Source organism: Schistocerca piceifrons, chromosome 1 (genome assembly GCF_021461385.2).
Source record: "Schistocerca piceifrons isolate TAMUIC-IGC-003096 chromosome 1, iqSchPice1.1, whole genome shotgun sequence".
In the NCBI taxonomy this organism is placed as follows: Eukaryota; Metazoa; Arthropoda; class Insecta; order Orthoptera; family Acrididae; genus Schistocerca; species Schistocerca piceifrons.
Window position 1 is genome coordinate 187,693,807 of NC_060138.1, and position 58,031 is coordinate 187,751,837.

The 58,031-nt window shown below is 40.6% G+C and overlaps 1 long non-coding RNA gene across 1 annotated transcript; it reads right to left on the bottom strand.

Moving 5' to 3' along the window:
- Window positions 1–16,876: 16,876 nt before the first annotated feature.
- Window positions 16,877–51,006, bottom strand: LOC124791144. The gene is made up of 3 exons (XR_007016566.1): window positions 50,952–51,006; window positions 50,673–50,773; window positions 16,877–20,129 (listed from the first exon to the last, which is right to left on the bottom strand). It is a non-coding gene; the product is annotated as an uncharacterized LOC124791144 (long non-coding RNA).
- Between the last annotated feature and the right edge of the window lie 7,025 nt (window positions 51,007–58,031).

The window sequence follows — 58,031 nt, forward strand, 5'->3', positions numbered from 1 at the left end:
AGGTTGCAGTAGGTACTGGGAGATGAAGAAGCTTGCACAGGATAGAGTAGCATGGAGAGCTGCATCAAACCAATCTCTGGACTGAAGACCACAACAACAACAACTATTAAAAAAACAGTCTTGATTGCACATTTCTTTTAAATAGAGTGACCGGTTCAATACCTAAGGATCATCTTCAGACTCTGAAATAACACATGTACAGATAGAGGGATCCTTACAGTAACATATATACACTGAAATAAGATTACAAACTACATATACTCAGAATGGCAGGTGGATTCCATGGAACAGGCTGCTCTGATCCACGATGCTGAACTGACTGCTAAATGGATAGCCAGGTCAGTGTTGAGGTTCAGTGCAGCCTGCTCCATGGAATCCACCTTCTGTTCTGGGTATATGTAGTTTGTAATCTTATTTCAGTGCATATACGTTACTGTAAGGATCCCTCTATCTGTACATGTGTTATTTCAGAGTTTGAAGATGATCCTTAAGGACTGAAACCGGTCACTCTGATTAAAAGAAATTTGTGATCAAGACCATTTTTTTTTAATTATCAGTGGTACATGTAGTTTTGGTGATCTGGTGGGAGAGATTATAGTGGCCTGTAAATTATATGTTGAAAGAAGGGTTATGATATTTTGTTTTTCATTTGAGTTTTTCTGGAAAGTTATGTTGAAGTCACCACATAATTTTTTTTTTCTTGTTAGCTTTAAGTTTTTTGAGTGCACTGTCTATTTTCTGTAGGAAAATATGTGAGTTCCCATCTGGGCTTCTGTACAAGCAAATTATCATTGTTTTTAGTGATGTTATTTCTGTAGCTGAAATTTCAAAGTCATTGTCTTTTCCCAGTATCTCAAAGGATTTTAAGCAGTGATGTTCAGTGTTACATCTAACAAAAATGCGTGTCCCACCATAGGTGGAGGATGTCCTACAGAATGATGCGGATAATGTTAATCCTGGTAATTTTTTGATTGCTAACGTATCAGTACTCAACCAATGTTCCCTTAAATATATAGCAGAAGCTTCCTTGAGATCATCTGACAAGAGTATTTTGAAATCATGGACTTTATTCAGAAAAGACTGAACATTCTGATGGAAGAGCATGAATTTTGTACTTCTGTCAAGTTCAGGTGTATGTAATTGACCACTTACCTTCTTTTTCGCCTGTTTGTTTTCGCCACTGGTGCCTGGTTGGTCTTCTTTTTCTGGTGAGACCTAAAAATCCTTAGTCGTTGGTGAACAACTTTTTCAGTTGTTCTGTTTCCTGACTGTGGATGTCTTATTTCCTGTAGCTGTGGCTATATTTTTTGACATATTTGTTTCATTGCCTAAAGGTGTCTCTTTTCTGTGTTTCTCTGTAGCTGCACAATTTTCATCACAAACAATTCTTAAATTTGATGTTTTAGGTTTGCTCAAACAAAACATAGTTTGGCACAAATAAAAAATCTTGTAAATGGACAGCATGTTGCCATATTTTTCACTGAGAAATTGCACCATAATTGTAGGAAACAACTTCGGGTATGCTCCAGGAAACTGTGTTAGGACCCTTGCTGTTTATGTTGTGAGTTAATGACCTGACAAACAATATTAGCAGTAACATCAACCTTTGTACAGATGATTCAGGTATCTGTAATAAAATGGATGCACAAATATCCAGTCACATCTTTCTACTCCTTCAAAGTGATGCAAGCACTGGCAACTTGTTTCAAATGTACAGAAAAGTAAAATACTCTTGCAAATATGTGCACGTAACAATCTTTAGAGGTCTGAAATGGAATGTTTGAATAGGCTTACTCATAGATAAGGCAGGTAGGAGACTTTGGTTCACTGGCAGGATGCCGGGGAAATTCAATATGTCGACAAAAGAGATTGTGTACAAAATACTTGTGTGACCCATCCTAGAATATTCATTTACACAGAACTTATCTATTTGTTTATTCACTCATTCACCTTTACACTTAAGGACAGTTCAGATGGTCACAGGTATGTTTAGCTCTCAGAAGGGCATCACAGAAGTGATGAAAAACCTGAACTGGCATTGCTTCATTATGGAAACAAAAGCCTACTTACAAAGTTTCAAGAACCATTGTTAACCAAAGAACTCTGGAATGTAGTACAGCCTCTCACTCACCTGTCACACAGCGACCATTTAATACAAGATTAGACTAATTACAGCACACGCAGAAGCACTTTCCACCTTAGAACAGTTAGCAACCTCTTCTCGCAGCTAACAGTAAACTGTTCCATCAAATGTGGCTTCACCTGATTTAGTAGGTCAGAAAAGCATTTCTTCTTCATTCTTAAATAATTTTTAAAATAGTTTGATTCTAGTTCCTTCAGTAATAAAGCTTTGGCCTTTTCTTTCTTTGGAAAGGCCATTCCCCTACCATCATGTTTCTCTCTCCTTTTTCTGGCCTTGACACATCTAAAAGTTTTGGACCTCTGTTATATCAAATGGCACTTCAATGAACCTAACACAAGAACATATTGCCAGAAACTGCAGCAAGACAGTAATTTGATGGCTAAGTGCTGTTGACTGAGCAGTGTGGAGGCTGCCATCAAGTTGTCATTAGCTCAGTCACCCATTAAATCAGTACACACATAAGACTGTCATGTGCCTAATGCTCACAGGGAGACATCAAACCTACCAGTTACGTATGTCCTCCTGGAATAGCACAGAACTTTGGTAGGTTCTATTTGTTGGCTGATGTCTTCTGGATACTACAGTCACCTATAAATTTACCGTATAGAGCTCTTCCTCCTTTGGGTCCCAGCTAATACTCCTCACTGTGCTCAGATACTCTTCCCCAAAGATTTCATGAATTAAATGGAAAAAGAGCTCATTTCTCTCTGCAAACAATGTAAAGCATTCATAGCCATACTTCCATCATTTCACTCACATACTGTCAAATCAACCATTAATATGATGTACTTTACAGTGAGCACCAGGTTCCTCCTTCTCTCTAGCCTGTGTACAATAGAGTAAGTCAATTACTGTACATTTTACCTAATGTTCATTGGTAATAGGGCTCTCTGGTTATTCCTTAGTGGGGCACCATAACACCTCCAGTAGCTGCACGGAATAATATGTCCACCACAGTAAGCGATGGCATCTGTTCACCACTTAGGCCCCCAAGAGGTGCCACTCTTGCATATATTCTTGGCTCTGCATTTTGCATCGGTTCCATTGAAGACTTTTACCAGGGAAGTGTGAAATGTGACTGTAGGTTGCTGAGGCACATTCATCAGTGATTTACAACCACCTCATCTGCACAGCAGGTTTGTGTTGAATCTTGTGGGGTTTTATATGTTAATCTGATCCAATGTGTATTATTCTGTTGGATACCAATTTATTGTATTGTCCCTACCATGCTTTGGAAGTATTAGAAGGATTTCTGTTGAACTCTGTTTTAAACAGACTTTCTTGTGGTGAAACCTGTTTGTATTCTGGCTAGTTCAAAAGTCTTTTCTACATCTACATCTACATCCATACTCCGCAAGGTACTTGACGGTGTGTGACGGAGGGTACCTTGAGTACCTCTATCGGTTCTCCCTTCTATTCCAGTGTCGTATAGTTCGTGGAAAGAAGGATTGTCGGTATGCCTCTGTGTGGGCTCTAATCTCTCTGATTTTATCCTCATGGTCTCTTCGCGAGATATACATAGGAGGGAGCAATATACTGCTTGACTCTTCCGTGAAGGTATGTTCTCGAAACTTTAACAAAAGCCCGTACTGAGCTACTGAGTGTCTCTCCTGCAGAGTCTTCCACTGTAGTTTATCTATCATCTCCATAACGCTTTTGCGATTACTAAATGATCCTGTAACGAAGCGCGCTGCTCTCCGTTGGATCTTCTCTATCTCTTCTATCAACCCTATCTGGTACGGATCCCACACTGGTGAGCAGTATTCAAGCAGTGGGCGAACAAGCGTACTGTAACCTACTTCCTTTGTTTTCAGACAGCATTTCCTTAGGATTCTTCCAATGAATCTCAGTCTGGCATCTGCTTTACCGACGATCAATTTTATATGATCATTCCATTTTAAATCCCTCCTAATGCATACTCCCAGATAATTTATGGAATTAATTGCTTCCAGTTACTGACCTGCTATTTTGTAGCTCAATGGTAAGGGATCTATCTTTCTATGTATTCGCAGCACATTACACTTGTCTACATTGAGATTCAATTGCCATTCCCTGCACCATGGGTCAATACGCTGCAGATCCTCCTGCATTTCAGTACTATTTTCCATTGTTATAACCTCTCAATACACCACAGCATCATCTGCAAAAAGCCTCAGTGAACTTCTGATGTCATCCACAAGGTCATTTATGTATATTGTGAATAGCAAGGGTCCTATGACACTCCCCTGTGGCACACCTGAAATCACTCTTACTTCGGAAGACTTCTCTCCATTGAGAATGACATGCTGCGTTCTGTTATATAGGAACTCTTCAATCCAATCACACAATTGGTCTGATAGTCCATATGCTCTTACTTTGTTCCTTAAACAACTGTTGGGAACTGTATCGAACGCCTTGCGGAAGTCAAGAAACACGGCATCTACCTGTGAGGCCCTCTGAGTCTCATGGACGAATAGCGCGAGCTCGGTTTCACACGACCGTCTTTTTCGAAACCCTTGCTGATTCCTACAGAGTAGATTTCTAGTCTCCAGAAAAGTCATTATACTCAAACGTAATACGTGTTCCAAAATTCTACAACTGATCGACGTTAGAGATATAGGTCTATAGTTCTGCACATCTGTTCGACGTCCCTTCTTGAAAATGGGGATGACCTGTGCCCTTTTCCAATCCTTTGGAACACTACACTCTTCTAGAGACCTACGGTACACCGCTGCAAGAAAGGGTGCAAGTTCCTTCACGTACTCTGTGTAAAATCAAACTGGTATCCCATCAGGTCCAGCGGCCTTTCCTCTTTTGAGCGATTTTAATTGTTTCTCTATCCCTCTGTCATCTATTTCAATATCTACCATTTTGTCATCTGTGCGAAAATCTAGAGAAGGAACTACAGTGCAGACTTCCCCTGTGAAACAGCTTTGGAAAAAGACATTAGTATTTCGCCCTTTAGTCTGTCATCCTCTGTTTCAGTACCATTTTGGTCACAGAGTGTCTGGACATTTTGTTTTGATCCACCTACTGCTTTGACATAAGACCAAAATTTCTTTGGATTTTCTGCCAAGTCAGTACATAGAACTTTACTTTCCAATTCATTGAACGCCTCTCGCATAGCCCTCCTCACACTACATTTCGCTTTGCATAATTTTTGTTTGTCTGCAAGGCTTTGGCTATGTTTATGTTTGCTGTGAAGTTCCCTTTGCTTCTGCAGCAGTTTTCTAACTTGGTTGATGTACCAAGGTGGCTCTTTTCCATCTCTTATGATCTTGCTTGGCACATACTCATCTAATGCATATTGTACGATGGTTTTAACTTTGTCCACTGATCCTCAACACCATCTGTACTTGAGACAAAACTTTTGTGTTGAGCTGTCCGGTACTCTGTAATCTGCTTTTTGTCACTTTTGCTAAACAGAAAAATCTTCCTACCTTTTTTAATATTCCTATTTACGGCTGAAATCATTGATGCAGTAACTGCTTTACAATCGCTGATTCCCTGTTCTGCGTTAACTGTTTCAAATAGTTCGGGTCTGTTTGTCACCAGAAGGTCTAATATGTTATCGCCACGAGTCAGTTCTATGTTTAACTGCTCAAGGTAGTTTTCAGATAAAGCTTTTAAAAAAATTTCACTGGATTCTTTGTCCCTGCCACCTGTTATGAACATTTGAGTCTCCCAGTCTATATCTGGCAAATTAAAATCTCCAACCAGAACTATAACATGGTGGGGAAATCTACTCGCAATATTTTCCAAATTATCCTTCAGGTGCTCAGCCACAACAGCTGCTGAGCCAGGGAGCCTATAGAGACATCCAATTACCATGTCTGAGCCTGCTTTAACCGTGACCTTCACCCAAATTATTTCACATTTCGGATCTCCATCAATTTCCTTCATACTATTGCACTTCTTATCGCTATAAACACGCCTTCCCCTTCACTGTCCAGCCTGTCTCTTCGGTATACATTCCAATCTGAGTTTAGGATTTCATTACTGTTTACGTCTGGTTTCAGCCAACTTTCTGTCCTTATTACTATGTGGGCATTGTGACCGTTTATTAATGAGAGCAGTTCTGGGACCTTTCTATAGATGCTCCTGCAGTTTACTATTAGCACATTAATATTGTTATTCCCTGTTGCATTTTGCCTACTCCTACTTGCCGCGTCTCAGGAGGCGTCTTGTCGGGCCTAGGGAGGGAATTCTCTAAACTAAAAAATCCACATGTGCACTCCACACGTACTCCGCTACCCTGGTAGCCGCTTCCGGCGTGTAGTGCACGCCTGACCTATTCAGGGGGACCCTACATTTCTCCACCTGATAGCGGAGGTCGAGAAATTTGCACCCCAGATCTCCACAGAATTGTCTGAGCCTCTGGTTTAAACCTTCTACTCGGCTCCAAACCAGAGGACCACGATCGGTTCTGGGAATGATACTAAAAATAGTTAGCTCAGATTCCACACCACGAGCAAGGCTTTCCACCTTCACTAATTCCACCAACCGCCTATACGAACTGAGGATGACCTCTGAACCCAGACGGCAAGAGTCATTGGTGCCGACATGAGCAACAATTTGCAATCGGCTGCATCCAGTGCTCTCTATCACCACTGGCAGGGCCTCCTCCACATCTCGGATGAGACCCCCCGGCAAGCAGACAGAGTGAACACTGCCCTTCTTCCCCGACCTTTCCGCTATTTCCCTAAGGGGCTCCACCACCCGCCTAACGTTGGAGCTCCCAATAACTAATAAACCCCTCCGCCGTGTGCCTGTTCGGACCTTGCTGAAGGAGCGGCCACATGTCCACTCACAGGCAGAGCGAGCGATGCCACACAGCCAGCCTCCACATTGACTCTCCGCCTCGTGCACCGCAAACGCCGCTGAACCCGCCACTTCCCTTGGGTAGAAGGTGGCCCAACCGCGCCCGGTACCTGCGAAGATGTCTCGACAGCAGGGACAGTGGGTGAAGCATGTAACACCTGGGGTGTACCACGCAAAGCATCAGACTCCCCACTGCTGCTACACTCTGAGGCAGCAGCCTGAAGACGGCTAACCGCAGCCATCAACACGTTCAGCTGTTCGCGAACAGTGGTCAGCTCCTCCTGCATCCGTACGCAGAAATCACACATCCTATCCATCCTAAGAAATCAATTTACTGTAGAGAGTTAATCAACTTTTAACTAGACTGCTAATTCACTAAAGGCGGCTGATTGTTGACTAACTGTGGTTGCTAGACACTTCTTGTAGAAAACAATGAAAATAGCACTACCTGTCTCTGGACTGTATTGAAAACAAACACTAACACTACTGGCACCATGGTTGACTAAAGGTACTCTGTCTGACTGTATTCAACACAAACATGAAATCTATGGAACACTATTACTAGAACTCGATAATTAAAGCTTCCTAAAAGCAAAACTGTAAGGTACAAGGACAAGTAAGCACCAAGGTTACATAAACTCATTATATTTGTGGCTCTGAATTACCAGATCCAGTGAGTGTATTGCCAAGTACAGCTTAATTATTAATAAATGCAATATAGAAGATGGGTTGGGAAGTCATTCCACACCCACCTTATTCACTTGATCTTGGTTCCTCAGGTTTTTACCTTTTTCTGCTCTCTAGCAAACAACCCTCAAAGAACTTCGCTTCCAGATGAAAATGCACTTTTAACATGGCTTGGTGAGTTCTTCACCTCAAAATCACGTGATTCTCTAGCAGAGAACAACAACTGGTATTATTGTTTAACACCTAAAAGGTCTATTTTCCTGTTTTGATCCATCAAAGATGCTGGTGGCTGATAATGTCCCTACTTTCACATCTAGAAAGTTTCACAAGTTTTGTTTTGGCAATGTGATAACCCACGTGAACCAAAATTTACAATCAGCCCCGATCATGTTCCATGGCAAACTGCAAACTACTTGGGACGGATCCCTGGGTGGCTCAACTTTGCCCTGAATTTGGCAGTCCATGAGACCCATAAGACCACGCTAGCCAAGTTTGTGTTCATGTATCTGCTTAATTCACCATTAACAAAATTTCATAACTGATGACATGTCTTAGGAACCATGACATTTTTGTTATAATAAATCAACAAATACTGTCCACATTACAACTTTTTATTTATTTACTGACAACTGGTTTCAATGCACTGCAGATCATCTTCATGTCTGACACTGCTAAGTGCAGTTTGTTAACATTGATTGAAACTGGTTGTCAGTAAGTAAAAAGTTGTGATCCAGACAGCGTTTGTTTATTTATTTGCAAATTTGTAGAACACCAGAGAAAATTGATGCCAAAATCATTAAAAACAATTGGTTTAGCACACTCAGAAATATTTGGCTTATTCACCAGAGAGTCAGGCTCTGCACTATAATCAGGGTGGCGCCGTGCCTCAGTGAAAGTCAGGGATTTAGTTTGTTCCAAAAATTTTCTTGCCCAATGTGAGGCTTCCTAAAAAGTTTCTGTAACCTATTGCTATGTTTTGTGGGATCCTATGAAGTTGCATAGGTCCTAAGCCAGATTAAAGACAGAAGAAGCTCAAAATTAGAAGGAGGCGTCAGATTACAGCTGGGAGGGTTAGTATTGAGCCAGCTTCTACTGATTCCTGGTGAGAGTGATACAAGACTGTATTGATGCACCACAGCACCAGTCTTTGTCACAGCCCAAAATGAGGTGTGTGAGGAAGAAAAGTGAGGATTTAATGTTTCACAGCAGTGGGAGGGAGAGAGAGGTCTTGTTCACCAGGTCTTGCACTGGAGCTCTTGTTTGTTGCACTGCCTGGTGTGGACAAAAGCCGAGGTGCTGCATTTTCCAACGGAGGAGTTGTTACAGCCATTTATCGATGTACAGTGCACTGTGAGGAACAGTGTTATTGAGCAGTGTTGTCTGGTAGCATTGAAGATTTCTGCCAGGCAAGGTTTAAATGTGGCTACAGCTTGCTGAGGCACATCTCATCCAAGCAACAGAATTGTGCTGAATATGGTGAGGCTTTATCCATTATCTGAACCAATGTGTATCATTCTGTTTCTGAATTTCTTTCTGAATTTAATATGCAGTACAATTAATGCTGCCCCTAGCTGCACTTTGATACTATTAGAAGGATTCCTGTTGGACATCATTTTAAATGGCTTTTCTTATGGTGAAAACAATTTGAATTCTAGTAATTCCAAAAGTCTGTTAATTTAAAGAATGAGGACAGGTAGGCATTGAGGTTACATACACTGATGATATTGGTGGCTCAAATCCAGTTTACTGACAAGTACAACTTGACTATCCATTACTCTTGGCACTCCATTCATGTTTCAAAGTCAATTTCTTATGTATTCAAGTGTATGACGTGTGTAACTTTTTCTCTATGTAGTCAAGTGGCCCACTGACAGTAGTGGTATTCATAACATGTAAGGCAAGCACTACACTACCTGCAGAGAGCGAAGCTTATTTGGCATGTTGATAGGGTGCTCTTGGGACAGAGGAACTGAGTATGAGTTGTTACTGCTTTTCAATCCCATCCACCCATCATTCTTGATAGTAACCAAGTTTTTAAAGCTGTAACTGAAGTGTGTTACCTTATTTCTTTATTCATTTTAAAACTGCTTTGGTAATTGTAGTTACTTAGTTCAAGTTGTAACTTTAGTGGTCAAGATCCCAAAAATAATTTTTTATTTAATTTCAACTGATGCTTGATTCATAGAGCCTTTTTTAAACTGTATTTAATTAATTGTAATATATTTTTTAAAAGAGAGTGCCAAATTTTCTCTGTAAAGACCTCTGGGAAATAAAAAGCTATTATCGTATTACAAACTCTACTGGAGCACAATACCTACTGAGGGAATATGGTATAGTTGTAGGTAAACAACTAGAATTCTCTCATATACAGATTTATTCACACTTAGCGTTTACACCGATAGAAGTCCGGAGGCTAACTGCCGTTAGCGTCCAACATGCTCTCCAAAGCCCTCTCCTCAAAGATAGCACACTTATGCACAGAACAAATATCGATTTTTATGGCGCTCTACGCCACATAGCCCCCCCCCCCCCCCCCCCCTGCGCAGTATGGAGTATGTCCCTGTGAATGGGGGGGGGGGGGGGGGGGTGAGAAGTTAGGAAGGTAACGCACAGTTCTTCTGCATCAGGCGGAAGCGGTCGACTGGTAGGAGACCGGGGGGTGAAGCCCGGTACGTCGACGGTGAAGTCAGCAAGCGACGCCGGTGGCTGAAGACGACGTCCCGTCCTGGAGTGAAGATGTAGCACTTCGTCAGCCAGCAGGCGGAGAATCACCTTGCCAGAAGGCCTAACAAAGGCACACAAATTGCCACACGCAGCACTTCTGCTCAATTTAAAGCGGCGCACCACACGAGATTCTGCACTTCCTCCCTCAATATTGTCACACGCGAGTACCACACACACTGTATCACCATCTACGACAACAGATAATTTATGTATGTCATCAGGGTGTACATGTGTTGTGAATTCTTGGATGGCACCTGTACGAGCAATGGTAGGGAGGCAGGGAGGTGTGGGAAAGCCATGGCAGGGGGAAGCATCTGCTAAGAGGGGGGTGGCAGGTGCACTAGACTGTGCAGGAGACAACCTCGGGCGATCAGCTGACAGACGAGGGAGCGTGACCGAAGGCAACGAAGAGCCAGCGTGGATTGAACAGCGTGACAAAGAGCTGTCACACAAAGATGGTAACACAATGGTAGAATGCGAGTGGTTGGCAGTTCGACTGCGAGGGCTGTGAGGAGTGAAGCCCCGAAAAGATTGGCCACTCGAATTACATGAACGCGGAGAAGGAGCAGTGCTTGGCAGAGAAACATGTTGTGGAAAATCAATACCCAAATGCATGGTGTGGGAAGATGGATGGCCGCTCGAAGCAGGAGTGGGAGAAATAGGGGCAAAATCAGGGAGGTTCACCTGAGGCTCAATGAAAGCTAGTTTCACTCGGTTGAGCGAGACCTTGGTTACAGAGTCTTTTATGAGGAGATCCATGTTATTCTCAGAGCATTTGACGACCTTGTAAGGACCTGTGTAGGGCGACTGAAGCGGGGCTTTGACTGAGTCGTCTCTGAGAAACACGTACTCACAAGAGTCTAGCGTGCACGGTACGTACACGCGCGGAGGTGTATGAGCAGCCGGAGGAGGCGGCTGAATTTTGTTGCAGTGCAAGCGCACCCGCTCGAGAAGTGAAGGGAGTTCAGAGGGCCGTGGAAGTGGGGTCGGAGTGACTAATTCTCCAGGCAAAACCAGAGGTTGGCCATATACAAACTCAGCTACGGACCCCTTGAGGTCTTTCTTGAAAGTCGCACGAAGGCCAAGAAGCACGAAGGGCAGTGCCTCTGTCCATAGTGAGTCATGGCAATGCAGGGCAGACTTCAGGGTGCGATGCCATTGCTCGACAAGCCCATTGCTTTGGGGGTGGTATGCAGAAGTATGAATTTTGACAATACCACACATTTTACATAAGTAAGAGAAAACTGAAGACTCGAATTGTCGCCCCTGGTCAGTGGTGAGGTAAACAGGTGAGCCAAATCTAGAGATCCACGAATCTAAGAATGCTCGACTTACTGTCTCAGAGGTAATGTTCGGAATAGGCACAGCCTCAGCCCATCGAGTCATCCTGTCAATAGCTGTAAACAAGTAACAGAAACCCTCGGAGGGGGGCAAAGGGCCTATGAGGTCGACATGAACATGGTGAAACCGGCCTGGAGGTTGGGCAAAACAGCCAAGGGGTGGAGAAGTGTGCCTGGAAACTTTGTTCTGTTGACACACCATGCATGCCCTTGCCCAAGACTGACAGTCACGGCGCATATTTCTCCAGACAAACCGTTCAGCTACCAGACAGGTGGAGGCTTTGACACCGGGGTGTGCTAATGTGTGTAGTTTGTCAAAGACCTGGCGTTGAAGGGGCTTAGGAATGAATGGCCAAAACGTACCAGTCAATTCATCACACCACACTAACTCAGATATGCTAGGGAAAGTAGAGCGTACCGGTTGGAGAGAGGAGCTGTGGTCTGAAATTAACTGCATGGTATCGGGGTCTGCCGATTGCAACCGAGGTAGGTCCGTGAAGTCAATTAAGGTTGTGACAGCACCAACACGTGAGAGAAAATCAGCGACCACATTGTCCGCTCCTCGGATGTAGCGAATGTCATTTGTAAATTGCAAGATGTAATCGATGTGACGAAAGCGTCGTGGGGGCGGATCAGCCGCAGGATTTTTTATGGCAGGAACCAACGGCTTGTGATCAGTGAGCACGTAGAAATCTCGTCCCTCAACATCAGTTCTGAAGTGTCTTATGGCCTCATAAACTGCAAGTAGTTCTCTGTCGAATGCTGAGTATTTCTTCTGCGCGTTGTTTAGCTTTTTTGAGAAAAACTGCAGGGGGGTCGTAACATCGTTGTATGTCTGACTCAGTACTGCGCCGATAGCATTGTCACCAGCGTCAGTAGTGATAAACATTGTGGCATCCGCCCATGGGTGAGCAATAGTGACAGCGGAGGCCAACAGCTGTTTGAGTTCATTAAATGCCTTGTCCATGTTTGGTGTCCATGGTACCCGGCGGGTGCCAGAAGTTTGTGGGCCAGCAAGAGCATCTGTGAGAGGAGCCTGCACCGCAGAAGCGGCTGGCAAATGTTTCCGGTAATAATTAACTGTTCCGATGAACCTGCATAATTCCCTGTAGGTCTGAGGGCGTAGGATCTCGGGAACAGGCTTGATCTTGTCCTGTGGTAGTGTCAGACTGTCCGATGACACAACATAACTTAGCAATGTGACGGATGACTGGTGCAATTGAGTCTTTTTATTGTTCAGTTCAATACCAGCGGCTGCTAAAATATCTGTCACGACTTGAACAAGCTCCTCACTCTGTTCTAAAGTAGAAGCAAAACCAATATGTCGTCCATATATACGAAACAAAAGTCTAGATGGGATAAAGTTTGATTGATGAAACGCTGCCACGTTTGGGGGGCATTTTTCAACCCAAACGGCATAAATTTGTATCGGAACAGCCCGAAGTGAGTGGTTATGGCAGTCTTTTCAATGTCCTCCGGAGCCATAGGAATCTGATGAAATGCGTGCTTACAGTCCAAAACTGAGAAGTATTTTGCACCTGCGAGCACATGATTGAAGTCTGCGATGTGTGGGACCGGATATTTATCAATGATGGTGTGGACATTTAAATGCCTATAGTCTCCGACCATACGCCAAGTACCGTCTTTCTTTTGGTCAAACAGGATAGGACTAGCCCAGCAACTGGAAGAAGGTTCAATTATTCCCTTTTGTAACAGATCGTCCAATTGTTCTTTTGCAATTTTCATAAATTCCGGCTTGAGGCGGCGTGGACGTTGCGATATGGGCGGCCCATCGGTTAGACGTAACCGATGAACTGTGCCGTTAGTGACTACTGCAATACGTGGCATGGCACGATAGTCAGATGTCCGTGAAGCGGAGCAGGCAATGGCGGACGGGCCAAGCTGTGGCGCTGAGGGCACGGAAGTACAGGTGTGCCACCTGCTCGTAGGCTGCGTAAAGGCCGCACACGTGTTAACATGGGCGAGGTTGGTACACTGGTTCTTGGTAGCGGGCCGTGCCGCTACGAGCGCTGTAGGCACGAGTGGGCGTGGCCGGACAGCAGATGGCCGTAGTTCATTGCCACGAGCTTGGCAAGTTAATTGTCCCTTCGGAACGCAAGGAGCATGAGCACTAGGGCATACCCTATCATTACAAAAGGGGGTGCTGACACAGTTTACAGAGTTCACAACATTGTCATTAACATGCGCGGGCACAGGAACACCAGATTGGCACGGACTGACCTTGTCTGTAGCCGACGAGTCGTCTGCTTGTAGTGCCGCGAGGCGTTGTTTTGTGGAGGCCAACTCGTGGTTTATGTCGCGGAGATGCAGCAGCATTTCCATACGTTCCATCCTCAACTTAGAAGACTTGGCGCACTCCACTAGCCACTTGTTTGCCCAGGATTGCAGCTCCAAGGATAGGTTTACACACCTCTTAGCACAGCACACATGTTTGGTGTTGGCTGAACTGTCACTCGGCGAAGCAAAAGGAATATGTTTGTTAAGGGAGGGGTAAAACACAGTATTTTGCACAAAATCTAGTGACAACTGATAGTGCCTGAGGAAATCAATTCCGAGAATAGGTTCTTCAATTGTTGACACTAGAAACGTCCACTCCAGCTTGCACTCAGGCGAAAGTTTCACTGTATACACGGTGGAACCCGAGCACTGTAGGGTAGACAAGTTCACTGCACGAAGTACTGTTTTGTGTGGTTGCACTTCATTGGTTGCTAGGTGAACAGGCAGCAAAGAGACGTCTGCGCCAGTGTCTACCAGAAAACATACACCTGATCGTAAATCGCGAACATAGATTCGACCACACTTACTGTTATTGTCTGAAACGGAGCACAACGTGGGATGGTGCCCGTTGTTTACATCGCAGGAGGTGGCACCGTAACCTACCTGTGGTTGGAGTTTGGGTAAGAACACGGTGACTGGCATTTGCGAGCTTGCTCCCCGAATCTCGCGCGGAAGAAACAGTAAGGTTGGGCGGGCCTGTGCTCCTGTGGGTAGTTGCTAGGTGACGGAGTATGTGCCCCAGAGTCTTCCACAGAGGCCGATGCACTGTCGTTGCGAGGAGTTGAAGGTGCAGGCAGGGCGGCTAGTTTAAAAAACTTGTCATCAGCAGCACCAGACAAGGGCGTGGCGTCAGAAAGCGTCTTAGTGCGGTCACGTCCAGAATGCAGTGCACGGAGCTCACGTTGCCTGGCGGAGTATGCTCTGTCGGTGGCGCGTAAACGTTCATTTACTGGCCTATCTTCATACGCAGAGATTGCAGTCTGGACAGGCAAAGGCAGCTTTTCAGTCCAGATTTCTGCGAGCATGTCATCAGGCATAACTTGCTCATCGACGAGAAGACGGATGCACCGCCACAGCTGGGACGGAGACCTGTCGCCGAGACGCTCTTCGTAGATGAGCTGTCGCACATTTTCTCTCCTGGTTTTAGAGACGAGCTCCAGTATCGTTTGTTTCGCCACAGCATACTTCCCTGCTAGGGGGGGTGCTTTGACCAGATCATAAATTAAATCGACACGGTCGTAAAGATGGTTCATGAGGCAGGCGAAGCGTGCGTCGTCGTCCAAGGCACAGACATTGAATGTTTGCTCAACCAGGTTAAACCAGAACTCCGGGTGAGCGGGTTTGAAGTCTGGTAATTTCGGCAGATTCGGCACTGCAGTCACTGTGGAGGTGCGCCTATTACTTCGGACGGAAGTAGAGCATGCAGAAGATTGCGAGTCCGGATTATAGGCGTCCCGTAATGCGGGAATCGCGAAATTCACATGTGAGTGAACTTTATCATGGATAATGCTTACGAACTTGCTCAACATTCCTCTTCTCCAGTTACAAATTGCCCTTCTGATGTTTTCAATGTTTCACCATACTTGTCACTGTTTGTTGCCCCAGCAGGCAGAAAGTCAACTAACAGTACAATCTGGTCCTAAAAACCAGTTGCCATGACTTTACTGGAAGATTGTGTTTGAATTCTCATGGCTTGGACAAAGAGGGATGCCATCACTCATGTGACTGTTGTTTTGTCTCAGGTGTAAAGCAGAATGTTCAGGTCTCCCCTGACAGCTGAGTCCTTTTCATCTGCATAGCGAGGAAAAAATTCATGGGAAGAGTCAAGTCAATCTTCTATCAGCATACATAGTATCTATCTTGCACACACCTTCTGATATAGCAATTTTTCCATCAAAATCCTGTAGAGATCCTTTGATCTTTAGACATGATTTTCTCAACTTTCATGACCGTTTCATAGCAAATTTATGGTCTACCACTCATTTCTTCACTGTGAATTTCAAAACAGGCACCTGTAAATGCTCTATTATACTTGTGGACAGTTTTGACATCCATGCACAACAGTCCATACACTTCATTCAATTAGTGATGAATTTCAATCAGTTGACCTCTTTAGCATTTAAAAATCGAATAACTTTGCACACTTCACACTTGGCAGTAGCATTCAGCAGGAGCTCTGTTTTGAATGGCTACCAAACAAAGACTGAGCATCCAAGTGAAGCATATGTACCCTTATTTGGGGGTGGGGGGAAGCACCAGTCACAAAACAGCCACACAAACAGTTTCTCTGCATCCCTAATGCTTTGGAGACCCTTCTATTGTTATTGCCCTGGTAAACTGAGACATATTTTCCACATTATGAGCTTCTTTAATTACATAAACTATGTCTCATTCATAAAATATGTGAACCAAAAAATGTTTCAAACGCCACAAAGGATATTCAAGAAGATGCCTAAAATGTGTCATGTTACACCACTCTGAACCAAGTCTTGTAATTTATTTGGAAGCATATAAAAAATATATTCACCTAACTCTTTAGTTTAGGGAGATTTTTAATATCACATACTTAGAACATAAGTTGTGAGCAGGAGAATGCCATCAGAGAGTTGGCATGGATCACAAAGTTTCCTAACCATAATGTTTTTCGAATATGGCTATTTGACCAACTGTTGGATTGGTGTAAAAAGGATGTATTTATGGAACATCACGAGGAAAAATGACTAACTAGTAAAAGCATTGGACTGATCAGTTGCATTTATTTTATGTGGCAATTTAAAAGAAAACATTATACAATAAAAGTTCATTTTTGACTGCTGATTATGCAAATTAAAATTAGGCTTTTATGCCTTAAATGAAGTTTTTGTTTATTTCTTTATTCATTCAAGTTCAAAAAGCTTTTATTTGTTTCTTTATTTGTTCAAGGCCAGAAAAACACAATAAAACTGTAATCCTAAGACTACAAGCTAATATTAATGATTGAGAGAATGTCCCACTTTGTGATTCCACTGTTCAGTAGCCAGTACAGCATGATCATCTGCTGTGAACAGATCTTCCATGTCACAAGTTTAACTTGGATTACTGCAAACCAACAGTATTCAGAGACCAGTCTTACCCAACATTCATAAAGCTCATCACCACTGACATCCGATATCTTCAAAAGAGTCAACATGTTGGCCCTGTACCCAATCTGTTGAGTCCCCTATTAGGAATGGTAGCCTGACTATAGGTCCTCTTTTACTGTCTATAAAGCTCCAAGGAACTATGTTCTGCACAGATTAGTTTGGCAGGCTTCTGGTGAAGTTGGAATCAGTGCTGTTGTAAGGAGGAAGCTTTTTCTGGATTTCAGCTGTGATGGAGAAGTGCGAGTTCTGAATAATGGACTCCTTGGGTCTGTTTCTTGCTTCTTATTCTTTTCAGTCTCTGCAGGAGAGAGACAAAAAGCAAGAGCCAATATGTAAAGGATGCTTGGCTGCACCCCCGACATGGTGTTCACAGGTTTGCAGATGAGATTGTTTCTAGTGGGTACTTCTCATATTGTACCTGCACAGAGTTGTTTGTAAGTAAAGGCACAATCCAATTTTAACCCTGGGTATTAGGGGTAGTAATCTTACACTCCCTCACATTACCTGTAGATAGTCACTCACTTCTTGAGTGATTCCTTTAATAAGTTTCAAGAGGAGTAAGATTTACAAATAACTTTTTTTAATTATCTTCTTTTCTCATAGTCAGCTCCAGTTCTTCACGTCTAGGGGTTGATTCTTGAGGCTGAAATTTTTTATTTTGTAGGTTCCAAATGACATGATAATGTTGAAGTAAGCCTGCTCCGTAATTTCTGCTTCTGTAATTTTTATTATGTCACATTTTTTATAACACACTGTGTATATAAGCTCCACTTTTAAATTAAAAATTACACTGTTATTGTCAAAATTAAAAACATGTCCGATCACTTCAAAGGCATGCCGACAACCACTTCATTCTGCGGTACTAACAATATTCCAAAGAGTTTACAAATTTTCTTGACAAATGAATATCAACCAGTTTATGTCATTATTTTATTAATAAATCCAAAAATAAATTTAATAATTAGTGCCAGATTGTGCAGTTAATAATAGCAATTTTGAGTATGCTTAATAGTTTGTAATTTCAAATGTTTCTAAAAGAAGAGTAATTTTAACTGTAGATACAGAGTTAGCACATATTGATTGTAACAAAGCAAATAACGCAATTTATTCTTGCACATTTGAGCCTGAAATATAACAGATCAAATACAAATTCGTATTAAATTCTTTTAGTTAAACAGCTGAGGTAATATTAACCTGTTTAAAAAGTAGAAAGTATTTTTGGTATCGGTAATTCTGTTGAAGATAAGTAATGCTAGAGGAAGGTGTTCCTTTACAGGACTAACACAGTGATGTTCAGCTTTTCTTTTTCTTTTTTTGTCTACTTATTGTGTAGGTGGAACCTGCACACTTAAGTAGTACTTGGATTAGCTTCCAAGTGTTATCATCATAGTAGACAGTAAGTTTTTCAAAAGCAGATGTTATCTTGGCTTCTGCTTCTTCAAATGTCACTCCCTGGGCCGTGGCAGCTGTGTCAAAGGCATAGATGAAAGACTGGGTTCCAGTGTTGCGTGGCTGATCATTGGTATATATGTCATAAAATATCAGAGCCAGCACATTTCCATGGGGAAGGCCATTCTTCCACATTTTCCACCAACACATTTTGTCATTTAGACTGATTAAAAAAATTATGTGTTCTGTAGCAAAAACTGAGCAAATCGTATCATTTGGCTGTCTTAAGTTGCTGTGTACAGCTTCTTTGTCAGTTTCTTATGATACATAGTTACATACACAATACTGATAAAGGCAACTTCTGCATCTGCTCTCTTTTATATCCTTTCTTGATCTGCTGGGTTAAATTAAGTACCTGAGTAGTACATGACTTTCCTGGTGTAAAACCTGACTGTTCTTTAGGTCTCAAGTTCTACAATTATTCAGTTCTTTGCTTGATTTAAGGAAAGAAATTGTGAAACAAGAAGACCTATATGTGACACTCAAGAAGTAAATCAATGTACTTTAAGCAGTAAGGCTACAAGCCTATACATAAGGGGAAGTAAGTAAATAAGTAAGTAATTCAGCAGTAAGTTGTAGTTATGCAGAGACCTACTGCAACAAGAATTTTTTTGTGATTCTTGAGTTTCTCCTGGCGTATTTGATAATCAAAATATCCACGGGTGTGCTGCCGGTCTATAGTGTCCAACGGGCACTATAGGCCGGCAGCACACCTGTGGATATTTTGATTAAGAATGTTTTTATTTAAATTTTATACTACCATTAAGTAATAGCAAATGTAACAATTAAATAACTTCTTTTAAATATACTGAAATGTTGATCACCTTGTACATTCAGACATCTCAGTTTCTTGTTATTAACTGTGGCTCTTGCTTAACCATACTGGATGGCTATTATATATCTTCAACAGTTGAAATAATACTAGCAGCAGAGGTATTGTAAATTTTGGCAGCAATCTCAGAAATTAAAACTTCTATATGTCCCCACAAAAATTATAGAAAAGCCATAATATCTGACATTCAGACTGACAATAGAAGACCACCACTGAACAGCCACATTTGCTTCTTAACTCTTCATTAATGTGTTTCAAACTATTAATTTAAATTTAAGCTGGTTTGAGAGTAAATGCATGTAAAATAAAAGTCATTTGAAAAAAAAAGTAAGTTCAGTATCCTCTTACGACCTTTAATATGTCATCTATTTGGGAACCTCCTAAGTATATAAAACTACTTTTTATGTTATTTAATTGGCATATAGGTATAAAGTAGTGTTAACCTCTAAAAGAATGTACATATACCAATAAATTACTCTTGGACAGTACCGTAATAGGAAGGTAATTATTAATTTTTTCTTCAAGTTGAAGTTCAATTCCTGTCTGATCATATATAGATACCATGTCATCTTTAACATCACCACATATTCTACATGAGTGCCAAAAGTTAAGTTCTTCTGTTATATCTCCAAACTGATCAGATCCATCACTTTCTGTTTTGTACAGTCCAAATTCTGCTTCGTTATCAATGTTACTGCCCTCAAGATTCATCTCTCACACTTCAATAACTCAACCTAATTGAAACAGTATAAAAATCTATTAATGATTGAGTGCTGTACAAGAATAAAGTGACAGTTTCAAAAATAATCCATAAACTAATAGTATCATTTGAGATAATGAACAGGATGAGAAAATTCATTATCCTCTGTCACAAGCATAAAAAGGAATACAAAAATGAATTTAATAAAACAAATAATTAATGCAATGCCACAAAAATGAAGAGTGTTTAGAATACAAAACAACTTTCAATTTAGAAATAATTTTTTCTTAGTTGGTAAACACTAGTCCGAATAGTTAGATACCATACCCTCCCTACGAATTTAGGAATCAGTTGGGTACTCACACATATTTAAAACCATCAGATACTGTAGCTTCATTCAGATCAAAATGGAAGTCAATAACCAAACCACAGACATTTAACTGAGGTGAGCATGTTATCAAACACAAAGCCCACAACCCCCACCATACATTTAATATTTGGAAAGATTTCCCTAATTTGAAAGACAGTTGGCCAAGAACAGTTGATATTTATGCACACCTCTCTGCATAAAATGTCAAGAAAAAACTTTCTGACCATTTCCCCAACCTAATAATGACTAATTACTGCCATGCTAATGTTCGAGATTTTGAACGGGTGTAATATATAGTCAATTGAGAAGGCACATTTCACTAGGTAACTAATCGTGGGAGTAATGTTACTAATGACAACAGCAAAGATGGTGATTATTTATTCACTACCATGATGGACCTGGTATTCCAGTTCAAATGAATATGACAAGACTTCAATGACCTTCCAATTAAAATGAATTTTGAAAAAGCAATGCTATGTAACTGTGGAAAATATTCATTCATGCATTCATGAATATTATACCTCCACTTATTATTTTTATCTTCTGATGGCAGAAAAATAACTACTATGTTCTGCAGCAGAATCCAATATCCCTTTTAATAAAATGGAAAATAATGTAAGATTGAACCCACTCATCCATTTGGTAACACCCATGTTTAAAATAATCTGAAAATATGTGCTGATCTGGTGGTGGGGAGTCATGACCTATCCTCCAAAAACGTTTTTAGTAGAAGTGTTTATATTTTTACATATTTGGTGTGTTCCAAAACTGAAAGGAATTTTTTTTTGAAACAACTTCATTTATTTGACTATATCAGTGTTATCCCCTTCAAAACACTGCCCATTAGATATACATTTACACCAGAGCTTTTTCCAATCCCTGTAAACTGAGGCGTATCCAGGTGGAGGGAGGGGGGGTGATCAGTATAGACCTCAGTGCAGTGCCCTCCACTCAAGAAATACACTTGATTCTTCTTACTCTCAAGAGAGAGAGAGAGAGAGAGAGAGAGAGAGACAGAGAGAGGGGGGGGGGGGGAGGGAGGGAGAGTGCGAAAGACTGTCTGCAATTTACCTTTCAAACTTAGCAGTCATGAAAATTTTCTCTTTATAATAGCTGGGCATTATAATAGATTAAGAAAATACATTTGTTTACTCTAGAGAAATTGGAGATGGCATGGTGATATAAAATTGCTATGAGCTCTGGCCTGCCCAGGCCAAAATAATGGATTCAGCTCTGCTTGTAACACTGCTGAGATTTGGTCATTGGAAAGTTTTTAGCTCTCCCTGCAATGCATCTCTGTTCTCATCTATGCCTATAAAATGACGACCCTACAAGGTTTTCTTTATTTTTGTAAACAGAAAAAAGTCAAATGGGCCCTTCTCTAGGAATATCAATGTTGGGTTTCATTATGGTATATTTTTAGCCAAAAATTCACTACGAGCAACGAAGTGTGAGCATGTGCATTATTATGAAGCAAAAACCATGGTTTATTACACCACAAATCTGGGTGTTGTACTGTGTTGAAAATAAGAACTGATACCAAGGAGCTAGGATTTCTTTGTCAGGTACTCCCTATTGGCCATTTGACCTTGTGGGAAGAACTATGTTGATAACATCGCCAAGGCAATGTGCATAACGTCCACTTAAACCGGGCTCACACATACAACAAAAGTGTTGCCGCAGGTAGTAGCATACTGCTGTTGCAATGCAGCTGGATGTGTGACCTCCCAGTTCTTAGTGGCACAACTTAAAAGAGACAACTTTTGTCATGCCACAAAAAGTTCAACTTGGTCGTACTTTGTTGCGCCACTTTTCTTCCAACAGTGCTCCCTGGTGGCAGTATTTCAAAACCCGAGCATTCTATCACAGTGATTGTGGAGTAATTACTGCTGTGTTTCATTCAATTTCAATGTGTTTTCATTTTCTTATTGAAAAAAGTGTAAACAGTGGTTGGCAAGCACACTTTCGCAGCTTCTGGAACTACAAGAACAGCAACCTATGTTTGATTTTCTGTGACAGTGTGTGCATGTGGGCAGAGGTGGGGGGGGGGGGGTGTTCATTATTTGCAAAGCAGTGTCAAATTCCACAGTCATAAAAGATTTTTGCATGAATAAGTAAACAAACTTAATATACATAACCAAAAAAGCCAAATCATATAAACTCTGTGATTTGTGAGACCAAGCATTGTATAAATTATGGATTATATGCAGAAAGTAGCCCCCATGTGTAAAGTGGCAGCCTTTAAACTAAAAATTATTTATTCAAAATGCTTGTATCAAGGAATACACTAAGTTTTTAAAATCTTGGAGGAGTGGTGTGTCTGCAGATGATATTTACATGCCAGCTGTTGATTAGTTTGCCATTGCAGTCATTTTCATTGTTAAGTGATAGTTTTTTTATACTGTGTTTGTGGCCCCTGATTTATCCCTGGGTGAAATTTATTTTCACACCCTACATTTGGACTATATCTTCCTTGTATTTAACTCCTGTCACAGCTGTAATGCCATAACCTGCACTATAACCCTCACACCTCACAGACAGGAGAGTGGTGTGCTGACATTATGCCACTAGGTATCCACATCCAGTGATGCCTGTGAGTTGAGGATGACACAGTGGCCAATCGGTACTGTTGGGCCCTCATGGCTAGTTCAGGTGGAGTTCAGTTTTTTAGTTCTCTCAGATAGTATTTCAAAATAAATAACTGCATCATCTGTAAAAAGCCTGATTTTACTATTAATATTGTCTGTCAGGTCATTAATATAGAACATGAGCAGTAAGGATCCAAACACACTTCCATGTGGCACACCCGAAAATGCTTCTACATCTGACAATGACTTTCCATCCAAAATAACATGTTGCCTCCTCCCTACCAAAAAGACCTCAACCTGTCACAAATTTCATTTGATACCTCATATGATCATACTTTTGACAATAAGTGTATGTGTGGTACTGAGTCAAATGCCTTTTGGAAATCATGAAATACTGGAACTACCTGACTGCTTTGATCCAAAGCTTTCAGTGTGTCATGTGAGAAAAGTGCGGGTTGGGTTCCATGTGATTGATGTTTTTGAAATGCTGGTTGGCATTGAGGAGGTCATTCTGTTCAAGATACCTCATTATGATGGATCTCAGAGTATGTTTTATGATTCTACGACAAATCGATGTCTACGATATTGAATGGTAGTTTTGTGGCTCACTTCTACTGCCCTTCTTGTAGACAGATGTGACCTGTGCCTTTTTCCAAGAACTGTGCATGGATTTTGTTCAAGTGGTCTACAATAGATTATAGTTAGAAGAGAGGTTAACTCAGTCACAAATTCAGTATAAAATCTGACAGGAATTACATAGTGTCTTGGAGCTTTGTTCAGTTTTAATGAGTTCAGCTGGTTCTTGACACCACTGACACTAATACTTATTTCATTCATCTTTTCAGTGGTACAGGGATTAAACTGGAGCAATTCACCTTGGTTTTCCTTTGTAATGGAACATTTGAAAATGGAGTTAGGTATTTCAGCTTTTGTTTTGCTACCCTCAATTTCAGTTCCTGTCTCGTTCAGGGACTGTACCCTAACCTTGGTGCCACTAACAGCCTTTAAATAAGTGGTGGCTATCCCTTAAGGAATTCAGGACAGCGCCCTCCCAATAATATCATTCATGGGGAAGATTGCAGTATGTATGAATCATGAATCAAAAATGGGCTCATTTGATTTTCCTATACCACCAGCCTGCATAAACTGATGATCAACATTTTTTTAGAATGGGTTGACTACCAACCCATGCAAATGAATGATCAATGTTTTAAGAATCGGTCAATTGTTGTACTTTAGGCAAACCACCCTGGTGGTTTGAAGGCAGGCGATGGACACATGTGGAGGAGTGAGGGTAGTGGGAGTTGGATGGGGACAGAGTGCTGTGTTACCACAGCTTGGGACAGCACCCACATGAAGTGTTCAGTAGTGCTGTGCATACTGTAGTAGTATTGTCATTTTTTTGGGAATTACATTGTTTGAAATTATGGCCTAGTGAATAACTAATGTCCTAGTTCCCTGTTTAGAATGAATGGTGTAGATAGCATAAACAATATTTTAACCCTTGGTAGTCAAAATCTTACTTTTGAGAAAAAGTTGGAATTGAAAACATTCTACAGACTCAAAATGAATGCAAAATCAAAAATAGTTTCACCAGAAAATTTCGTCCTACCTTACATAAAAATGCAGACTGTCTGTGTAGATGTGAATAAGAAATACTTTCTTCTGTTACATTTTTATGGTAATGAATGTTGTGGAACAGTCCTAGACCATAGATAGGGGTAACAGACAAGAAACACTTAGCTGACGAAGTTAAAAAACATAAATTGGGAGAACAACACATAAACAGTAGCATTAAGTTTACTATGGATGAAGACAAAGGATGAAGACAAGAGTGAAAGCATAGTGTGAAAGAGCAAATTTTGTACACTGTTATGCCCACCAACTCATCCTCACTGTAGGGCATTGTACAACACAACCCAAGGGATTCTATACTTCCTGCTCAAAGTCAGGGAAAAGAACTGCCATTTCAGATAATGTGGGGAAACGTGTTCCAAGAAATGATGACACAAGACATAATTTAAAACGTGATGCATGGACACTGTATTTCAATATAAGAAAGAAATAGCTGAGTGTCTTGGGATGATTAAGGTTGATGATAGTAATACTTGTTCAACAACCAGGAAAGCAGTTGCACTTCATAAACTACTCAACAATAACCAAGAGTTTCTCTTTTAATTAAAACTAAACTACTCCTGCACAGGCCATGAAGGCCCAGAGGTACCGACTGGCCGCCATGCCATCCTCAGCCCACAGACGTAACTGGATGTGGATATGGAGGGGCATGTGGTCAGCACACCGCTCTCCTGGCCATATGTCAGTTTCCAGGACAGGAGCCGCTACTTCTCAATCAAGCAGCTCCTCAGTTTGACTCACAAGGCCTGAGTGCACCTCACTTGCCAACAGTGCTCAGCAGACTGAATGGTCACCCTTTCAAGTGCTATCCCAGCCAAACAGTACTTAACTTAAGTGATCTGATGGGAACCGGTGTTACCACTGAAGCAAGGCTGTAGGTAGAGTTTCTCTTTTGGCTTGAGTTTTTTCAATAAAGTCCTTTCACATTGCAATATTTTTGTTTCATCAGATGCAATGTACAGATGCTGATAGCGTGAAAGCTCTTAAGAACATCTCTGATTTCAAGTCAGCAATACAACTGACGGGAAATTCTCTTGATCTCAATAATCACTGGGATAAAGGGAATGGAAATGGTGAGATCACTGGCACAAAACATTTTGTTTTTATAAAATCCTGTAAAACTGTTGCAAAATAAATCTGTGATCTTGTTATGGCTAACAATGACAAGCATTTAGCATTTAGTAATTACTTTCCAGCAGCTGTATTTTTCCAGTCCAGTTTGTTTCCAAAACACAAACTGCTATTATCTGACAAAGGATTTCAGACTACAGCTACATTATTTGACTTAATTGAGAAAGAACTACATCAGGAATTGACAGTCATATACAGCAGAAATGTTTTGCAAGCTGGAAATGGAGCTTTAACATTTCTGAATTCTATCTACAAGAATAATTTTAGGAACTCTTTTATGGGAATCAGTGAAACTTCTGGACAATACCAATGACAACAATGGAAACTGAGAGGTATTTCTCCACACTGAAAAGAATAAAGACCTTCACTAGAGATACAATGAAAGAAGAAATGAATGCATTGGCCTTTTATGTACTCTACAAGAAAAAAAATTGTTGACTATGTCAAGAATGAAATTTTCACTCTTTAGCGGAGTGTGCACCAATAAGAAATTTCCTGGCACGTTAAAACTGTGTGCAATACCAAGTTAGAATCTTGGTCTGGCATCCGGTTTTAAACTGTCAGGATGTTGCTTCTGAATGTGCATAATTTTAATCAGCTTGTAACTGACCACTTAGATGAAGGGAAGGGGAAGAAAATGGATTTCAAGAACCTAAGAATTTTGTTAAAACTGTGTGCAATACCAAGTTAGAATCTTGGTCTGGCATCCGGTTTTAAACTGTCAGGATGTTGCTTCTGAATGTGCATAATTTTAATCAGCTTGTAACTGACCACTTAGATGAAGGGAAGGGGAGGAAAATGGATTTCAAGAACCTAAGAATTTTGTTTTCATTTCATTTCATAAAGTAGTATCTTGCTGTCAGAAAATATTAAAAACTATATATTTGTGTATAACTGTTTATATTTTGGTATCATAGTAAAAAAATGGGTTGGATGAAGTTTTAAATTATGGAACTTTCCCATTCAAAGAATGTTCTGAGGAGACAAAAAGTTGAATGTGACACCAATTTGTCACCACAGTGTTGAAGACGCAGTATTGAAAAGGTCTTTGATGGAGGGGCATAATAACATTTTTAATTTTTATATCTATGTATTCATAATGAAAGCTTAGTGTTCAATTTTTTCTTTATTAGCTACAATGACTGTTCAGATAGCCAAACCCTCTCCTTTATCTAATAATGTATTCCAGAATAATCTTAAAAAATTATTTTATTCTTTAAATAATATTTCCCTTACCATTTCCAAATCCTTTTCTCAATAATTTTACAAATGACGATTTTGAGGTTAATTTTGTGTTCAAGCTACTGATTTTGTTCACTAATTTCGTATTATCTGACTGTACCATGGCAATTTTAGTACTTATTTTCTTATTGTCTGAACATATACCAGCAATTTCTGAACTCATTTTTAATATTTCCTGGAATTTTTCATTACCCTCTGTCTCATCCCTACCATTACGTACTGATCTACTGACATTACTGATTCTTACTAGCTCACTTCATTTGCTCAAAATTAAGTCTCAAACATTTTCATTGTCAGTTCCATTACTTCTTTCTCCATCAATATCAAAAATTTCATGTTCCAACATTAATTGAGGGCCAGTCTCATCAAGTGTGAGCCACATACTATCCCCAAAATGCACACGTGATTCACTAACAGTAGTAGAGTTTAACTGAATGATCACATTATTTGGCAAATTACCACCTTGTTATGATTCACTATTGTCATAAGTTATTGTCAAATTTGTTGATACTTCAACATTTTGTTTTCACTATTACTAATAATTATTTGTTGTTTGTTGTTGAGTTCCATTTGTAACAAACACATTTAATATTTGAATAACATACAGAATTTCTTTGGGTCCTGTGAAAGATCACTTGAGAATATTCTGCTACAGTAGTCACTGAAGGCATCACACACTGCTCTCTTGACAGGCAAATGTGTTTCATTCAACATCTCTCTGTCTATAGCCCTATGCTTTGTTTTACACTTATCACGTGATAATCTCTGTCTCTTTATAAGTTTCATTACAGTGACTGTATACCATAGGGTCTCTTCACATTATAAACTGTTCTACTGGATACACACCTATCCAGTGCATGCTCAACTATTCTTTTAAACTTGAGCCAGATTTCCTGTTTATGCCATGCTCCTGCCCTGTGCTAAAAGTTTCAAGCTTCTCATTGAGATATGACATTACTGATTTTTTATGATAAAAAATCAGTAGTGTCATATCTCAATGAGAAATATGAAACTTTTATACATCTCACCAAACGAAAGCATTGGTATGTTGATAGAGACAAAAAACACACAAACTCACACACAAATTTCAAGCTTTCGCAAAACACAGTTGCTTCATTGGGAAAGAGGGAAGGCATCATTAAACTATAATATATATATATAAAATAGGGAAACATTCCACGCGGGAAAAATATATTTAAAAACAAAGATGTCTGCTTGTATGTCTGCTTGTGTCTGTATATGTGTGGATGGATATGTGTGTGTGTGCGAGTGTATACCCGTCCTTTTTTCCCCCTAAGGTAAGTCTTTCCGCTCCTGGGATTGGAATGACTCCTTACCCTCTCCCTTAAAACCCACTTCCTTTCGTCTTTCCCTCTCCTTCCCTCTTTCCTGATGAGGCAACAGTTTGTTGCGAAAGCTTGAATTTTGTGTGTATGTATGTATGTGTCTATGTGTCTGTTTGTGTTTCTATGGACCTGCCAACATATATATATATATATATATATATATATATATATATATATATATATATATATATATATATATATATATATATATATATATATATATATATATATATATATATATATATATATATATATATATATATATATATATATATATATATATATATATACATACAAAGATGATGTGACTTACCAAACGAAAGCGCTGGCAGGTCGATAGACACACAAACAAACACAAACATACACACAAAATTCAAGCTTTCACACCCAACGGTTGCTTCATCAGGAAAGAGGGAAGGAGAGGGAAAGACGAAAGGATGTGGGTTTTAAGGGAGAGGGTAAGGAGTCATTCCAATCCTGGCAGCTGAAAGACTTACCTTAGGGGGAAAAAAGGACAGGTATACATTTGCACACACACCCATATCCAACCGCACATACACAGACACAAGTAGGCATGCCATTTCGGCTAGTTCTAATAACTTTCGCCTTTTTTTCCATTTCCGTTTTTCCCACATCACTGATCTTTTTTAGCCGCTTCCCACAGGTTTTAACATCATTATTTCTTCGTCAGACAATTGTTAGCCTCATCTTAACAATCTGCCACCACAAAACCACTCCTTTTAATACATTTGCACGCAGTTTTTTTGAAATTTTCCCGAATTGCTCCACCCTTTAACGTGTTTTGGCGGCAACACAACCACCTAACCTTTGTGCACATCATTGTCTACCAACCCAAGTTTACCACAGGATCCAACAAGCCCAGCTATAACCAATACTTTTTCGCCTTTTTTCACAACAGATCTCCAGTGGCTTTCCAGTTCACCTTTATCTCTCCCCATATATTCATATTTTTATTTTCATTTTCATTTCAGCCTCATGTTACACTTTCCACCTTCTAATACCATGTCACCCTCACACCATCCCAACGACCCCATTAAGTTTTATTTACATTCCCCCGCAAACATGCCTTCGCCCTAGCCAGATTATACTCCCACATTTTATTTTCTCAAGCTTGTCTGACATTTGGCATTACCCCCACACACTTAAAGTTCCCATCTCTGGCTGTAACCCTTCTTTCCATCAGTCCCTATACCAGTTCCAAACTGAACAATCCATTGCCCTCACCCACCTAATCCTTCACCTACACATCAACTCAGCCAATGAACACACCCGTCAACTCCTATCCTTAATAAAAGTCCTTAGTCTTTCCTCTCCCACATCCACACCGGCTGTTCAGAGCATCCTCCTACAGGCCAACCGCAAATTAGAACAGCTTGCCACCCTCCACCTCAAAAAACTATCCAATCTCCTGGTTTCCCACCTCCGGAAAGGCAACTCACAACCTTTCCAGCAAACCCCAACCTCCTCTCATTGCACACAGACCCAGTCTCTCCCAACTACTCAATCTCCCACTTCCAGCTCCACTCCCCCCAAAACCTCAAAATTCCAATCAACACAATCTGGAACCACAACACCCTAATTCGGTAGTTTACCTTTCCTCCAAACCTCTCTCCCAATCCAAAACCTCTGTCCTATCCAAAGGCCTCACCTCCAGCCCCACTCTCAGATTCAAACAAACAGCCCTTGTCAAAGATTTACTGTCCTACACCCGTACTCTCTGCTGGAAATATAACTTTGCCACGAAGAAAAATGATCCTAATCCTACTCCTAATGATCCAACTCCCCAAGACACTATCCAAATTGAACCCTGCCTGGAACAGTTCCATCCTCCATCACAGTGGGACCCACCTCCTCTTCCTCAAAATCACCCTCTCCAAACTTTCCAGGAATTTCTGACTTCCAGCCTTGCCTCTCAATCCTTCTTAAAAAACCTTAATCCTACTCCCAACATCACCACTGCTGAAGCCCAGGCTATCCGTGATCTGAAGGCTGACTGATCCATCGTCATTCTTCCGGTGGACAAGGGTTCCACGACCGTGGTACTTGATCGTCAGGAGTATGTGGCTGAGGGACTGCATCAGCTTTCAGACAACACTACTTACAAAGTTTGCCAAGGTAATCCCATTCCTGATGTCCAGGCGGAGCTTCAAGTAATCCTCAGAACCTTAGGCCCCCTACAAAACCTTTCACCTGACTCCATCAACCTCCTGACCCTACCAACACCCTGCACCCCTACCTTCTCCATTCTTCCTAAAATTCACAAACCCAATCATCCCGGCCATCCCATTGTAGCTGGTTACCAAGCCCCCACAGAACATATCTCTGCCTACGTAGATCAACACCCTCAACCCATTACATGCAGTCTCCCATCCTTCATCAAAGACACCAAACACTTTCTCGAACGCCTGGAATCCTTACCCAGTCTGTTACCCCCGGAAACCATCCTTGTGACCATTTATGCCACTTCCTTATACACAAATATTCCACATGTCCAGGGCCTCGCTGCGATGGAGCACTTCCTTTCACGCCGATCACCTGCCACCCTACCTAAAACCTCTTTCCTTATTACCTTAGCCAGCTTCATCCTGACCCACAAGTTCTTCACTTTCGAAGGCCAGACATACCAACAATTAAAGGGAACAGCCATGGGTACCAGGATGGCCCCCTCGTATGCCAACCTATTTATGGGTCGCTTAGAGGAAGCCTTCTTGGTTACCCAGGCCTGCCAACCCAAAGTTTGGTACAGATTTATTGGTGACATCGTCATGATCTGGACTCACAGTGAAGAAGAACTCCAGAATTTCCTCTCCAACCTCAACTCCTTTGGTTCCATCAGATTCACCTGGTCCTACTCCAAATCCCATGCCACTTTCCTTGACGTCGACCTCCATCTGTCCAATGGCCAGCTTCACACGTCCGTCCACATCAAACCCACCAACAAGCAACAGTACCTCCATTATGACAGCTGCCACCCATTCCACATCAAATGGTCCCTTCCCGACAGCCTAGGTCTTCGTGGCAAACGAATCTGCTCCAGTCCGGAATCCCTGAACCATTACACCAACAATCTGAAAACAGCTTTCGCATCCCACAACTACCCTCCCAACCTGGTACAGAAGCAAATAACCAGAGTCACTTCCTCATACCCTCAAAACCAGAACTTCCCACAGAAGAACCCCAAAAGTGCCCCAATTGTGAGAGGATACTTTCCGGGACTGGATCAGACTCTGAATGTGGCTCTCCAGCAGGGATACGACTTCCTCAAATCCTGCCCTGAAGTGAGATCCATCCTTCATGAAATTCTCCCCACTCCACCAAGAGTGTCTTTCCACCATCCACCTAACCTTCGTAACCTCTTGGTTCATCCCTATGAAAGCCCCAAACCACCTTTCCTACCCTCTGGCTCCTACCTTTGTAACCGCCCCGGTGTAAAACCTGTCCCATGCACCCTCCCACCACCACCTACTCCAGTCCTGTAACCCGGAAGGAGTACACAATCAAAGGCAGAGCCACGTGTGAAAGCACCCACGTGATTTACCAACTGACCTGCGTACACTGTGAAGCTTTCTATGTGGGAATGACCAGCAACGAACTGCCCATTCGCATGAATGGACACAGGCAGACAGTGTTTGTTGGTAATGAGGATCACCCTGTGGCTAAACATGCCTTGGTGCACGGCCAGCACATCTTGGCACAGTGTTACACAGTCCGAGTTATCTGGATACTTCCCACTAACACCAACCTGTCAGAACTCAGGAGATGGGAACTTGCCCTTCAGTATATCCTCTCTTCTCGTTATCCGCCAGGTCTCAACCTCCGCTATTATCAAGTTGCCGCCACTCATACCTCACCTGTCTTTCAACAACATCTTTGCCTCTGTACTTCTGCCTCGACTGACATCTCTGCCGAAACTCTTTGCCTTTACAAATGTCTGCTTTTGTCTGTGTATGCACGGTTGGATATGGGTGTGTGTGCGAGTGTATACCTGTCCTTTTTTCCCCCTAAGGTAAGTCTTTCCACTCCCGGGATTGGAATGACTCCTTACCCTCTCCCTTAAAACCCACATCCTTTCGTCTTTCCCTCTCCTTCCCTCTTTCCTGATGAAGGAACCGTTGGTTGCGAAAGCTTGAATTTTGTTTGTATGTTTGTGTTTTTTTGTGTGTCTATCGACCTGCCAGCGCTTTCGTTTGGTAAGTCACATCATCTTTGTTTTTAGATATATTTTTCCCATGTGGAATGTTTCCCTCTATGGTGGGGATGATGGTCATTTCTAGCTTAAGGTTCTTGCAAGTTGCAGGTACAAAGAAAAGTTCTAGGATGCCGGCTAACCAGTTCTTGCCTGCAGCTGCAGGGCCAAGTCCCTTTTGCATTGTCCTCTGGATACCTGATGGGAAAACTAATACTCAATTTGCGTTGGGATGCCTCCACAATTGCGAATGTTGCGAGTATTCTCTCATTCTTAAGTGGATATTTTAAAATATTCAATATCAATCACTGATATTGGCACTGGAACATCTGAGTCCTAACTATTCCGGTCACCCCAGATGCCTTCCATGGCCAGTGATGTGCGTGGACATCAGGACATGAGTGCATGGGATGTACAAGTGTTTAAGCAATCTCCGACGTCTGGCCATCACAACTACTACTACAGAATGAAATGAAGTTCAAATAGTGGTGTTTACTGCTTCTCAACACATTACAGTGGTCAGTATCTTGCAGCGGACAGGTGGCAATAGTATTCACTGTTGTTCTGTTCCATCATGTGGTAAACACTTCCTCTTCCTCCTCCTCCTCCTCCTCCTCCTCCCCCCCTCCCCTCCCCCCCCCCCTCTCCTGCACCCTGCTCATTCTTCCTCCTGGTGTAGCTGAGAAAACCAACTTAGGGATTACGTAGTGTTTTAAAAATGTCAATTGCAACATCAGATTCCCGATTGATCAATTTATTGTTTCGATACTGAAATTGCGAGCACACACACCATTCCAACCCTTCTACAGATTGTTTAAGGACATAGCATACAACTGAGCTTATATTTGATATTTTCAGCTACCTCCAATGTAATGGATTTCCTACCAAAAGACCTAAATGTGCCAGTAAACGCCAGTACGAGGCAACAGAAAAAAACTGGGCCTTTGTGGAATCGAATCTACATCTACATCTCCACCTACATCCATACTCTGCAAGCCACCTGACGGTGTGTGGGGGAGGGTACCCTGAGTACCTCTATCGGTTCTCCGTTCTATTCCAGTTTCATATTGTTCATAGAAAGAAAGATTGTCGGTATGTCTCCATGTGGGCTCTAATCTCTCTGATTTTATCCTCGTGGTTTCTTCACGAGATATACGTAGGAGGGAACAATATACTGCTTGACTCCTCGGTGAAGGTATGTTCTCTAAACTTCAACAAAAGCCCATACCGGGCTACTGAGCGTCTCTCTTGCAGAGTCTTCCACTGGAGTTTATCTATCATCTCCGTAACGCTTATGCAATTACTAAATGATCCTGTAACAAAGCGCACTGTTCTCCGTTGGATCTTCTCTATCTCTTCTATCAAGCCTATCTGGTACGGATCCCACACCAGTGAGAAGTATTCAAGTAGTGGGCGAACAAGTGTACGGTAACCTACTTCCTGTATTTTCAGACTGCATTTCCTTAGGATTCTTCCAGTGAATCTCAGTCTGGCATCTGCTTTACCGACAATTAATATTATATGGTCATTCCATTTTAAGTCATTCCTAATGCCTACTCCCAGGTAATTTATCGAATTAACTGCTTCCAGTTGCTGACCTGCTATATTGTAGCAAATGATAAAGGATCTTTCTTTCTATGTATTCGCAGCACATTACACTTGTCTACACTGAGATTCAATTGCCATTCCCTGCACCATGCGTCAATTTGTTGAAGATCCTACAGCATTTCGGTACAATTTTCCATTGTTACAACCTCTCGATATACTACAGCATCATCCGCAAAATGCCTCAGTGAACTTCCGATGTTATCCACAAGGTCATTTATATATGTTGTGTATAGTAACAGTCCTACGACACTCCCCTGAAGCACACATGAAATCACTCTTACTTCGGAAGACTTCTCTCCAATGAGAATGGCATGCTGCGTTCTGTTATCTACGAACTCTTCAATCCAATCACACAATTGGTCTGATAGTCCATATGCTCTTACTTTGTTCATTAAACGACTATGGGGAGCTGTATCAAACGCCTTGCGGAAGTCAAGAAACACGGCATCTACCTGGGAACCCGTGTCTATGGCCCTCTGAGTCTTGTGGACGCATAGTGCAAGCTGAGTTTCAAACGACCGTCTTTTTCGAAACCCATGCTGATTCCTACAGAGTAGATTTCTAGTCTCCAGAAAAGTCATTATACTCAAACATAATACGTGTTCCAAAATTCTACAACTGATCGACATTAGAGATATAGGTCTATAGTTCTGCACATCTGTTCAACGTCAATTTTGAAAACAGGGATGACCTGTGCCCTTTTCCAATCTTTTGGAACTCTACACTCTTCTAGAGACCTGCAAGAAGGGGAGGGGGGGCAAGTTCCTTCGCGTACTCTATGTAAAATCGAACTGGTATTCCATCAGGTCCAGCGACCTTTCCTCTTTTAAGCGATTTTAATTGTTAGTCTATCCCTCTGTCATATATTTCGATATCTACCATTTCGTCATCTGTGCGACGATCTAGAGAAGGAACTACAGTGCAGTCTTCCTCTGTGAAACAGTTTTGGAGAAAGATATTTAGCATTTCGACCTTTAGTCTGTCTTCCGTAAGTACCGTTTTGGTCACAGCGTGTCTGGACAGTTTCTTTTGATCCACCTACCGCTTTGACATAAGACCAAAATTTATTAGGATTTTCTGCCGCCGCGCGGGATTAGCCGTGCGGTCTGAGGCGCTGCAGTCATGGACTGTGCAGCTGGTAAGAAAAAACCTACTTTCGTTTGTCTCATTTATTGTGCTGCAGCCTGCACGATATCATAGTTCCCACTCTGTGTAATCGAATAGTACACGGCATTGCAAATTTTGTATTAAACTCCTAAACTAAGCTTTCTTTTCTTGTTCGAGGAAAGGTTATTTTTATTTGCGTGTAAACATAACACCAGTGTAACATAAATGACGACACACATCAGCTACCAACAAGACTACTTAAACTTTGTAGTCTGTCTTCTCCACCCACAGAAACCGCTAAAATGTTATAAGAATTAGTGGTATAAGAGTCGATCCAGCACACATCATTGCAAGTAATTGCAAAAATTGTTTGCTTTTTAAATTAGAAAGACAGTGTCAAGAATATTCAAAAGATATTTGCGTCCCAGCTAAAATTCCGGCGACGCGGGAAACAGAAGTCAAAAAATGGACTGTCCCATTTTTTTTACGAGACGAATTCCAGCTGGCAGGTGTGCTTCTATTGTTCACTGACAACAGAGAAACAGATGACAATGAAATTAAATTATTCTACATTGTTGTTCTTTCATAGCACAGTTAAGTTGAGTAATCCGAGTTGGTCAGTTCATCGCTCCGTGTTTAAAGGAAACATCTTGGTGCTCGTGCGCCGTGTTTCAAGTTCAAAAAAATGTTCAAATGTGCTTGTAATCTTATGGGACTTAACTGCGAAGGTCATCAGTCCCTAAGCTTACACACTACTTAACCTAAATTATCCTAAGGACAAACACACACAGCCATGCCCGAGGGAGAACTAGAACCTCCGCCGGGAGCGGCCGCACAGTCAATGACTGCGGCGCCTGAGACCGCTCGGCTAATCCCGCGCGGTGTGTTTCAAGTAAAAAAGCTTTGTGGTCATGTGCGGCGTAGTACGACTGGAACTGGATACAGTCTTACTTTCTTCCCTTTTACAATTTTTTTTTTTTTTACCGTTGCTTGACAATTTTGTACGTGCCTTAACATGAATAATAGCGAAAAAAGTAAACATGCAAAATTAAGTGGTGCGGCATTTCGAAAATTATCAATGGAAAGGGGAGAACGAGAAGCCAAGTTCTAAAAACGCTTGGCAGAGTAAATAAACTTTTCGCAAAAAAAATGTTGCTGGTTCGACTTCAAGTAGTTCATGTGACATTTCTCGCACTGCACCTGTTGTAAAAGAAGTAAATACAAACGAAACAAAAGTTAAAAATGACGACAAGCAAACTGTTACTGATTTCGAGTTTCACGAAAAACTAAGTGTCAAGTCAGACATTACAGAAAGAAATAACCTTGCTAGTGATGATATTGCAGAATGGTGTGTCAATGAATCAATAACTGACATTCTCTTATGATGTTGCATTAATCAAAATTGTAACGATGATTTTTCTAATTCAAGACCAGTAGGCGATAATACCAGATATTTGAACAAAAATGTATTTTATAACTTTTAAATGGTGAATCAACTTTGCGTGATTTTCTAGTATACTCCTATAGCACCAGTATTGTTTTTCTGTGTACTATGTAAATTGTTTGGAGGTAAGGCTGCGATTGCTACTATTGGTATTGCAGATTGGGAAAATATTTCTAATATTTTATCTCACCGTGAGAATTCACTTGAACACAAAAATTCTGAGTTACCACTCCTAACAAGAAAAAAGTCACATGGAACAATTGATAACCGTTTCAAGTCATATGTTGAGACAGAAAAAATGTATTAGCCCAGTGTGTTGAAAAGGGTGTTTGCAGTAGTGAAGAAGCTAACAAGTCATGGACTTCCCCTATGTGGACACATTGAAAGACTCCATTCATTACATCATGGTCAATTTACGATGCCTCTTGCAACTTATAGCCGAGTTTCATCCTTTTCTCGCAGAGCACATTGAATGATATGGAAATCCAGGGCAGAAACATACAAGTTATCTTTATTCAACAATCTGTGATGAAATAATAGAGCTTCTTTCTAAACGAATAAAACGAATTATCATAAGCGAAATAAAACAGGCCAAATATTTCTCTACAATAGTAGATTCTACTGTGGACATTCCACATATTGATTAATTATCTTTCATATTAAGATATGTGAACGAGAATGGTGAATCTGTTGAACGTTTCCTTCTGTTTTTATCAAACCCCGGGACACATGTCCGAAAACTTAGCTGAGGGCATACTAAAAGTCCTGTCTAAAAATTCCATTGATATTACTGACTGTAGAGGCCAGTCATATGAGAACACAAGCAATCTGTCAGGAACTTACATTGGTTTGCAGGCATGCATTAAAGAATGAAATCCGAAAGCGCATTATGTGCCTTGTGCAGCACATTCTTGGAATTTAGTCAGCACCAGTGCTGCAAGCTGTTGTCGGGAAGCATGTTCATTTTTCAATTTAGTGCAAAACCTTTATAATTTTTTCTCTGCTTCTAAGCGGTAAGAAGTTTATCAAAAACACATTGGTCAGCAAGAGAGGAAGCATGTATAAGTCTACATGAAAACTGGGAGGACGTTATCAATGCCCTCACACATATTGCCAATAATAGGTTTGAAAAACCACTTGAGCAAAATGAGGCTTCAGCTTTATCGAATCAACTCAGCAGACTAGAAACAGTATTCATGATGACAGTTTGGAAGGACATACTCCAAGATTTAATAGTGTAAAACTAAAATGGGAAAGTGTAAATATTGATACTAAAATAGAACATCAGTTACATGAATCACTAGTAGGATTTATTGCATCTATTCGTGGCATGTTCGACTATTATGAAAATAGATACAGGGAGATTGTGACATATAGAGTATGAATGCACATATAAAAGACCACGAAAACGCAAACTTCGTGATGACGAAGAAGTTGACTCGAAAGAAGTTTTTCTGACTGGAAGGGAAAAATTTAGAGTCGAAACATTTCTCCCACTGCTCGACAACTTGTACGCCGAATTAGTGACGAGGAAGGAAAGCTATAGAACACTGTTGGACTCCTTCACAGTTTTCAGTAACCTTGACAACAGTTCACCTGACGATATTGCTAAACGTGCAGCCAAACTTCAAGCGTCATAAGACACAGATTTAAACCCTTCCTTCCCAAGTGGATATGTGTACATTTCGCGGAACTTTAGAAATCGTCTGAGATTAGTGATATACCAGTCGATATGAGTAAACTTTTACGAAAAGAGAGGTTACAGTCCGTGTTTCCGAATGTTGACATTGCTCTTAGAATATTTCTATGTATACCACTCACAAATTGTTCAGCAGAACGCTCGTTTTCGGCTCTTAAAAGCCTGAAATCGTACCTACGTTCTACGTTGTCTGAGGAGAGATTGAACGCCTTGTCCATTCTTCACATCGAAGCCGACCTCCTAACTTAACTGATAACCGTCTGAACTATGAAGATCTGATCAACGAGTTTTCGTCCGTCAAAGCCAGACGCAAACTTTGCTGACTGGTGAGTTTGTTTATTTATTCATATTAGTTTTAAAAATTTAAGATTATAATGTGATTTTTATTACAACTTAGAGTACATTCACTGGATTTACAAACTACGTATTACCTGATTATTTTACAATTGCTGATGGCAGAACGCGGAACTAAACCTCGTTTACATGCAGACGTGACCGAAGGCGCCCGACAATACTAAACAACACCCAAATGACCCATGCCGCTCAGCGCTGTACGGTCAAGTCATGCAGATACTGTAGTATATTACAACTGATGTGTATTCTTGGCGTCTGCTGAAATGTATAGTTATCGCGGAAATATACGTTATCGGAGAGTATGCCCAGATGAAAAAGTATTAATAAATAACAGTTCTGTCGATAAATACGTATAAGCTTTGCCAATACCGTTAGAATGAGCCATGGTGAGAGCAATAGCAGCAGTACAAAACTGTTCAGCCGTTACATGGATTAAAGGTATTGTGTACACTTATTATGCAGCAGCATCTAGCTACACAGACCCTAATGCTTTACACGTTAACTGTTACATTACAAAACAAATTTGATTTTTCCACACCAGTCTGTAAAATTATGTAATAGCAAATCCAGTTCTGTTTCTTTGTCCCTATTTGGTTATTAGTTCATGCACCTGAATCTATTTTATTTTCATTTCTTACGCTTTCCTATAGATTCAGGTATTAATACCGAACGTGTTTTTTTGTCTGCTACACATTCAAGTTATTAGATCGTAAAACGACAGTTTAATTTTAATTTTGAACGCTTCTCTGTAAAAGTACGTATTAAATTCTAATGTAAGACACTTTCGCTTCAATTTTTAGATCGTAACACAACTTTTTTTTATCGTCAATGGTTTCGTGTAAAAGAAGATATTAAAAGTGAATGTATAACAACAATCCGTTGTCTCCCACACGTTCTGCTGAATTTTTAGGCCATAAAAGAAAAGTTATTTTCCTTGTGTTCGTTTCTGTTGTCTTTCGACAGAAGTATGTGTTAACACAATGCAGTTTTAAGTTTGTTTTATCCGCCGCCGTACACCAAGTACAGTTCAGGAACCACATTACATTTTGATGGAGCGCGTCTAGACAGGTGACGGACGCATCCTTCAGAACAATTAATAGCAGAGTACGGAAACAGCTCACAGCGCTCCCACCAAAAATGGCAATTGTAAAGTGATAGGGTAATAGTTATTATTTAAAACTTTTTTTTGGAGGGGGGTGCATATGATATAGTGTGCCTAGGGGCGCAAAATTTTTAAATCCGAAACTGAGTCTATAATTGTGTTTTGGGCACCAAGTGCACATTAACATGTAAGTTACACCATTAGTGGCAATAAGAAAGCCATATTTCTTTTTTTTTTTTCACAGAACAAATCTTAACATTAACATATTTTGACAAATCGTACATAAAACTTTCCAGTCTCTTCGACGCGCTATTTTTATTTAGTGTGAAGATGAAACTGTAGTCATCACCAAGTGCATCTTAACCTGTAAATTATGTCAGCAGTGCCAATAAGGAGCCACATGTATTGTTGTAGAATATTAAACAGACAATTTAGACGTGGAAACTGTGGTACAGTGGAACCTCGCTTAACAATCAAATCCCATAACGCGCAATTCGCATAACGAACAAAACAAGTTGTAAAAAATGACTTGAAACATTGAACAACATGAACACCTTTTTTTCTGTCGGCAGCGGCATATGAACAATGTCTTTAACACGTACTGCAGTCTGGGTTTTGCGCTCTTTCTGCTACTATCTTAGTGGAGGTTGAGAGCACACATTTTTCTGAGCTTGTGTTCACACGGTGTTTTTGTGTGCAAATTTTAATAACTTTCGTAGAAATGTCCCCGAAGATAAAAATGCAAGAAGGCGATCATAAGAGAAACAAAATGACCTTAGAATTGAAACGTAAAATCACTGAAAAACGCGAAGGTGGTGTGAACCTTGCTGATTTAACACACAGTTATAGTTGGTCTGCATCAACTAATTGCACTATCCTCAAGCACATGCACAAGATGAAGGAAATGGATGCTTCAAAGGAATTGACAGGGGTATCTAAACAACAGGTTAGGTTAGGTTAGCGTTGTTTAACGTCCCGTCGACAACGAGGTCATTAGAGACGGAGCGTGAGCTCGGGTTAGGGAAGGATGGAGAAGGAAATCGGCCGTGCCCTTTGAAAGGAACCATCCCGGCATTTGCCTGAAACGATTTAGGGAAATCACGGAAAACCTAAATCAGGATGGCTGGAGACAGGATTGAACCGTCGTCCTCCCGAATGCGAGTCCAGTGTGCTAACCACTGCGCCACCCCGCTCGGTCTCTAAACAACAGTTTCGTATTACTCTGGAAGATGTCGAAAGGTTTCTCCTTATATGGACAAATGGCAAGCAATTGCAAGGCGACACTATTAACGAGAACATCATTTGTGAGAAGGAGAGAATGACTTTCGCCGACCCCGTTAAGAAGATGCCAGGATCATCAGCGCCTGAAGAAGTGTTTAAGGGAAGTCGTCGGTGGTTTGATACGTTTAAGAGAAGAACTGGCATACACAACATTGTGAGTCATGTCGAAGCAGCCAGCTCCAACACAAAGGCAGCAAAGCACTTCATCACCAACTTCAAGATGCTCGTAGAGCCTGAGGGTTATCTGCCACAACAGGTTTTTAATTGTGCCGAGTCAGGTATATTCTGGAAAAAGAAGCCAAAATTGTACCTTTACAGCAACAGAGGGAAATGTATTGCAAGGTCACAAGCCAATGAAATAAAATGCATTGTTAGCCAGGAGACCCTATCCAGGGAAGTTCTATCGCAAGGTGCAGGTCTTATTTTAGATGACACCACATTGGACGACTTGCATGCTGGTGATAATGATGACGACAACACAACAAGCAGTCCACGGGCAGAGACAATCTCCGCTCTTCCTGGGAGATGAATCTAGGCCCACTGCATGGTAGAAAAGCACGTTACTGCTCAGCTAAGCAGGCGAACACAAGCTAATGAAAGACAGTCTCACACTGCTATTCTGTGACAATGCAGGTGATGATTTGAAAATTATACTACTGCTCCTTTTTTACTATTCAAAGACTCCAAGAGCGAAGTCCAGAAGAGCAGGTTAAATGTGATGTGATGTGGAAGTCCAACAACAAGGTTTGGGTAATACATGATCTTTTTTTGTGAAATGTTTGGTCCTTTAGTGAAAAAACATTTGCTTGAGATGAATCTGCCACTCCATGTCTTATTTGTTATGGATAAAGCTCCTGCCCTTTCTCCAGTCCTACGAGACCACCTACTTGAAGAGTTTCAATTCATTAAGATCCAATTTCTGTCTCCCAACACCACTCTGTTGCTCCAGCCTATGGACCTGTAGTTTATTCCTAATTTTAAGAAGCTCTACACTAAAGCACTCTTCGAGCATTGCTTTGAGCTGACTGAAGCTACCAGTCTCCCTCTCATAGGGTTTTGGAAATATCACTTCAGCATCATTGCCTACATCAAGATGACCGAAAAGGTGTGGGAAAGGGTTACCAAGAGAACTCTCACTTCTGCTTGGAAGAAGCTTTGACCAGAATGCATTGAGGAATGTGACTTTGAGGCATCTGTGCATCCTGTAGTCAACAATAGTTTGTCTTTGGCCAAGAGCATGAGACTGGAAGTGGATAACAATGGCATGGATTAGCTTGTGGAAGATCACGGCTAAGAAATGGCTGCCAAAGAGCTTATGGCATTGCAATGTGTTTTACATCAGGGAGTTGTGGTACGGAGTTCTTCAGAGGGAGAGGAGGAGAAAGCGGCAACAGCAAAGCAGCTATCTTCTGGGTCAATAGGAGGAATGCTGAAAGCATGGGAATTTATTGCATCATACACTGAAAGTCATTACCCCAATAGCAGTGGTTATGCGAACTACAAATTTATTTGATGATAATGCTGTGTCACATTTTCGCCAAGTGTTGAAGCATCGGCAGAAACAAAAGACTATAGATAGCTTCCTAGTAAAACAGAATTAGTTATGTATCGTGAATAACAAAGTACTTAATGCTCTATGCATAATTTTCTTTGAATAAACGGCATGAATGAGATAAAACTTTAGTACTTTTTCTGCATGGATTGCATTATCATATTTTACATTAATTTATATGCGATCAATTGTTTCTCTTAACGAGTGTTTCGCACTATGAGTAAGATGCTGAAACGCTTAAGCTCGCTATGCAAGGTTTCAATGTATTTAATTGGCAGGTCTATTGTGCCTTTTAAAAAGAGGCATACATAGATTGAGTCACCAGGTTTGGATGGAATCCCAAATCGGTTTTCCAAAGAACATTCTATGGCATTGGCCCCTTACCTATCTTGCATTTATTGTGGATCTCTTGCCCAGCACAAAGTTCCAAGCGAGTTGAAAAAAGCGCAGATGACTCCTGTATATAAGAAAGGCAAAAGAACAGACCAACAAAATTACAGACCAATATCCATAACTTCAGTTTGCTTCAGGATCCTTGGACATATTCTCTGTTCGAATATAATAAATTTTCTTGAGACTCAGAAGTTTATGTCCACGAATGAGCATGGTTTTAGACAGCATCTCTTGTGCGAAACTCCACTTGCACTTTTATCACACGATATACTGTGAACTATGGATGAAGAGTAACAGGCAGATCCATATTTCTATAGCCTTTGACCCAGTTGACTTCGACGGCGAGTGTTCTTCACAGACAAGGGTATCGTCAGTAGTGCCAGAGGGAAGTATGATAGAACCGCTGTTCTTCTCTGTATACATAAATCCTTTGGCGGACAGGGTGGGCAGCGATCTGTGGTTGTCCTGTCTCTTAACTGCTTGATTGTCTTCCTTTAATCATATGGGAAGGTGTCGAAATTGAGTGACTGTTAGAGGATACAAGATCATTTAGACAAAATTTCTAGTTGGTGTGATGAATGACAGACAGCTCTAAATGTGGAAAAAATGTAAGTTAATGTGGATGACTACAAAAACCAAACCCATAATGTTTGGACTGGGCATTAGTAGTGTCCTGCTTTAAACTGTCACATCGTTTAAATATCTGGACAGAGCACTGCAAAGCGGTGTGAAATGGAACGAGCATGTGAGGATTGTGGTAGGGAAGACGAATGTTCGACTTCAGCTGATTGGGACAATTCTAGGAAAGTGTGGTTCATCTGTAAAGGAGACCATAAATAGACTGTTAGTGCAACGTATTCTTGAGTACTACCGAAGCGTTTGGTTTCCATATCAGATTAGATTAAAGGAGCACAATCAAGCAATTACGAGATGGGTAATAGGTTTGTTACTGGTAGGTTCAAACAACACATAAGGTTTATAGAGATGCTTCGGGAAATCAAATGGGAATCCCTGGATGGAAGGCGTCGTTTTTTTCAAGCAACACTATTAAGAAAATTTATAGAACGAGCATCTGAAGTTGGCCACAGAACAATTTTGTTGCCTCCAACATACATTGCATATAAGGACCACAAAGATAAGATATGAGCACTTAGGGTTCATATGGAGGCATATAGATAGTCGTTTTTGCTCCTCTAGTTGCGAGTGGCACAGGAAAGGAAATGACTAGTAGTGGTACTGCTTACCCTCTGAGATGCGCCGTAATGTGGATTCCAGAGTATCGATGTAGATGTAAATGTGCTGGGGGACATCGTAGAATGCGAATATATCACACATCATCATCTTTTATCTACAGGATGTTATCCTTCCTGTTGTAAGACACCATCAATTGAAACCATTCTGTGGTATTACTTTTAAAATTCTTTTTGGACACACTGACTGAAATATAATGATTGTAGCTTCCTACAGGATATAAACAGTAAATGTGGCTTCACAATTTTAATAATTTTCTGCTATTGTTTGTAGGAACAATGCCACAAGGCATATTGAAAAAGTCTTAATGTATGTGTGGGAAAAAAATTATTCTGGCTGTGTAGGAGCCACTTAATTAGGCATAGCAACATTATATTGATTTGATGTTACCTTTTTTCAAGTACTGTTACAGTCATTGGCATAAGGTTAATATCCAAAAGTAAGTAAAGAAACCTTACTCTTTTAAGAATAGTCGAAAGTTATGCCTAACTACAATATGATGGTCGATACAGACGACAGGAACCTATAAGCATGCTGAATTTCAGTTCTCAAACACAAAATTTCATAATCCAGATAGGCTAGAGATCTTTTGTTCTTTGAGGTGCACAGTGCAAAATGTGTCTTTAAATGCTATGATTATTATGAATAATAGCCAGCTACATTGCTCTGTTAATTGTTTTTACTTTATATCATTCAAGATGGGCACATTTTGACGTATTACCATCATCAGGTCTCTTACATGCAACATCGTTGCTGTCATGTCGTGCCTTTTTTAGAATTATTACTTTCTCCTAGGTGTATATGGGAGATGTATATCTGATTTTAGTTGGCTTCTATGTAAGCTACTTGTCTGACCATTTGACTCAATCAACATAGTAACATTCGCAAATATTATGAAGACAATTCGAAAATTAAAAGACATTATTAGATCTCTTAAGAGTTTCATCCTCGAAATTTTTAAGAAATTCAATAAGTTGCTGAATCTGAATTTCTCAATTCCTGCTTCCTGATACTGTGGGCTCCTTATAAATGAATCTTGATGGCATTAAGAATGCCAGCAGTTTTAACAGTTATATTACTTATACAACAGATCATATTGGGAACATTAAATGAAAACATAATTGCCTAAAATGTCAATTCTGTCCTATGTGACTATCACAGAGATTAGATTAGTTTTTGTTCCATAGATCACGACACTTTGTAATGATGTGGAACATGTCAGATTAATAAAAGGTGTCTATACAAGATATTACATTACACAAAATATTACATTACACTTAATATTATTATTTTTTGTGGGTGTTGGGGAAATTACCCACTTACTATATCCAAAAATTCATCTACCAAAAATTCATCTAATGAGTAGAAGGAGTTTCCATTAAGAAATTCTTTTAATCTCCTTTAAAATGCTATATGGCTATCTGTCAGACTTTTGATGCTATTAGGTAAGTGGCCAAAGATTTTTGTGGCAGCATAATTTACCACCTTCTGAGCCAAAGTTAGATCATCCTTTCTCCTAGTGTTGTAGCCATGTACACTGCTATTACTTTTGAATTCGTCCGGATTGTTAACGACAAATTTCATAAGTGAATATATATGTTGTGAGGCTACAGTGAAGATCGCTAGCTCTTTAAATAAGTATCTGCAGGATGATCTTGAATGAGCTCCAGTAATTATTCTGATTATACACTTTTGTGCAATGAACACTTTTTTACTCAATGATGAGTTACCCCAGAATATGATGCCATACGAAAGCAGAGAATGAAAATAGGTGTGGTAAGCTAATTTACTGAGATGTATATCGCCAAAATCTGCAACAACCTCATAGCATAAGTAGCTGAACTCAAACGTTTCAGCAGATCTTCAGTGTGTTTCTTCCAGTTCAACCCCTCATCAATGCATACACCTAAAAATTTTGAATATTCTACCTTACCTACCGATTTCTGATCGAAGTCTATATTTATTAATATTGTCATTCCATTTACTGTGTGGAGCTGTATGTACTGTGATTTGTCAAAGTTTAATGAGAGCCCATTTGCAGAGAACCGCTTAATAATTTTCTGAAAAACATCATTTACAATTTCACCAGTTAATTCTTGTCTGTTGGGTGTGATAGCTATCCTTGTATCATCGGCAAAAAGTACCAACTTTGCACCTTCGTGAATATAGAATGGCAAGTCATTAATATACATTAAGAACAGCAGAGGACCCAAGACCAAACCTTGCAGCACCCCACTCTTGATTGTTCCCCAGTTTAAGAAATCACAAGTTTTTTGCATATTATATGAACTGTTTATTTCAACTTTCTGTACTCTTCCAGTTAGGTATGATTTAAACCATTTGAGCATTGTCCCATTCATACCACGGTACTTGAGCTTATCTAGAAGTATTCCATGATTTACACAATCAAAAGCCTTTGAGCGATCACAAAAAATCCCAATGGGTGACTTCCGGTTACTCAGAGCATTTAATATTTCATTAGTGAAAGTAAATATACCATTTTTCGTTGAAAAACCTTTCTGGAAACCAAACTGACATTTTGTTAAAACTTTATTTTTACAAATGTGTGAAGCTACTCTACAAAACATTACTTTTTCAAGAATTTTGGATAAGGCAGTCAGAAGAGAGATCGGGCGGTAGTTGTTGACATCAGACATATACCCTTTTTTATGCAGTGGTTTAACAATGGCATACTTCAGTCTATCTGGGAAAATACCCTGCTTCAGAGAGCTATTACATATGTGGCTAAGAATCCCACTTATCTCTTGGGAACAAGCTTTTATTATCCTGCTGGAAATGCCATGTGAGCTTCTATTCTTAAGAGAGTTTATTATCTTCCTAATTTCAGAAGGAGAGGTCGGTGGAATTTCGATTGTATCAAATGGTGTGGGTAAGGCCTCTTCCATTAACTGTCTTGCTTCTTCTAATGAACATTTAGATCCTATTTTCTCTACAACATTTAAAAAATGATTATTCAAAATGTTTTCGACTTCCAGCTTGTTGTTTGTCAAGTTTCCATTCGCTTTGTAGGTAATGCTGTCGTCCAGTACTCTTGGTTGCCCTGTCTCCCTAGTAACAATATTCCAAATTGTTTTGATTTTTTTATCAGAGGTATTAATCTCAGACATGATGCACATGCTTCTGGACTTTTTAATAATCTTTCTTAATGTAGCACATTAGTTTTTACAATATTTGGTTGTTTCTGGGTCATTACACTTTCTTGTTGTTAGATACAGTTCCCTTTTGTGGTTACAAGATATTTTTATTCCCTTAGTAAGCCAAGGTTTTTTGCATGGTTTCTTATAATTAGATTTAACTACTTTCTTGGGGAAACAGTTTTCAAATTCTCTTACAAGTGTATCATGAAATATGTTATATTTTAAATTAGAATTGGGTTCCTTGTACACCTCATCCCAGTCTAACTGCTGAAGATTTTCTCTGAATTTCTAATTGTTGAGTCATTAACTGAATGCACATTACTGAAATGAGCTGTGTCATATACTGGAACTAGCTGAGCAACATGATCAGAAAGGCCATTCTCAACAGGGCAAGAATTTATGTTTTTAAACTGATCTTGGTCTATAAAAGTGTTATCTATCAATGTGCCGCTGTCCTTTACTACCTGAGTAGGAAAATTAATGACAGATGTCAAACTGAAAGAACTGAGCAAGACTTCAAGGTCATTCTTCCTGTTACACTCTTTCAGTTAATTAACATTGAAGTCGCCACAAAAAATAATTTGCTTTCTCCTATCTGACAGATAGCACAACAGAGCATCCAAGTTTTCCAGGAATAAATTAAAGTTTCCTGAAGGGGACGTATATACTGTTACAATTATAAAAGAGCCCTTCCTCAGTTTAAGTTGACAGTCACATGCTTCTATATGTTGCTCTACACAAAACTTTTTTGTATCTAAGCTTTCTACACAGTGATAACTTTTGACATATATGGCAACTCCTCCACTCATCTGATTCTCTTTACTCATATGTGCATCAAATTTATAACCACAGATATTTACCTTTTTCTTATCAGACACAATGTGACACTCAGAAAGGTATAGTATATCTATTACATTATCAGATTCAATGTCATCTAAACAAACCAGGAGCTCATCTACATTATTCTTCAATCCTGGAATATTTTGGTGAAAAATTGTAACATTATTTTTTACTTTACTTTTGTGAGAATCTACTTTTTTCTTTAATCCACTAATATTTTGGTTAAATATGGTAACATTATTTACTTCCCTGTTGTGAGAATCTTGTGAGTTTTGGACCTTTTTAGCACCTGCCTGCCTGAACTTCTCATTGGACACTGATATTGGTCTAAAAACAGGTACATCCATGAGTACTAGCGCCCCCCTTATGGATTTCGCTAACAACCCTGCCAGTTTACCCTTCCCTTTCCTACTGAGGTGTAAGCAATGCCTTATGAAATCCCCCCTCTCAATAGCCTCGACAGGAACCAATCCAATGTCTGACAGAGTGGCCGCTCTACACAACTGATCCAACTCCATATTTACTCTCCTGACAAAGTGGTTCAGCTGGAGCTGATCATGCCGCATGAAATCAGGCACCGGCCCAACATTGGTATGGGTCGCTGCAGAGGCTATTTTCACCAGGTCACACTCAATACTGTACCCGTGATCCCTATCAATACTGTTTCCCACTCCACCCACTATCATCACATGATCCTGCTTTGAGAAACCCTTGTACAAGGAACCCATATCCTCTACCACCTGGCTAAGACATGCACTTGGCTTGAAAAAGTTTGTGACCTGGTACCTGTTACCTAATTTTTGCTGCAAAATCTGGCCCACACCTCTTCCATGACTGCTACCTAGCAATAGAACTTTCCTCTTACTTTCTACTTTTTTTTTTTTTTGAAGCAGTTGGTTTCCTAGTAAGATTCTGTTGCATCTTAACTACATCTACTTCTACTGGAGCCTCTTCCTTACTTAACTGTGGTAGCAAGGCAAATCTATTGGTTATGCAATTGGGAAACTGTCAGACACTGTCCTCTTTCTGTGGGCCCTGTTCCCAGCTACCGCTTACTACCGCTGTTTACCCTCCTCCCCCCTTAACCTCTTCAGTTCCTTCCTCGCTCTGTCCAAATCAGCCTGAAGGGCTCTAATTTCCTCCTCCTGTTCAGCTATAATCCTATCTCTTGAGCAAATCCTGCAAAGGAATGGAAGAGTCTCGTTTGCTTCCCCAATTCCCACGCCGCTACAATTTCGCCAATGAAACCACCTGTCACAACAGCTGCACAAAACCCCTGAACTAACTTTCCTACTGCAGCTCACACACTTTGTATCCATGGTAGTTTGGTAATTAGTTAAGAGAGTTACTAAGTGATAACGATAATATATTAAATACAGATGCAAAAGGATACTAAATATGTTTTGGAAACTAATATGTAAGTAAACTATTACTAAATGCACTTAAATTTCTGGTATAACGCTAAACATGCACGATCAAAAATTAGGCCTAAGCAGCCGAATGAAACCAAAACGAACTTTTTGAGATTACTGGAAGAATACGCAAATAAAAGAAAAACCCTTAATGGCAAGCTTGAAGACCACACTAATGAACGTATTTAATTTGATAATCTATACCAAATGCACTGAAGATTGCGGTATAACGCCAAGTATGCACACTCGGAAAGTAAAGCAAAGCCGCGAAATATAAACAAAACGAACTTTTCGCGATCACTGGAATAATATGCAAATAAAAGAAAACCTTAAATGGTGAGCTTGAAAAGCACCCTAATAAACGTATTTAATCAGTTAAACTACAGCAAATGCACTTAGAATTGCGGTATAACGCTAAATATGCACACTCGAAAAATTAGGCCTAAGCAGCAGTAAGTGAATAACGAACTTTTCGCGATTACTAGAACACTACGCAAATAAAAGAAAAACTTTTAATGGTGAGCTTGAAGAGTACACTAAAGAACGTATTTAATCACACTGCACACCAATACTCCAAAAGAGGACGTGCAAGCATAATTAGGCAGTCTCTGTAGAAGACATATTGCATTTTCTCAGTGTTCTGCCAATAAATCATAGCTATGGAATTAACTGAGTAAATAAGTCGCAAAAACAAAAATTTTGACATTTGTGCAGCAAAGTAACTGACGATGGCTCAAGTAGACAGCAACTCTCAAAAATTCAGGAGAAAATCGAGTTTGAAGTTTTCCAAGACCCTAATACCCTAATGTAAGGTCGCTTTTTCAAGAGGGGACATAGCTCTGTGGTATAATTCTCACCTGCCTTTCAGGGAGCCTGGGTTTGAGTCCCAAGTGTGACAAATTTTTAAACAAAGCTGGATGTCCTATGAACATTTCTGTAGAGCAGAAAATACGTAGAGCTGAAAAACAATTAAATTTGTAATGTTTCTTTTAACTGAAACAATCTTTATAAACAATATTTTATAACACATCAGTAATTAGGCATTTATAGTTACAATGAAAACTGAATGTTTCCATGCAATACATAATTAGAAATAAGAAAAAGGAGACTCTATAAAAATGAAATTTGATACATACTACTGATTTTTTCCATCTTTATATACAGGGTGTGTCAAAAATATGTATACACACTTTGAACTGTCATAGACAATTTATTTCCCATTTTACAAGGTTAAATATCTGTGAGAAAGTAATGTTATGTTTCTTCAACAGGTGGCAGCAGTGGCAAGGAAGTAACTGCAACATGGCGGACGTGCGTTTGAGCTTTGAAGCGCGGAAGCAGATAATTAAGTGGTACTGGAAGTTTGAGAATGTAGCTGCGGTTTGAAGACAGTGGAGAAGTGAGTATAGCACAGAACCACCTTCAAAGTTAACAATTACATGTCTACAAGACAAATTCGAAATTCATGGAACAGTGTGTGATGTGCATAAAGGTCGATCAGGCCGACCTCCTACAGCTACAAGTGATGATTCTACAACTGCGGTCTTGGAACTGTTTAAGCGTTCGCCTTGAAAATCTTCAAGGAAAGTGCCACGTGAGAGTAATGTAGAAGTGCTATAAGTGTGCTATGCATTATGAAGAAAAGCAAGGTCTGTGTATACATTCCAAGGCTGATGCAACAGCTAAGTGACAACGATCTAGATCGAAGGCTAGAATTTTGTGACTGGGTTCAGGAGATGGTGAGACATGTACCGGGATTTATGGGTAGCATAATTTGGTCGGATGAAGCCCAATTCAAACTCAATGGAGCTGTCAATAGGCAAAATTGTGTGCACTGGGCTGAAGATAATCCTCACATTACAGTTGAAAAGGCTGTGAATTTGCCTGGTGTAAATGTGTGGTGTGGTTTGTCTGCAACGGGACTCATTGGGCCTTTCCACTTTGAATGTCCTTTTACTGGAGAAACGTACCTAACAATGCTTGCTGACTTCATATTCCCTGCCATACGTGCATTATACGGTAATGATGAGTTTTATTTCCAACAAGATGGCACCCCGCCACTCTATCATAGGGACATACGAGCATATCTAGATCACAATGTGCCTGGCCGGTGGATAGGATGCAGGGGTCCAATCGAGTTTCCTGCACACTCTCCAGACCTCACACCGCTGGATTTCTTCTTATGGGGCACAGTAAAAGATGAGGTGTACAAACGCCAACCATGCAACCTGGACACACTTTGGAATGAGATTCAGGCGGCGTGTGCAGAAATCTCATTGGACACTTTGGTATGATGTACAGAATCAGTGGTGACTCGTACTCAGAAATGTATTGATGCTGAAGGCCACCAGTTTGAACATCAATCGCATTTGCAAAGTACATTTATTTTTCCAGTTAGACTTTAAGCTTTCCATTTCCAGAAATTTAACATTGTAGAACAGGAAATAAATTTTCTATGACGCTTTAAAGTGTGTATACATTTTTTTGATGCACCCTGTATTTTACACTTCACTGAAATGCTCTTTGAACATGCATCTTTATCTAAAAATTTTAAATGGCCAGGAATTGAGGACAGCATAGGGCCATTGATGCTTTTTTTTGTAAAGTTATTGTGCAGTAATGGTTGTTTCATTGGAAGTTTTCTTACATGGGCTATATGCCACAGAGAGTTCCTACCATGGCCTGATCAGCTAGCAACATAATTTATGTATCTAGTGCCGTGTCAACCACCCTTCTAAATTACAGTGATAGTTCCTATAAGTGCTCCAGCCCACAGCTAAATATTTCACACTATTTTTTGAGATGTGAGGCTTTTCCCTCTATCTACGTTACTGAACATGTACATGTTTTTACTTCTTTTGCCAACAGCCTTGTCGTACTGGTAACGCCAGTTTCTATCAGATCACCGAACTTAAGTGCTGTTGGGTTTGGCTAGCACTCGCATGGGTGACCCCCCGGGTCTGCTGAGTGCCGTCAGCAAGCAGGGTACACTCATCCCCTGTGAGACCAATTGAGGAGGTATTTGACTGAGAAATAGTGACTCCAATTATGAAAACTGACAACAGCTGGGAGCTAGGGTGGTGACCACATGTGCCTCCATAACAGTATCCAGTGACACCTATCAGCTGAGGCTAACACAATGGTAAGTGGATGCCATTGGGCTTCTGAGGTTGTTCCCATAGAGATTTTTTGTCTTGTTTTAATGATCATTGCTGTTTAGTAATAGTTATTACTATAATAACCTCATGCTCATTGATACCTGTCTCTACAGGGACATCCTCAGAGAGGTCAGTTCTACTTGTTGCCATTAGACCTAACATATATCTGTCATGAGTGTGCCCCTGAACCTGACAGATGACACAAAACATGAGCACTGCCCACTGTGAGATGGAATGCCATCTTGTGACAATGCGGGCATGTGACGACATAATGAAAGCATATAAGTGGATCAGAGACTAATGGTTATCATTCTAGCAACAGTACTGCCACAAATGAGAATATCCATTCATATAATCAACTTGGTCAAAGAACAAATTGTTATAACCCACCACCTGGGAATAGGCCTTTTGGAAACGACGATGTTGGTTGAACATTTGTGTGCTACAATCCTGAATATCAGTGGAAAGTGCTTGAAAGTCAGTGGAGCTATGAGAAGGCAACAAGATGTTGGACATCCACACCTCATTCCAGAATTTCGAAGTTAGCTTGCTCTTTAAAGCAGGATAGGTAGCAGTTTTTGGCAGATATGACAGAGCACAGTGCGGACAGAAGTTTGTCGATTCACACTGTTCAGTGAATATTGTTGAATATAGGTCTGAATAGCAGACAACTGCTACGTGTTACAATGTAGAGTCAATAACATCGTCAGTTACGACTATAGTGGGCGTGAGATCATCAAGATTGGACTGGTGATCCATGGAAAGGTGATACCTTATCGGATTACTCATGTTTATTGTTACATCAAGTCGATGATCGTACCCATAAATGTCTGTTGCATGCAAGCTTGTACAGGCCAGCAGACAGTTACAATTTTCTATGTCCCACAGCAAAGCTACCTCACTTACATTATGATGGTATCAACACGAAGCGGACATGTAGAATAACATTTCACCACCAGGAATGGGTCAGGTGAAAACACATCAGCACTTCTGGTTAGACAGACGGGACCTCAGCGGAAATGTAGTAGACAGAGCAGCTAGACAGGATCACATCATCTTTGTTATGTGATGAAAGAAACTGTATTGTTAATGTAACGATGCTTACCAAGATCTTTTACAAACCAGTCTTATACTACAACAAACTTGTTAAGGAAGCATGGCAGAGTGAAAAATCTCTCACTGTGTCATAATAGAGCGGCCCAAGCGGTCATGACAAATGACATTGGGTGAACATTACCCACTACTCCACTCCATAAATACCACTGCATTTTAGCTTGTAAGGCAGTTGGTCAGACAGATCAATGGCATATATAATGTTTGCATTCAATTCACTGATTGCAGTAAAGTGACGCCTGATAGCAGTCCATTAAAGATTTCCTGCACATTACTGAGGAACGACAGCCAACTGAGAGGGATGGTTACCTCACCGTAATCACCAGTTCCAGCATTAAACACCAAAGTCTGCCATTGTCGCAGATGGCTGGACCTGGGAGCCTTCCCTATCATCTCAGTTCAGGACACCAGCATTCCTGGTACTTTGGCAGACGGGCCGGGGCCTACATGAATGGCAGACCGGGTCATCGTAATGCACAGCTACATGTAAACTGTCATCATGGTTGAAAAGATAAAGAAGAACAATGGGGGTGGGAGGGGACAGAGCACCACCCAGATCGGCGTGTAAATGTCCAACACAGCACCGCCTTCACTCACAGCTGCAAAAATCAGGCTGCAGCCAGTGTCGAGGCCACTGCAGGCGGCAACCAGCATAGCAGCAACAGGCAAGGAGTGGGTGTGTGGCGTCAGCTACCTTGAGCGGACTGAAGGTCACTTACAACGCGATTCCCCAAGAGGCATCGACAGCTGATGTCGACATCAAGTCAAGACACAACTTGCAACCTACGGAAATAAATAATTAATTCTGAATCTCTTTCCACTGCACCTTCTGGCGACAACAGGTCACTACCATCCTGAAGAAAACTGGCAAGGAGAGCATTGGGAGAGTGCCTCCTGATTCAGAGCCATCTCTATTTCCGCCCTCCCAACAGTCGCCTCTTGCACACCGTTATCCAGGCGAAAAGTTGCTCAAAAACATGCATTGTGCCATGGACACAGTTCAGTGGCAGTATTATGCAATGGGGAAATTTACCTGTGCTTTCATGGGACCTGTGGCAGTAATCAAAAGCACTATGACAGCTGTAAACTACGTAAACATTACTGCAGACCACTTGTATCCCTATTGACACAGTCAACATGGGTTTAGAAAACATCGTTCCTGTGAAACACAACAAGCTCTTTATTCAAATGAAGTGCTGAGTGCTATTGACAAGGGATTTCAGACCGATTCCGTATTTCTGGATTTCCAGAAGGCTTTTGACGCTGCACCACACAAGCGGCTCATAGTGAAATTGCGTGCTTATGGAATATCATCCCACTTATGTGACTGGATTTGTGATTTCCTGTCAGAGAGGTCACAGTTCGTTGTAATTGACGGAAAGTCATCGAGTAACAGAGGAAATATTGAACTTAATTGACGAAAGGAGAAAATATAAAAATGCAGTAAATGAAGTAGGCAAAAAGGAATACAGACGTCTCAAAAATGATATCGACAGGAAGTGCAAAATGGCTAAGCAGGGGTGGCTAGAGGACAAATGTAAGGATGTAGAGGCTTGTCTCACTAGGGGTAAGATAGATACTGCCTACAGGAAAATTAAAGAGACCTTTGGAGATAAGAGAACCGCTTGTATGAATGTCAAGAGCTCAGATGGAAACCCAGTTCTAGGCAAAGAAGGGAAAGCAGAAAGGTGGAAGGAGTATAAAGAGGGTCTATACAAGGGCGATGTACTTGAGGACAATATTATGGAAATGGAAGAGGATGTAGATGAAGATGAAATGGGAGATACGATACTGCGTGAAGATTTTGTCAGAGCACTGAAAGACTTGATTCGAAACAAGGCCCCGGGAGTAGACAACATTCCATTAGAACTACTGATGGCCATGGGAGAGCCAGTCCTCATAAAACTTTACCATCTGGTGAGCAAGATGTATGAGACAGGCGAAATACCCTCAGACTTCAAGAAGAATATAATAATTCCAATCCCAAAGAAAGCAGGTGTTGACAGATGTGAAAATTACCGAACTATCAATTTAATAAGTCACAGTTGCAAAATACTAACGCGAATTCTTTACAGACGAATGGAAAAACTGGTAGAAGCCGACCTCGGGGAAGATCAGTTTGGATTCTGTAGAAATATTGGAACACGTGAAGCAATACTGACCTTACGACTTATCTTAGAAGAAATATTAAGAAAAGGCAAACCTACGTTTCTAGCTTTTGTAGACTTACAGAAAGCTTTTGACAATGTTGACTGGAATACTCTCTTTCAAATTCTAAATGTAGCAGGGGTAAAATACAGGGAGTAAAAGGCTATTTACAATTTGTACAGAAACCAGATGGCAGTTATAAGAGTGGAGGGGCATGAAAGGGAAGCAGTGGTTGGGAAGGGCGTGAGACAGGATTGTAGCCTCTCCCCGATGTTATTCAATCTGTATATTGAGCAAGCAGTAAAGGAAACAAAAGAAAAATTTGGAGTAGGTATTAAAATCCATGAAAAGGGAATAAAAACTTTGAGGTTCGCAGATGACATTGTAATTCTATCAGAGACAGCAAAGGACTTGGAAGAGCAGTTGAACGAAATAGACAGTGTCTTGAAAGGAGGATATAAGATGAACATCAACAAAAGCAAAACGAGGATAATGGAATGTAGTCGAATTAAGTCAGGTGATGCTGAGGGGATTAGATTAGGAAATGAGACACTTAAAGTAGTAAAGGAGTTTTGCTATTTGGGGAGCAAAATAACTGATGATGGTCGAAGTAGAGAAGATATAAAATGTAGACTGGCAATGGCAAGGAAAGCGTTTCTGAAGAAGAGAAATTTGATAACATCGAGTATAGATTTAAGGGTCAGGAAGTCGTTTCTGAAAGTATTTGTATGGAGTTTAGCCATGTATGGAAGTGAAACATGGACGATAAATAGTTTGGACAAGAAGAGAATAGAAGCTTTCGAAATGTGGTGCTACAGAAGAATGCTGAAGATTAGATGGGTAATCATATAACTAATGATGAAGTATTGAATAGAATTGGGGAGAAGAGGAGTATGTGGCACAACTTGACAAAAAGAAGGGACTGGTTAGTAGGACATGTTCTGAGGCATCAAGGGATCACAAATTTAGCATTGGAGGGCAGTGTGGAGGGTAAAAATCGTAGAGGGAGACCAAGAGATGAATACACTAAGCAAATTCAGAAGGATCGAGTAAAACAGAAATGATTTCTAGCGTTCCCCAAGGTAGTGTTATAGACCCTTTGCTGTTCCTTATCTATATAAACGGTTTTGGAGACAATCTGAGCAGCAGTCTTCGGTTTTTTGCAGATGATGCTGTCTTTTATCGACTAATAAAGTCATCAGAAGATCAAAACAAACTGCAAAACGATTTAGAAGAAATATCGGAATGGTGCGAAAAGTGGCAGCTGCCCTCAAACAACGAAAAGTGTGAGGTCGTCCACATGAGTGCTAAAAGGAACGTGTTAAACTTCGGTTACACGATAAATCAGTCTAATCTAAAAGCCGTAAATTCAACTAAATGGCTACGTATTACAATTACAAACAATTTAAATTGGAAGGAACACACAGAAAAAGTTGTGGGGAAGGCTAACCAAACGCTGCGTTTTATTGGCAGGACACTTAGAAGATGTAACAGACCTACTAAGGAGACTGCCTACATTACGCTTGTCCGCCTACTTTTAGAATACTGTTGGGCGGTGTGGGATCCTTACCAGATAGGTCTGATGGAGTACATCAAAAAAGTTCAAAGAAAGGCAGCACGTTTTGTATTATCGCGAAATATGGGAGAGAGTGTCACAGAAATGGTACAGGATTTGGGCTGGACATCATTAAAAGAAAGGCGGTTTTCGTTATGACGGAATCTTCTCACGAAATTCCAATCACCAACTTTTTCCTCCAAATGCGAAAATATTTTGTTGACACCGACCTACATAGGGAG